This window comes from Manihot esculenta, chromosome 14 (assembly GCF_001659605.2).
Source record: "Manihot esculenta cultivar AM560-2 chromosome 14, M.esculenta_v8, whole genome shotgun sequence".
NCBI lineage: Eukaryota > Viridiplantae > Streptophyta > Magnoliopsida > Malpighiales > Euphorbiaceae > Manihot > Manihot esculenta.
The window spans coordinates 16,775,015-16,847,103 of record NC_035174.2 but is presented as its reverse complement, the minus strand read 5'-3'; the positions used below and the strand labels follow the sequence as shown (position 1 = coordinate 16,847,103).

At 37.7% G+C, this 72,089-nt stretch overlaps 5 protein-coding genes and 3 pseudogenes across 5 annotated transcripts; 1 reads left to right on the top strand and 7 right to left on the bottom strand.

The window, feature by feature from the left end:
• Window positions 1-8,866: 8,866 nt before the first annotated feature.
• On the bottom strand, window positions 8,867-9,661 carry LOC110631253 (17.3 kDa class I heat shock protein). Its single transcript, XM_021779019.2, has one exon. The coding sequence runs from the start codon at window positions 9,567-9,569 to the stop codon at window positions 9,075-9,077; it is 495 nt and encodes a 164-aa protein (XP_021634711.1). The 5' UTR covers window positions 9,570-9,661; the 3' UTR covers window positions 8,867-9,074.
• A 7,265-nt stretch (window positions 9,662-16,926) lies between these two features.
• Window positions 16,927-17,724, bottom strand: LOC110631289 (annotated as a pseudogene).
• Window positions 17,725-27,399: 9,675 nt separating this feature from the next.
• On the bottom strand, window positions 27,400-27,908 carry LOC110631095 (annotated as a pseudogene).
• Window positions 27,909-36,896: 8,988 nt separating this feature from the next.
• Window positions 36,897-37,712, bottom strand: LOC122721693 (17.3 kDa class I heat shock protein-like). Its single transcript, XM_043950159.1, has one exon. The coding sequence runs from the start codon at window positions 37,596-37,598 to the stop codon at window positions 37,104-37,106; it is 495 nt and encodes a 164-aa protein (XP_043806094.1). The 5' UTR covers window positions 37,599-37,712; the 3' UTR covers window positions 36,897-37,103.
• A 17,593-nt stretch (window positions 37,713-55,305) lies between these two features.
• LOC110630984 lies at window positions 55,306-55,942 on the bottom strand (annotated as a pseudogene).
• Window positions 55,943-57,504: 1,562 nt separating this feature from the next.
• Window positions 57,505-58,023, top strand: LOC110600535. The gene has a single exon (XM_021737394.1). The coding sequence runs from the start codon at window positions 57,505-57,507 to the stop codon at window positions 58,021-58,023; it is 519 nt and encodes a 172-aa protein (XP_021593086.1).
• Window positions 58,024-62,501: 4,478 nt separating this feature from the next.
• LOC110630982 (17.3 kDa class I heat shock protein) lies at window positions 62,502-63,315 on the bottom strand. Its single transcript, XM_021778656.2, has one exon. The coding sequence runs from the start codon at window positions 63,198-63,200 to the stop codon at window positions 62,706-62,708; it is 495 nt and encodes a 164-aa protein (XP_021634348.1). The 5' UTR covers window positions 63,201-63,315; the 3' UTR covers window positions 62,502-62,705.
• Window positions 63,316-67,255: 3,940 nt separating this feature from the next.
• LOC110631094 (17.3 kDa class I heat shock protein) lies at window positions 67,256-68,092 on the bottom strand. Its single transcript, XM_021778809.2, has one exon. It carries the CDS (start codon window positions 67,956-67,958, stop codon window positions 67,464-67,466), a length of 495 nt encoding a protein of 164 aa, XP_021634501.1. The 5' UTR covers window positions 67,959-68,092; the 3' UTR covers window positions 67,256-67,463.
• Window positions 68,093-72,089: the final 3,997 nt, after the last annotated feature.

The following is a 72,089-nucleotide window of genomic DNA, read 5'->3' as shown; positions in this document are numbered from 1 at the left end:
TTGTGTCAACCTTGGAAAAATTCCCTTATTGTGAAACTTTTTGGACGTTCAATAGGCTACACATATTTGTGTAGACGATTGAAAGAACTCTGGAAACCTTCTGCTCCAATGGATGTTATTGCTTTGGATAACAATTTCTTTTTGGTCCGTTTCGCTAATTCTGGGGACTTGGACTTTGCTAGATCGGAGGGACCCTGGATTATTGCTGACCATTACTTGACTATTCGTCAATGGTGCCTGGAGTTTGACCCTTTTCAGGATGTGTTAGAACGTTTAACTGTATGGGTTCGTTTCCCCTGCTTGCCTATTGAATATTATGATGATGAACTTTTGTTACGCATTGCCCGTAAAATAGGTGAGCCTGTTAAAGTTGACTCTAATACTAGCCTTGTGACCCGAGGACATTTTGCCAGAGTTTGTGTGGAATTGAATTTGACTAAGCCCCTTCTATCTAAATTCAAGTTGCACCGTAGAGTTCGCCAGATTGAATATGAGGGTTTGCATATGGTGTGCTTTGAGTGTGGTAAGTATGGGCATATGAAGGAAACTTTTCCTAGTATTAAACCAACGCAGGTTAATCAGCATAATTCTGTTAATCAGCAAGGTGCTATTGTTGGTCATGAGCTGAACCGTGAGACGTACAAAATGCCTGAGAGTTTGCCTGTCAATCCCGCTGCTACTGAGGATTTTGGGGATTGGATGTTGGTTCGGAGGGATCGACGTAGGGATAATCGTCAGAGTATCAGGCCTGGGCCTAAGAGAGTTGACAGAGATGAGGTTCGAAGGGTAGTTGCAGATGGGTCTACGGAAAATCGTTTTGACTCCTTACTTAATTTAGAGGATGAGGTCATACCAGAGGAGCAGAATAATGGTAGTTTGGGCACTCAGGAGATTCACATGGCTGTCCATGATGAGCGTCCTAGCAACCGGGCAAATAATGTAGTATCTAGGGGAGGTGGAATCCAGAGAGGGAGTCGTGGTGGTAGAGGGCTGTTTAGTGGAGGACGAGGAGGTCAGGCTGTGGCTAATAATGCTAATGTCGAGATAATTCCATCCTCTGCTACGACTTCTAGGGAAGTACGACCTAATACTAGAATTGGATTATCAAGGAAAGCAGCGGCAGAGGTTGAGCATACTGTAGTTGTTGGTAATGGGAAGGAGAGGGTAGAATCTTGAGTTGTTTCTTCTGAAGATCAGGTGGGGTTGAGTGTCTTGAATCATGTGCCTCCAAATCCACCAGGTTTTCGTAATCCATCTTTCCCTCATCCGTCTAGCCCGCATATTGTCCCTGGTCAGAAGACAGTCAATGGGAGTGAGGATGATGTCACGTTGATTGTGGCTGAGACATTTTTGAATGAGTTGAAAAAGGCGAATTCTGCTAGTTTGGTTGCTCCTTTGGAGCACCAACAGCGTATGTGATACCCTTGTGAGATTAATCTGATGATGCTCTTTTTAATATTTATTTTAATGATAATTATAACCTGAAATTGTCATGGTGCAGCATCATCTACTTTTCGCAACACTTATCAGGAATACAAGAGGCTATATCATCCTAATATCTTTTGTTTAGTGGAACCTCGTATTTCTGGAGAAGCGGCTGATGAAGTTTGTGGTTTGTTAGGGTATGAGAATTGGATCCGTGTTGAGGCAGTCGTATTTAGTGGTGGTATTTAGTTGCTTTGGTCAGAAGATAGTTTTCGAATTGAATTAGTTGTTACCGATCCTCAATTCATTACGGTAGCAATTAATTTTTCTACTGGAGAGAAATGGTTGTTTAGTGTAGTTTATGCAAGCCCTGATATTTATTTAAGGAGGAAGCTTTGGCAATCTCTTTCTGGAGAAAATAGTCTATCCATTTCTAAATGGATTGTCGCGGGTGATTTTAATTCTGTAGTGGACTCATCTGAACAAAGTGGATATTCTTCTTCTAATCCTCCAGGAGCTCAAGATTTTTCAGACTGGATTTTCAAGCACTCTCTTATTGATCTGGGGTTTGTTGGGAGTGGTTTTACATGGCAGAGAAGTGGCGAAAATGTCCCCTATCAAGCTGCTCGGTTAGATCGATGTTTTGTATCTACTGATTGGAGACTGGATTATGTTGATGCTATTGTTGAACATCCACCTAAATTGCATTCAGATCATGTTCCAATTGTGATTAAATGTCAAGGGGTTCTAGCTTTTGGAGTTCGTCCTTTTCGATTTTTAACAGCTTGGATACTACGTGCTCAGTTTGATCAAGTAGTTGCATGCTCTTGGGACCCAAATCATCCTCTAATTCATAATCTGAGCACATTAAAAATTCAGCTTGGAGAGTGGAATAGGACTCAGTTCGGTAATATCTTTGATAACAAGAGAAGGCTTGTACGCAAGTTAGGTGGTGTTCAGAGAGATCTTGCTGAAAGCCGGTCAAGGAGCCTTGTAAAACTTGAATTTAAATTGAAACGCAGATTGGAAGAGATTCTACGCCAAGAGGAGATGTACTGGTTTCAGAAATCAAAAGAGGAATGGATAGCGAACGGCGAACGGAATACTCATTTCTATCATCTAGCAGCTACTATCAAACGGAAAAAATTATGTATTTCTGCTTTAAAGAATGATTTGGGGGAGGTTGTTATTGATCCGTCGGTTCTTAAAGGTATGGCCATCAATTTTTTCCGCAATTTGTATACTTCCGATTTGGGTGAGCTTTTGGATATTCCTTTCCAATATGCCCATCCTGTGCTCTCCACGACACAAATTGCAGAACTTGATAGACCATTTTCTCCAGAGGAGGTTAAGCTAGCATTGGACCAGATGGCGAGTGGTAAAGCTGTAATACCCGGCTAGATTCCAGCATCGGAATCCCTACCTTCCGGCGGAATCTCCGTTGGAAATCTGGAATTCTGAAGATGCCAGAGGCGTCTAGAGGGGTAAAATGTGTTTTCTAAAAGGTTTTTACTGATTTCATGGTTTTAAATGAAAATGAATTGAGTTTTGAAAAGAAAAGACCAAGGAGGCGTTTGCCAGGTTCGGCCGCCGAAAGTGAAGTTCGGCCGCCGAACATGGAAAGGCTTCGGGAGCGCCTTTGGCCTCCGAAAGTCTTGTTTGAACGAGCCAAGGTTCGGCCGCCGAAAGTTAAGTTCGGCCGCCGAACATGCATGAGTTTAGGGGGCACGTTAGGCCGCCGAAGGTCTTTGACCAGGCCACCTATAAAAGGCTCTCAGATCGGAAATGGGCGAGTTTTCTCCCCATTCTCGAGCTCAGGTGAGTTTTTGTCCTCCCTTGGCCGTTTTCATGTTCTTTCTTCATCTCCTTCATGTTTTCATGAGTTCCATGGTTATTTTGAAGAGTTTTAAAGCTTGGATCAAGTTTTGGGAGCTTGGAGCTTTTGGAGCTTGGATTCTCCACACCTCCGAGTTAGAAATCACACCACCCTCGATCTTCAAGAGGTAAGTGTAGATCTTTGCTTCCCTAGTGTTTTTATAAAGTTTTATGAAGGTTTTAATGGTAGAGTATGGGTAGATATGCATGTTAGGAGTTATGTGGGTTTTATGCCCAATGTATGTCAATGTATGATTATATGTGTTTATATGATGTTATGTTGAATGTTTAGGCTAGGTTATGCATGTGGGAGAGTGTATACATGATTGGGAAAGAGTATGTGAGGATTTGGTTGTTTTGATGGTTTTGGCCTATGTGGGTCATAAACTATCTAGGTATGTTTTGATGTTGTTTTTGGAGTTTAATCAAGTTGTTAAGCTCCTTTGTGCATGGTTAAGGGTCTATGCATGTTTTGGTAAAGTTGGGTGTTTGTTTTGGGGTGTTGGAAGGTTTGGGAGGCTTAAATGCATGAGAAGCTGAGTTCTGCCCTTCTGGGAAGAACTCAGGTTCGGCCGCCGAACCTGCCTTTGAACGCATGGATAGGCCGCCTAACCTTGCCCCCGAAAGTTGAGTTTGGCTTGAAAGCAGACTTTCAGCCGCCGAAGGAAGGATTCGGCCGCCGAAGGTGCCTGACTTTCGTCTCTGGAGTGGGACTTTCGGCCGCCGAAGGTGCCGCCGAAAGTGCCCGAGTTTCGTCTCTGGAGGGAGGGTTCGGCCGCCGAAGGTGCCGCCGAAAGTGCCCTGTCCAGCCTTTTCATGGTTGTTTTCTATGCATGTTTAAGTGATGTTTTAGAGGGTTTTTGGGGAGTTGTTCATGAGCTGTTTAGAGTGTGTTGGCACCTCATTCGAGTCCACCTGTGTAGGATCGGACCCGAGGGATCGAGGAGGCCATCAGTGTTAGCTGTTGCCGAGTCAGTCAGCGTCGGCCAGAGGTGAGTAGAACTAACTTAATCTTTTGTTTTAATGAAATCAAATGCCTAAAGCATGTTCATGCATCATGTTTATATGTAATAGGTTGTTTGCACTAGTTTCACGAATATGGCGCATTGCATTATTTGATGTTGATTCAGGAGGTTTGGACCAAGGCGACTTCAATAGCCCATTTCTGTCATTGAGTCTTGGGTAAGTCCTTTGAGAGTCGGACAAGTACATATAGGAAAGTCCCTGTGAGCTCTCTGTGGACTAGGTACCCCGTCATGTATGTGAAAGTCCTGTGTGAGCTCCTTTGGGGGAGCCGGGCACCGACAGAGGGAATTTTGAGGTCATGTCCGATCCTTGAGAGTAAAGGATGCTAGCAAAAAGAAACTCTCAAAAACAATCCGTGGGGAATATTTATCTGCATGAGCCCCGAGACGGACCAGGTTATGTGATTTCTTTGTGTTATGACGCATTTCATGAGAGCATGAAATTAATGAACTGTTTTCTCTGTTTCTACTCACTGGGCTTTTTAGCTCACCCCTCTCCCCTAACCCCAGTTTTGCAGGTTAGAAGTAGTCCAGGAGGACGTCAAGGGTAAAGGTTATGGTTATGTAATAGATTAGTAAGCTTTTAGTGTGGACATGTATTAAGATTCGATATCCTTTTTGTAAGATGTTATGTATTGTAAGAGTTATGTTTATGGATTAGAAATGTGCTTGGCCCTAAGACTTGGTTAGTCCCTGTTCAATACATGATGTATGTAATGTTTTAGATGTTGAGTTGTGTTGAACTAATCTTGTGGCATGTGTTGTTTACCACGTTATGTTATGGATGAGGACCCTAGTAGAGGTCTTATGTTTGTGGTTTGATGCATGCACAGGTTAGGTTCTAGTTCTTTGGATGTATCCTAGCTTGATGTATGTTATGTTGACCCAGCTAGAGTTTTGAGGGCTCTAGAAAAAGGGGGTTTCTTTATGTTTTCAGTTATGTTGCATACAGGTCAAGCTCGGTATTTACATCAGATGTTTCAGTTTTTATGTTGATGTTTTGATCATGTATGGGAATTGACCAGGTGATAGGAGGTATGTTTGGCTTGCTACGGGTCCAGGCGGCCTTAAGCCGATCTGGATCCTAGCGCCGGTGGCGGTTCGGGCCGTTACAGAGGGGTATCGGTTTCCGGGCTGTTACAAAAGCGGCTGGTGACGATGGTTTTAATATTGAATTTTATAAGAAGGCTTGGCCAATAGTTGGGACTCAGGTGATTGATTTTGTTCTTTTTTGTTTACAAGGCAATGAGCTCCCAAGCATGATTAATGAGACGGTTTTGGTATTGATACCGAAGGTGGCTACCCCTGAATTTATTACTCAATTTCAGCCAATTAGCCTCTTTAATGTGCTTTATAAGCTTATTACGAAGGTCTTGGTGAACAGGTTACAACAAGTCCTTACTTCTTTAATTGGACCAGAGCAGAATAGTTTTGTTCCGGGTCGGCAAATCACGAATAATGTAGTCATTTACCAAGAGGCTCTTCACACTATGGGGAAAATGAACGGTGGCAATGGATTTATGGCTTTGAAAATTGATTTAGAAAAAGCCTATGATAGGCTGGAATGGAGCTTTATTGATTGGAGCTTGGAGAAAGTTAATTTTTCCAGTTTATGGAGAACGAATGTGAAACATTGTGTTCATTCTGCTTCTATGTCAGTTCTTTGGAGCAATGAGAAGTTGGAGTCTTTTTTGCCCACTCGTGGGATTCGGCAAGGCGACCCTTTATCATCCTATCTTTTTGTGCTTTGTGTGGAGCAACTTTCCAATATTATTAAACATTCGGTGGAACAAGGGGCGTGGCATCCACTTCCTATTTCCAACAATGGTCCGTTGGTTTCACATCTCATGTTCGCCGACGATATGGTATTATTTGCTGAAGCTACGGAAGAACAGCTGGATGTTATTATTAATTGTTTAACTGTCTTTTGTAATGCTTCTGGACAAAAGGTGAATTTTTTAAAGTCAAGCCTTTTTGTTTCTCCAAATGTGAGTACATCTACAGCCTCTCGTTTATCCTCTAAATCAGGAATCCCTTTGGTCTCTGACCTTGGGCGTTATTTGGGTGTACCATCTTTTCATGGTAGAGTATCTCAGGTACAATTTCGTGGATTGGTTGATGATATGCGAAGCCGGCTTGTTGGTTGGAAGGCGGGTGCACTTTCTAGAGCAGGGAGAATAACGCTGGTCCAATCAGTCTTGAACTCCATTCCTATTTATACTATGCAATCTATTAAATTGCCGGTGTCTATTTGTAAGGAAATGGAGCGGCTTTGCCGTTATTTTATTTGGCATGGTAATAGTGGGGATTCTGCTGTTCATCTGATTAATTGGCAAACTTTGCAATATCCAAAGCAAAATGGTGGGTTGGGCATACAGAATTTTGGATTAATGAATCAAGCTATGTTGGGTAAATTATGTTGGCGGGCATTTATGAACCCATATGACTTATGGATCTCATGTCTTCTTTGGAAATATAATAATGGTAGAATTTCTTAGAATCTTCGAGTACCTCCTGGTGCCTCTATGAATTGGAAGGCTTTATGCTGAGGCCTCCAATTAGTTTCTAGCGGTGTATCTATTGACGTTCGTAGTGGTACTGATGTTAAGTTTTGGCAAGATGATTGACTTTTGGTTGGACCTCTTTTCCGATTGGTTTCTGCTCCTATTGAACCTTTGGAATTAGAGGTGGTTGTGAGATATTATTGGATCCTTGGATATGGATGGAATTGGAATCGGTTGTCTTTATGGCTACCTGATTTCGTTTTAGCATTTTTACTCCCCATTTGCCTACATGATGATGTTAACTCAAGGGATGGAATAATATGGAGACATTCCATTAGTGGACAGTATTCAGTTAAAACGGGATACTCTCTTCTGGTGGAGAAATGTGGTTTACCAGTTGCCTTACCATTATGGAAGCTTATTTGGAAAGCAACTGGCACGCAGAAGATGCGGGTTTTTCTGTGGGAAGTTGCCCATGAGAAAATTATGGTCAATGTTTAGCGGTTTCGGAGAGGATGGATTAATTCAGACTTGTGTATGAGCTGTGGTACTCAGTCTGAGTCGGTGCTACATGTTTTAAGAGATTGCAACTTTATTAAGAGTTGCTGGCTTAATTTATTACCTGCTAGTGAAGTCCAAACCTTTTTTGGCTTCGTTGATATCCGCGAATGGTTGTCTTGGTGTCTTAAAAGCTCTTTTTGTATTGGTGAGCTTCCCTGACCTATGGTTTTTATGGTTACAGTTTGGTGGGCATGAAAATTTAGCAATGAACGGTCCTTCAATCTTGGGGTCCAAAGATCAGTTCCTCGCCCACTAATATTGGACAAGGCTAAGGAAATATATCAAGCCTGGAATGGTTATTTTCCTTCTTCTATTCAACGTCAATGTCTAGTGATTAGAGTGGCCTGGACACCAGCAGCTATGGGGTGGATTACAATCAACACAGATGGTAGTGTGCGTCAAAATTCAGGAGCTGCAACCTGTGCGGGTTCTTTTCGAGACAGTTATGGTAAATGGTTATTTGGTTTTCGTTGTGTGTTGGGAGTTTATGGTGTGGTTGAGGCAGAATTATGGGCTGAAAAATTGTTATCCAAACTGATTCTCAAGTTGCTGTTCAGTTTCTTCAAGGTCAAGGCAGTGGTGTTTATAGACTGCAGTCTTTAGTTATTAATTGCAGAGCTCTTATCCGGCTGGAATGGGAGGTTAAAGTCGTGAAAATATATAGTGAAACTAATATGGTAACGGATTATCTTGCGAATAGTGCGCATGGTGGAGTTTTTGGTATGAGTCTTATTGATTTGCCTTCATCTAGTATTAAACTCCTCTTGGATGCTGACTGTATGAATATTTTTCATGATGGTATAATAAATTAAAGAGCTCTATCCCTCCTTTTTCAAAAAAAAAATTATATATATTAAATGTTAATTTTCTTTTTTTTTTTAAAAAAAATTGATAATTAAAGATGCTGTAAATCTATTATTTATTTATTTTTTTAAACCCAGGATTTAAGACAATTATTTTTTAAACCTAATTAAGCAAAATGCCCAGATCTTGCCCTCTTTCATTTGCCCGTCTCAATTTCATTGCTTTAATTTGCTAACATTTTCACCAAAAAAGTTAGTGTCAAGTCTAGGAATCTTGCTTCCTTTTTCTTTTTCTTCCCCTCTTCTTTTGCCTATTTCCTTCCCTATTTTTACCTCTGTTTTTCTCCTTCCTTCTCTGTTTCTTCCTTTGACAATCTCACTGTCTTAGTCTCCCTTTGAATTCAAATTTTAATTAAAAGTAACTATTAAAAAAAATTATAGTCAAAATACTTGCACTTTTTGACTCTATGCCATAAAGTCTGAAAGCATTATGACAACAAAACTCTATACGAAGAAGGAGATAAGTTGAATTTGCTTACATTTGTATTCCACTAATTAAGAAGCAAAAAGATTTAGTTTTTCTGGTGAATTCGCTCCATGATTGCTTGAAACTTTGGGCTGTATTAGAAACCTCACACACTTAGCCCAGAAATTCTCAACGCACTAAAAAAGATAGAAAACGAAAAGATCAAATCTTTATTAACAAAGAAAATTCAGTACACTCAAATTACAACTCCACACAAAAAGAACCACAAAACACCCATCACATTGCAGATTACACTCATCTATATTACTTGTCTATTAGAAGATATTGTAATTCTAATACCTTCTTTCAGACCAAACTGCAACACCCCATAGATGGAATTTGCCATTGTTTTCAGTCAACCAGAGATCTCAATGGCCTTGACATCTGGTTTCTTGACCTCCTCTTTAGGAACAGTCACTGTCAGGACTCCGTTCTCCATGCTTGCCTTAACCTTGTCAACTTTTGCATTCTCTGGCAGCCTGAATCTTCTCAAGAATTTCCCACGTGATCTCTCAACTCTATGCCACTTATCGTTCTTCTCTTCCTTCTCTTTGCTTCTCTCTCCACTTATCTGCAAAACCCTGCCTTCTTCTACCTCCACTTTCACTTCCTCTTTCTTTATTCCTGGAAGATCAGATTTGAAAACGTGAGCCTCCGGAGTTTCCTTCCAGTCTATGCGTGTGTTGGCAAATGCTGAAGTTTCATTTGCGGACTCAGAGCGAGGAGCTGAAACTGAGAGAGATGTGCTTGGGAATGGAAAGTCATGGAAGGGATCCCAGAAGTCGAGAGAGAAAGGATCGAAGACGTTGGTTCTCCGGCCACCGAAGAAGCTGCTCGGAATGAGAGACATTTTTCTTGCTTGGTTTTTGAAATGGGAATTGAGAGAAAAGAACAAGATTGCTCAGTGAAGGCTTGTTTGTATTTGTGTATTTCTATGCTTAGATCTGTGGTTTGAAGAGAGGAAAGAAGGAGGTATATATAGTGTGCGGTTTCTTAACTGTTATATGATGAAACTTCTAGAAGTGTATGGTTAGTTCTGGATGGTTCACGAAGAAGGAAACAGGAGATCTTTCTAGAACGTGGAGGAAATTGGAGTAAAGGATCGTGTCTGACGTGTGTGAGTAATTATACAGTACAACAACTATGGTATTATTTAGACCATTTTATATAGTATAATAAATTAATAAAAAATTAATAAATAGATATATATATTAAAAAATATAGTAATTAATTTTTTTAAAGGTTATTTTATATATATATATATATATATATATATATATATATATATATCTTTATTCTGTTAATTTATTATATCATGTAAGTATACTATATAATTTACCTAGTACAACCTTTTGTATTTTATAATTTTTCCTCATGTGGCTGCATGCAAAATATAAGCACATGCCTCATTGGCTCCACTGGTGGGAAAAGTTTTTAAAATTTAAGAATAAATAATTATATTTTATAAAATTTAGATATTTGTTGATATGTTAAAAAAATTAATAAAATATATCACTATAATAAAATAAAATTATAATTATGATTTTTTTGTTCATAAATGATAAGTAATTTTATTATCAGTAATAAATATAAGGTGGATAATTTACTTTAGTTATTATTTTTTTTCAATAATTTAATCTATAAATTTTATGGTTTTCTTTTTTTTATACCGCATATTAAAAAATTTATTTTATTATTTTAGGTAATTATTAACTTATTTATTGATATTGCATAATAATAATAATAATTCAAAGAAATCAATGTGCTGGTAGTCGAAGATATAACATCATGGCAAAAATCTGATTAGGTAATACTCGATCCCACAAAAAAAAAGGAAGATTTGGACACTTCAGGTCGGTTTCAGTTCGACTCTTTGTCAAGATTTGCTGGAGAGGTCGGATCTTCACAGAAAATTACCATTAGCAGCTAGAATTTAACAGACTCCCTTTACGTCCGTAATCACAGAATCCCCGATCAATGAACCAACGAGATCTCTTATCAACAAGCCGGCCACATGCTCCAAATCATGAAAGCAACTATCACATTTGAATTTAAAGAATTAAAGACCAGCGGGACTTCTGATTCTATATGAGACTTGCTCAAAGTAAATAATAAGCCATCACCATAAGACGAGACTATGTAGTAAGAATCTAATAAACCTATATGTGGTCTAATCCATAAAAAAGAAGACTTGGGTGCTTCAAGTCGCCCTCAGATCGGACAAACTCACCCTTTTAACTTTATGACAAAGCTCCATAAGAAAATTACCGTTAACAACTATAATCCAGCAGATCTCCTTTATGCCTATGATCACAGAATTCTCGACCAATTAGCCGATAAAGATCCCTTACCAATGAGTCGGCCACATCATTGCCGAATTATTAAAAAATGTTATATTTATCTCTATATTCTTATTATATAAAACGAGAACGATCACAGAGATAAAAATATACTATTCTATAATACTAAATCTCTATGCAATCCATTGCATTCTTCGAGATATTGATTTGAACATCGAAGTAGCTTCTATGGGTATCCAACGCTACCTCACATTTTCTTTCTCACAGCATCGCTCCACCCTAGCCACGTCGTCCATCTAATCTCAGTAATATCATATATTAATTTTATAATTTGTGAAAAATTTAAAAGTAGCTAAGTTTCTAAAAAAAGTTAAAATAATGAATAAAATATATTTTATTTTAAAAAAAATTAAATTAGTCACATTTCAAAAAATAATTAAAATAATATATAGAAATTATTTTAATTTCTTATTTTAACTTTTTTAATTTCTAAAAATTTTAAATCAAAGTTATAGTTTTTATTTTGAAATTAAGTTTTTTTTAAAAGCTTATCCTATTTAAAAGTGTATAATTTATAAAAATAATTAGATATTTTTTTGCTTACTATTTGAAATATAATATATAAATTTAATTATTTTATTTTTATTTAATTTTATATGATACTTTCTAATTTATATTTTTCAATTACACTTTTATTATGTTAGCAAATTTGTAGTTGATAACTGAATTTGTAATACCCGGCTAGACTCCGGTATCGGAATTCCTACCGTCCGGTGGAATCTTGAATGTCGGAATCCTCTAGAAGGGTAAAATATGTTTTTCCAAAATGTTTTCAAGTGTTTTAAGGTTTTAAGTAAGAAAGAAATTGAGTTTTTGAAAGAAAAATACTATGGAGGAAATTCCAGGTTCGGTCGCCGAACTTGGTGGGGTTTTGGAATCACCTTTGGCTTCCGAAGGTGGTCTGGCCAGCCACCTATAAAAGGTCCCATGTCCGAAAATGGGCGAGCTTTCTCCTCCATTTTCGGGCAAAGGTGAGTTCATGCCCTTCCATGGTTGGTTTTGAGGTTTTCCTTCAAATCCTACAAGTTTCTAACAAGTTTTAACTTGGTTTTGAAGATTTTGAGCAAAGATCGAAGTTTGGAAGCTTGGACACCTCCGGAACCCATTTTCCCCAAATCTCCAAGTTGGGTCACGTTTTCTCTCGATCTTCAAGAGGTAAGCGTCGATCCTCGCCTCCTTCGATTATTTAAACAAGTTTTATGAGGGGTTATGGGGTAGAAATGCATGTTAAAGTTAGTGGATTGTTGTTAGGGTTAATGTTGAGTTTATGGATAATGTATGTTGTATGAGTTGCTATACGTGTTTGTGTTGGGGTTTAGGTTAGTTTGAGACCCCTATATGCTTTTGAATGTGTTTATGCATGTTTAGGAGTGTTGTGTTTGAGTTGGAAAGGTTTGGGAGGCAAAATGTGCATAAGGGCTGAGTTCTGCCACTTCTGGAAGAACTCAGGTTCGGCAGCCGAAGGCCCTTTCGGCCTCCGAACCTGCCTGTGGAGGCAAGCTTTTGGCTGCCGAACCCTGCCCCCGAAAGTTGGACTTTCGGCTCTGGAGGGGAGTTTCGGCCGCCGAAGGTGCATGAGTTTCATCTCTGGAAGGGACTTTCGGCCGCCGAAGGTGCCGCCGAAAGTGGCTGAGTTTTGGCTCTGGAGGGACTTTCGGCCACCGAACCTGCCACCGAAAGTGCCCTATTCAGCCTTCCTTTGCATGATTTCTATGATTGTTTTAAAGTGTTTTAGGGGGTTTTTGGGGAGATGTTTAGAGTTAAGTTTATGTATATTTGGTCCCTCATTTGAGTCCACCTGTGTAGGTTCGGACCCGAGGAACCGATGACCCAAGCAGTGAGATAGCTGCTTCAGAGTCTTTTCAGAGCTAGTCTGAGGTGAGTAGAATGACTCTTCATGTTGCAAAGTAAATAAATAAATTTCGAGCATGTTCATGCATCATGAATGCCATGAGATATATTAGGTTGTTTGCATTAGAATTCACGAATATGTTGCATTGCATAATATGATATTGATGTGGATGAACATTGGATTATCCATTAGCCCTCGTATGGAATGATATGATATGATGATGATACGGTATGGAAGTTCAAGAAGACCCATTCTATATCCTTGGCACAATGTTAGAGAAAGTCTAGGAAGACCCATTCTACATCCCTGGCACATTGGAATATTATGATATGTTATGTAAGGGAAAGACCAGAGACCCATTCTACGTCCTGGCACTATTGGATATGTAGAGGGCTATTGGTGACAAGTTTATCCTTAAGGTGATTTGTTTGTGATGTGATGCATTTCATGAAAGCATGAATTTTAATATAATATTTTACTATTCTGCTCACTGGACTCTAGTAGCTCACTCCACTCCCTTAACCCTCAGGTTTGCAGGTTCGGGATAGACCAGGAGGTCAGCAAGAGTAAAGAAGTCCAGTATGTAATAGTTAGATGTGGATATATATTGTAAAATGTTATAATGTGATGTAATATAAAGAATTGTATTGAGGATAGAATTGTGCTTGGCCCTAGTGTATGTGAATCCCTTCTGGTACATGATCTTTTTAATGAAATGTTTTAATGATGTTTGATGAAAACCAAGCTTGATTATAGTAATGATGACCCAACTAGAGCATTTGATGAGGGCTCTAGTCTGGGGTTTGTATGTTTAATGTATAGTACATGCACAGGTTGAGCTTGGTGAATGAAAAAGTTTAAAGTTTTATGTATTTGTATGATCATGTATGAGATTTATCAGGTGTAACAGATTGTATGTTAGGCTTGCTACGGGTTCCGGTGACCTTAAGTCAATCTGGATCCTAGCGCCGGTAGCAGTCCAATTTTGGATCGTTACAGAATTATTTTTCATTATATTTCATCATTAGTGTACCATTAATTAATAAATTAATTTTAATAGTTGATGGAGTATGAAACTAAAAAATAGTTTGAATAGTTAACCATTAGTTAGCCAATAAAAAATATATATAGATTGGTTGAATTTGATTACAAAACCAACTAATTTATGTGTTACAATGGATGAAGATAGTTTGGTTCCAAATTCAAACCAAATCAACTATTGAACACCCCTACTAAAGACCCCATAAGATAACCATCCCATAAAGATGAACCCTCTTCCAAAAAAACTCTCAAAAATATGCTAGTCTTTCATCCCATAAAGATGAACCCTCTTTCAAAAAACTCTCAAAAATATGCTAGTCTTTCATCTGCTCCCTCAGAAATCACATTCTGCAAAAGAAAAACACACTATCAGAAGAATAAACAAAAGAAACTAACAAAAAATTAAGACCCACTCAAATGTTGGGTAAGATGATATCTAAATTTCTTAGTGAGATAGGGTTTTTGGACAGAAAAAGCAGTGTAAACCGACAAAAGAGAGGACTTGATCTCAAATGAAGATTTGGAGAAAGAGAGAAAAATCTCTCTCTAAAATATTAGAGAGAGAGGCCAATTAATAAGTTGTGAACTGTAATGACGAGAAAAGTCTACGTGACAAAGATCATATAAGTAGAAAATGCAGTTCATTCAGAAGAAAGATCCGGACACCATGATACTCGGTGCGTTGTCAAGACTCGCCCTTTACATATAATCGTGGGATTGTCAACTTATTAACTGACAATATTTCTTATCAAGCAGTCGAGCACATCATTATCGGATTATCAAAAATTTTATATTCATCACCACATCCCTGCTATAAAATATTACATAAGCAAAAGTATATTATTTTCTAACACTAAATTTCTAAGCAATTTATTACATTGTCCATTTGAAATAATGATTTGAGTGTTGTATTGAATGTCGTGGGCACCCAACACCACCTCACATTTTCTTCCTTACAAATCATAACTAATCACAGCACAATTTGAATTCAGCCATGTCGTCCATCTAATCTCAGCAACATCAATTATTTTAATAAAAAATATATTAACCCTTAATATATATATAATTTAATTTCTACATTATAAAAAAAATTAAAAAAATTACGTTTTAATCCCTGAAATATATCATAATTAACGAAACACTTTCATTTTTGAGATTTAATTCCGTCAAAATTCAAAATTTCTCCGTAAAAAATTTATGTTAAGTAAATGATTTTCACTTAGTCAAAGGAAAGAGAATAAAAATAATTCTAAAAATACCCTTATCAATAATAAAATAAAAAGTTACTATTTAGTCCCTATAGTATGAAAAAACTCACTACTTAGTCTCTCAATTTTAAAAAATATATTAAAATATCTCTGATATTTTAAAAAAGCTACTAGTAAGTTCTTTTATTAATTTTATCACTAAATATTTTACTATTTAGTCTTTATAGTTTAGCAAAAATTATTAGCTAGTCCCTCAAATTTTTAAAAAATTTACTAATTTGTCCCTCCATATCAGAAATATTTTAGATTTTTTTTATAATATTTAATGATTAAAATTAACGAAAAGACTAATTAGTAGACTTTTTAAAATATCAAACATTTTAATGAATTTTTCATGACAAGTAGTGATTGATAGCGAACAGCATCACGAAAATAATTTTTATTGAATTTTAACTTTTTATTTTTAATAATTTAAATTTTATATATTTTAATTTTTATTATCTTTACTAAATTTAATCTTAAATTTATTAAAATTTTTATTTGTTTATGGAGATTGTGTTTGAGATTTTTTTTCTTCAATTTTGACAAAATTAAACTTCAAAAACTAAAGTGTTGAATTCAAAAAATAGAAGAACAAATCTATTAATTATGTCATATCTTAAGAATAAAAATGTATTTTTTCCTTTAATTTTTTGAGAGAAAAATTTATAAGTTTATAAGAATTAAATTTAAAAAACTAAAGTGTTAAATTCTAAAACGATATTTCGATCATTTTTTATGTTAATTAAAAAAAATTAATTAATAAATTTTTTAGGAAAAATTAATTTTTAATCTATGAGATATAGCGTAATTAATGAATGCATCCCTTTATTTTTAAAATTCAACACTTTAATTCCTAAAATTTAATTTTGACCTAAAATCTAATTCTATTAAAATTAAAGGTCTTTACATAAAAAAAATACATTAAAATTTTATAAAATTTTAAAAATAAATATACTAATTAATCATTCTATTAGTTATATTTATTATATATTTATTATTTTTAATCATTCCGTTTTAAAAATATACTAAATGTCATTTAAGATGCTATAAAATATCGCTACTTGGTCCCGCGTCTCTCTAAAATACGGCAAAATGCCCATTTAGGACAAATATTTTTTCAAACCTAATTAAGCAAAATGCCCAGATCCTGCCCTCTTTCATTTGCCGATCTCAATTTCATTGCTTTAATTTGCTAACATTTTCACCTAAAAGTTAGTATCAAGTCTAGGAATCTTGCTTCCTTTCTCTTTTCTCTCCTCCTTTTTCTTCCCCTCTTCCTTTGCCTCTTTCCTTCACTGTTTTTTGCCCTCTGTTTGTCCCCCTTCCTTCTCTGTTTCTTCCTTTGGCAATCTCACTGTCTCAGTCTCCCTTTGAATTCAAATTTTAGTTAAAAGTAATTATAAAAAAAATTATAGTCAAAATACATGCACTTTTTATTAATTTTTTAATAAAATAAATTTTGAATTATTGAAAAAATCTTCATCATTAAAATTTATTTCCATAAAGTCTGAAAGCATTATGACAATAAAACTGTATACGAAGAAGGTGATAAGTTGAATTTGCTTACATTTGTGTTCCACTAATTAACAAGCAAAAAGATTTAGTTTTTCTGGTGAATTCGCTCCATGATTGCTTGGAACATTGGGCTGTATTAGAACCTCACACACTTAGCCCAGAAATTCTCAACGCACTAAAAAAGATAGAAAACGAAAAGATCAAATCTTTATTAACAAAGAAAATTCAGTACACTCAAATTACAACTCCATGCAAAAGAACCACATAACACCAATTATATTACAGATTACACTCATCTATATTACTTGTTTATTAGAAGATATTGTAATTCTAATACCTTTTTTCAGACCAAACTGCAACACCCCATAGATGGAATTTGCCATTGTTTTCAGTCAACCAGAGATCTCAATGGCATTGACATCTGGTTTCTTGACCTCCTCTTTAGGAACAGTCACTGTCAAGACTCCGTTCTCCATGCTTGCCTTAACCTCGTCAACTTTTGCATTCTCTGGCAGCCTGAATCTTCTTAAGAATTTGCCACTTGATCTCTCAACTCTATGCCACTTATCGTTCTTCTCTTCCTTCTCTTTGCTTCTCTCTCCACTTATCTGCAACACCCTGCCCTCTTCTACCTCCACTTTCACTTCCTCTTTCTTTATTCCTGGAAGATCAGCCTTGAAAACGTGAGCCTCCGGAGTTTCCTTCTAGTCTATGCGCGTCTTGGCAAATGCTGAAGTTACATTTGCGGACTCAGAGCGAGGAGCTGAGACTGAGAGAGATGTGCTTGGGAATGGGAAGTCATAGAAGGGATCCCAGAAGTCGAGAGAGAAAGGATCGAAGACGTTGGTTCTCCGGCTACCGAAGAAGCTGCTTGGAATGAGAGACATTTTTCTTGCTTGGTTTTTCAAATGGGAATTGAGAGAAAAGAACAAGATTGCTCACTGAAGGCTTAATTTGTATTTGTGTATTTCTATGCTTAGATCTGGGGTTTGAAGAGGGGAAGGAAGGTGGTATATATGGGGTGCGGTTTCTTAACTGTTATATGATGAAACTTCTAGAAGTATATGGTTAGTTCTCGATGGTTCACGAACAAGGAAACAGGAGATCTTTCTAGAATGTTAGAGGAAATTGGAGTAAAGGATCGTGTCTGACGTATGTGAGTAATTATACAGTACAACAACTATGGTATATTTAGGCAATTTTATATAGTATAATAAATTAATATATATATATATATATATATATATATTAACTAAAAATAGATGATGAACGCTTAAAACATGATAACTCATTTAATTTTTTTAAAAAATTATTTTTTATACATATATTTTTGTTTTATTAATTTATTATTTTATAATTTCTCCTCCTGTGGCTGCATGCAAAATATAAGCCCATGCCTCATTCTCTTCACTAGTGGGAAAAGTTCTTAAAATTTAAGAATAAATAATCATATCTTATAAAATTTAAGATACTTGTTCATATGTAAAAAAAAAAATTAATAAAATATATTACTAAAAAAGTAAAATTACAATTATAATTTTTCTTTTAGTATTTTAAATGGTAAACGGATAATAATTTATTTTAGTCATTAATTTTTTTAATAATTTGATCAATAAATTTTTTAATTATTTTTTTATAGTGTATACCAAATTATTTATTTTATTATTTTATGTAGTTATTAACTTATTTTATTGATATTACATAACAAGACTATTGATATTACATAATAATCCCCTAAAATAAACCGTAAGCTGTCGCGACATATATTTATGTGATAAGGATAAGTTGAGTAGGAAATGTAGTTCATCCCTAGAGAAGAAAGATTCGAACACCATAATATTTAGTGCGTCGTATTTCGCCTTTTACCTGTAATCATTGGATTGCCAATTTATTAGTCGTCATTTCGCCTTTTACCTGTAATCATTGGATTGCCAATTTATTAGCTGATAATATTTCTTACTAAATAGCCGACCACATTATTATTGAATTATTGAATATTCAACACTATATTTCTGCACAGAAATAAAAGTACGCTATCCTGTACGACTAAATCTCTAAGCAATTTATTATATTCTCCTTTTGAGATAATGACTTAAGCGTCAGAGTGATTACTGTGGGTACTCATCATCACCTCATGTTTTCTTCCTTCCTTACAGATCATAACCAATCACAATACATTTTCGATTCAGCTATGTCGTCTATCTAATGTCAGCAATATCAATTATTTTAATTAAAAAATATATTAACCCTTAATATATATATATATATAAATTATTATTTAATTTTATACTATGAAAAAATTTATTAGTTAATTTTTTAATTTTAAGAAAAATATATTAAAATTTTATAAAATTTTTAAAATAAATATATTAATTAATCAATCCATTAATTATAGCGATTAAATATTTATTATTTTTAGTCATTCAGTTTCAAAAAAATATTAAATATCAGTTTTCCTTTTTCTTTAAGAAAATTTTGATAATTTAAGATGCGGTAAATCTATTATTTGTCCCCGCATCTCTCTAAAATGTGACAAAACAACATGATTTATTTTTTTTTAACCCGGATTCAGGACAAATTTTTTTTTCAAACCTAATTAAGTAAAATGTCACATTCCTTATCAGAAGACTTAGTAAATTCGTCTCGTCAAGGCCACATGCGGTACTTAGACCAATTCTCAGGGCTAAGTCAGCCTTCCCTCTAGCAACAGTTCAACAAGAGGAGGTTGAATTCAAAAAAGTGCAGAGCACCCTTGGAAGCTATGGCCAATGGACACAAGAAATAAAAGAAAGAAGATAAGTAATTGTAGAAGATTGAAGATGGGAAGTTTGCACTTTTATTAATTCAGAACAGATTTACAAGTGGAGAAATAGGGCTCTCTTTACAGGGGTTTCTCTCATAGTATACTCAAAATGTAGCATGTACAACATAGCCAATTCTTAGCAGGAGGGGTATTTATAGTGTTCCCCTACCTCCTTAACTATTGGCCGAAAATAATTGAGAAAATAAATTAAAAATAGGAAAATTCTTCAGCCACATAAGTGGTAGGACAGTTGGACCAATCAGAGGCTTGCATTTGGCCCAATCGCCTTAAAATAGGTGGGTTGCCGCCTATGAGACCGGTGGTTCCAGAATTCTTTGGAGAATTCACCCATCAACGCCTGCAGGGGCTTGCACGGGTCTGGGACTTATTGGGGCGAGGACTGCGTGCCTTTCCCCCGTGTCTTGGGTGCTTGGCGAGATCACAGGCATCCGGGCTGCTAGCCCTGGCAAGCCCGCTGCTCACTTGTGGAGTTCTACTTGCCTTGCCGAGGTTCCACAGCCCAGGCATTCCTACTGCCCCAGCCAACTCCGCAGATCAAGCCTTCATGCGGCAATCAGCTTTACCAAGTATCCAAGTTCCCTCTTGGCAGGCCTACGAGACATCCAGACTTCTTGTCAAGCCTACGGGACATTCGGGCTCATCCTCGGTAGGCCTACGGGACATCCGAGCTTGTTCATGGTTGGCCTATGGGACATCCGAGCTGCCTGTCGCCAGGCTAGCTGAGCATCACGCTGCTGGCTGATTTTGCCCAACAGGTTTTTTCGCCTATCAATCCTGCCAAGCATGCCTTCCATCCTGCTAGCCAATCCTTCAACAGGCCTCCAGCCAATCCGAGTTAGGCAATTCTCCTCCAATTTTAGCAACTCAGCCCGCCAAGGCTCAAAAGCCTATTTCTAGCCTACATCAGCTCCTGATGATGGCCAATTGGGCTACTCTGCCAATTGGACTTGCGGGAGCTCCTTAGGTGGGTAACATTCTCCTCCAACTAATGTGGTGATGCCCTCATCGCTCCTTGCCAGTAAGCTACCACCTCACCTTCATTTTTCCATAGATTGAGCTCATGCTCCCAAGTAGCTTCAGCATGAGACAGGCCCTTCCAGCATACCAAGTATTCTTTATAACTTGGATAGTTTGCTCTCCTTAGCACCACCCGATACGATACTATCTCCTTCACCTGGTTAGCATAGCTCATGCCAACAGCAGCTAGTGCTCATTAAGACACTCTTTTACTTGGTTCACCCTCATCCTTGTGAAAAGGTTTCAACATGCTCACATGATGTTCTGGCAGCTTCACTTGATATGACACATTTCCAATCCGTTTCTCAATCGGGAAGGGGCCCTCATATCCTTGAAGAAGACCCTTATGGACCTTCCCATAGTTCATCAATAAGTGTGGAAGGAGTTTAACCATAACCAAGTCTCCCTCCTTAAACTCCACATGCCTTTTTGATACATTGGCCCATTTCTTCATCTTCTTCGAAGCTTTGCTAAGGTATTCTTTAGTAATTTCTCTCTTTTCTTGCCAACCCTTAGCCATCTTGTAAGCACCTGGACTCTTTCCTTCATAGCTTGTGGCAATTGTGTGAGGAGTGAGAGGTTGTCTCCTCGTGGCAATCTAAAATGGGCTAGCTCTAGTTGCCTCAGATTTCTGCAAGTTGTAGGAGAATTGTGCCACATCTAAGAGCTGCACCCAGTTCTTCTGATTAGCACTGACAAAGTACCTTAAGTACATTTCCAACAAAGCATTCACCCTTTCTGTCTGCCCATCTGTTTGTGGATGGAATGAGGTTGAAAAATTCAGCTCCGTGCCAAGCAACCTGAACAGCTCGGTCCAGAATTTTCCCGTGAAGCGTATATCACGGTCACTCACAATAGACCGAGGTATGCCCCAATACTTGACAATAAATCTAAAGAACAACCTAGCAGTATCTTCAACATTGAATTTATCCGGAACAGGGATGAAAGTAGCATACTTGTTGAATCCGTCCACAACTACCATGATGTTGCCACACCCATCCACTTTTGAAAGTCCCACAATGAAATCCATAGAAATAGACTACCATGGCTCCTCGGGAATGGGTAAAAGATCCAATAGTCCAACTGGTTTCCTCTGGTCACCCTTGTCTTGCTGACACACCAAGCAAGTTGTCACATAGGCCTCCACATCATACTTCAGCCAAGGCCAAGAGTAGGCATGCTCCACCAGTATCTTGGTGTGATTTATGCCAGGGTGACCAGCCACAGAGAATCATGGCTTTTCCTTATAATATCCCTGTGCAAGTCTCCCCAATCTGGGACATACAAGCAACCTGAGTCTGTCTTCAAAAGCTCCCCATCAACAGAATACTTGCACACTCTGCCAAGCCGTGCCTAGTTCAACAACTCTTGCAACTTGATAACGGTTGTCAAAACCATAAAAAATAACCTATTAATAATAAACAATTAAGAACTGCAGATAGTGGTAATAGGGTCGAATTTACAGGGAATTGACACTTAGGACTTTCTTAACAATAACTTGGGCAAATTAATAATAAAAGTAAAATAAAGAGAGTGGTTTTTGATGATGATGAACTAAGATTAAAATTAAAGTAGTATAAGAAAGCAATTATTAAAAGATGAGTAAATCAATGATAAAAAGATTCTAGTTGAAGTGTAGGATACTTTAATTCTTCTATTTGTTTCAATAAATTAGTTTAGGTTGTGGAAGACTCTCCACACAACCAAATCTCTCCTTAAGTTTAGTTTGATTAGGAAATGTTTGCTAATCAAACACTAGTTAACAAGTCGCCAAGGAATGTCCTTGGAGGTTTTTACTTTTCAACTGTCACTGCTTTAAGAAATAGAGAAACCTAATTCTAACTTAGCCAACCACGTAGTTAGTTAGATCATGCAACCTCTGAGTTGTTACCCTAATTATTATTTGTGTTTGAACAATCTAAGCAATTACGGACCTAAATTATTTAAACTAAAAATATATTACTTTGCAATTAAAAGTAACGGGTCCTATTGATCATAACAGCAAGGCAATAATAACATGAAGAATAAAGTTGCATAAATACTGAAAAATAGAAGTATTGACAATAGAGTTTCAGATCTCCCAATTCATAATCAAACTAAAATTTCTCCAACTTCAACTAGAAGAAAATGTATTTAGCCACTTATGGTGGGCAAAGATAACAAAAAGAGAAAAGAAAAAAGAAAAGAAGTCTGATTCGGTGCTGCTGAGGCTCTTCGAATTGGTGATGTTCTGCTGCTGCTGGTTGCTGCCTTTTTATAGATGCAAAAACTCTAGATTAGTCCTTTATGAGATGGAATTCCTTTTTGACTTGGTTTTTTATTCCTTTCTTGATTGTGTTTCTTCATAAATAGACTTTCTTGTGTGAATGAATTCTTTTTGCACAGTGTTTGATGTGTTTTAGATTAGTCTTGGTGTGTTTGAGATGGAATAGAACTCTTGAAATTTGAATTTTGGTATTTTCCACCACGCTGCAATTTTCTTTTCTGTGGTGATTGATTTGGCCGGTGATTTGGGCAAACCCTTTCACGAGTCTGTGCTGTTTCTTCCCTTCTTTGTTCTGCGATAGTTGATTTGTCCAGTGATTTAGGCAAATCGCTTCTGGCAAATCAAGATCTTGAGTTTCAGCTTCTTGCTTCCATCTACTTGTGCAGCCTTCTTGGCCACTCTTGGGGGTGATTTGCCCAAATTGCTTCGGTCAAATCAACTCTTCATACATTTTAGACCATTTTTCATCAATTCTTCATTCTTTATCTTTTTCTACAAAATATCATAAAAAAATACAAAATTAGCTAGAAAATGTGTAATTTAGCATAAATAATAATAGTAAAAATGTGGCACACTCGAAGGTGGTTTGGCACCGGGCTCCAGTTCAATAGCATGATCCACCTCTCTCCTTGGTGGTAGCTTCTTAGGCAATTCTAATGGCATCAGCTCCTTAGACTCCTCCAAGACATCTAGCACCTCCATGGGAATGGCATCAGTCTTCACTTCAGCATCATCTCCTTCAAGGAGACAAGATAGGTTGGCCCCCTCCCCTCCTCCTGACTCCCTTGCTCAGTTGCATAGTCGAAAGTGATTGGCTATGGCTAGATTTCCCTCGTGCTAGAGGAATGGTGCAGATGTTCCCATTCTCCATGATGCACATTGAATCAGCAAAGGGAATGGGGATTGCCTTTACCTTGTCCATGAATTCCATCCCTAAAACACAAAGATAATCATCCATAATCACAATAGTAAAGTTAAGAGTTCCTAGCCACTCACCTATTTGCACATTGACATCCCTTGCCACACCATGGACCATGTTAGGCTTAGAGTTAATAGCCTTCAGCCATGCCAAAGTTGGTTCATAAGCCATTCCCATCCGATTTGCATCCTCCAGCCTAAGAAAATTGATAGAAGCACTAGTGTCAACCAAGGCACATACCTTCATGTCCCCTATATTAAAGTTAACATAGAGCTGGCCCTTCTTTTCCTTAGATGGCTCCTGTTTGCTCACCATTGCCAACTAGAGTGATCCCACACTCGCCTCTTCACCCTTCTTGCTGCTCCCTTCCTTGTCCTCTACCATGGTAGAGAGATTTTTTTTTTTTTATCTTTGGACACTCTCTAGCACGATGAGGGCCTTCACAAAGGAAGCACTTAATGGGTGGCCGGGATGCTAAATTCTTGTTGGAAGAATATTCAGACTTCTTGAACTTGAAAGTATTCCCCTTCTTCTTGCCACTCTTAGGGTTGTCACTTGGCCTAGGGTCAGCTTCAACAACTCTCCTGCCCTTGTGAGGCTTGGCCTTTCCTTTGTCAGGCTGCCTTCTAAACTCCACTAAGGAATCAACAATTGAAATTTTTGTGGCCAAGTCTTGAGCTCCCCTTCTTTGGACTTCTAGCCTTACCCAATGCTACAGTCCATCTAAGAATGCAAACAAAGCTTCATTATATGGGTAGTCAGGGATCTCAAGAATTACCTTGGAGAATCCTTTGACATAGCCTTGAATACTCCCTCGTTGGATCAGCCTTCTTAGCTTGGCTCTTGCCTCCAAGGCAACATTTTCAAGATAAAATTGCTTCTTCAATTCCTTCTTGAAGTCACTCCAGGTAGCAATTGTGTAGAGGCCCTTTTCTATGTCAACAAAACGCCTCCTCCACCACACCATGGCGGTGTCTGCCAAATACAGGGATGTATTGTCCACCTTAACACCTTCATCCTTGATCCCCATGGCTCTGAAGAATTGCTCCATACTCCACAAGAAGTTGTCTATCTCCTTGGGCATTTCTGGAGCCTTTGAAAGGGGCAGGTTTCGGCACCTCCATCCTCTGTGGAGTGGCTGTCATCCCTACAGACATAGATGGACTAGCAACACTCCCTTGCGCCATAGCTTTCTTTAGCAAGGTGAGCTCGTCCACCACTTCCCTCACTCTGCCAAGCACTCGGTCAAGCTCTTCCCGCAAGAACCGATTTTCTTCCTTCAGCATGGCTACTTCCTCCCCCCAGACTGTGGTGGGTCGTCTCATTATCACTGGCCAGCCTTTTGATGGCACCATTCAAGGCGGTTTGCACTTCCTCTCGGAACTCATCAGCAGCCGATGTGAGTTCCTCCAAGTGCAAATCTATCTCCTCGAACTTCTCCTCACTATCCACGAGCTTCAGCTCCACTTTGGCCAGCCTAATCTCCACATAACCTAACTGACTAGAAATTCAAGAGGGTTCACGAGACTTACCCCTGGATCCTTTCTTTCGTCCAGCGGGTTGAGTCGCCACAAGGGGCTGCTCTTCGCCACCAGCTTGGCCACCATGGACAAATTGTTCAACTAGATCTGCCATGCTCACTTCCTTTGGCTCTGATATCACTTGTCACGTTCCTTGCCAGAAGACTTAGTAAATTCGTGTCTTCAAGGCCATGTGCGGCACTTAGACCAATTCTCAAGGCTAAGTCAGCCTTCCCTCTAGCAGCAGTTTAACAAGAGGAGGTTGAACTCAGAAGAGTGCACAATACTCTTGGAAGCTATGGCCAATGGACACAAGCAATAAAAGAAGGAAGATAAGTAATTGTAGAAGATTGAAGATGGGAAGCTTGCACTTTTATTAATTCAGAACAAATTTATAATTGGAGAAATAGGGCTCTCTTTACAAGGGTTTCTCTCACAGCACACTCAACATATAACATGTGCAGCATAGACAATTCTCAGCAGGAGGGGTATTTATAGTGTTCCCCCACCTCCTTACCTATTGGATGAAAATAATTGAGAAAATAAATTAAAATAGGAAAATTCTCCAGCAATATAAGTGGTAGGACAGCTGGACCAATCAGAGGCTTGCATCTAGCTCAATTGCCTTGAAACAGGTGGGTTGCCACCTTTGAGACTGGTAGTTCCATAATTCTCTAGAGAATTCACCCATCAGCGCCTGCAGGGTCTTGCATGGGTCTGGGACATGTTGGGGCGAGGCCTGCTCGCCTTTCCCCCCATGTCTCGGGCACTTGGCGAGGTCATATGCATCCGGCTGCCAGCCCTGCCAAGCCCGTTGGCCACTCTTAGAGTTCTACCTGCCTTGCCGAGGTTCCATGGTCCAGGCATTCCTACTGCCCCAGCCAACTCCGCAGATCAAGCCTTCCTGCAGCAATCAGCCTTGTTAAGTATCCAAGTTCCCTCTTGGCAGGCCTACGAGACATTCGAGCTCCTTGTCAAGCCTACGGAACATCCGGGCTCATCCTCAGTAGGCCTATGGGACATCCGAGCTTGTTTATGGTTGGCCTACGGGACATCCGAGCTACCTGTTGCTAGGTCAGCTGAGCATCACGCTGTTGGCTGATTTTGCCCAGTAGGTTTTTTTTTGCCTATCAGTCCTGCCAAGCAGGCCTTCCATCCTGCCAACCAATTCGTCAACAGGCCTACAACCAATCCGAGCTCGGCAATTCTCCTCTAATTTTAGCAACTCAGCCCGCCAAGGTTCAAAAGCCTATTTTCAGCCTACATCAGTCTCAGATGAAAACCAATTGGGCCATTCTGGCAATTGGACTTGCAGGAACTCCTTGAATGGGTAACAAAAATGCCCAGGTGTCGCCCTCTTTCATTTGCCGGTCTCAATTTTATTGCTTTGATTTGCTAACATTTTCACCTAAAAGTTAGTATCAAGTCTAGGAATCTTGCTTCCTTTCTCTTTTCTCTCCTCCTTTTTCTTTTTCTTCTCCTCTTCCTTTGCCTCTTTCCTTCCATGTTTTTACCTCTGTTTTTCTCCTTCCTTTTCTGTTTCTTCCTTTGGCAATCTCACTGTCTCAGTCTCCTTTTGAATTCAAATTTTAATTAAAAGTAATTATAAAAAAAATTTATAGTCAAAATACATGCACTTTTTATTAATTTTTTAATAAAATAAAATTTGAATTATTGAAAAAATCTTCATCATTAAAATTTATTTCCATAAAGTCTGAAAGCATTATGACAATAAAACTGTATACGAAGAAGGTAATAAGTTGAATTTGCTTACATTTGTGTTCCACTAATTAACAAGCAAAAGGATTTAGTTTTTTCTGGTGAATTCGGTCCATGATTGCTTGGAACATTGGGCTGTATTAGAAACCTCACATACTTAGCCCAGAAATTCTCAACGCACTAAAGAAGGTAGAAAACGAAAAGATCAAATCTTTATTAACAAAGAAAATTCAGTACACTCAAATTACAACTCCATACAAAAGAACCGCATAACACCCATTACATTGCACATTACACTCATTTATATTACTTGTTTATTAGAAGATATTGTAATTCTAATACCTTTTTTCAAACCAAATTGCAACACCCCATAAATGGAATTTGCCATTGTTTTCAGTCAACCAGAGATCTCAATGGCCTTGACATCTGGTTTCTTGACCTCCTCTTTAGGAACAGTACTCCGTTCTCCATGCTTGCCTTAACCTCGCCAACTTTTGCATTCTCTGGCAGCCTGAATCTTCTCAAGAATTTGCCACTTGATCTCTCAACTCTATGCCACTTATCGTTCTTCTCTTCCTTCTCTTTGCTTCTCTCTCCACTTATCTGCAAAACCCTGCCTTCTTCTACCTCCACTTTCACTGCCTCTTTCTTTATTCCCAGAAGATCAACCTTGAAAACGTGAGCCTCCGGAGTTTCCTTCCAGTCTATGCGTGTCTTGGAAAATGCTGAAGTTTCATTTGCGGACTCAGAGCGAGGAGCTGAGACAGAGAGATGTGCTTGGGAATGGGAAGCCATAGAAGGGATCCCAAAAGTCGAGAGAGAAAGGATCGAAGACGTTGGTTCTCCGGCCACCAAAGAAGCTGCTTGGAATGAGAGACATTTTTCTTGCTTGGTTTTTGAAATGAGAATTGATGTCGGAAAAATAAGATAAAATAATGAAAATTGAGTCGTGTTGAATATTGTATTTATTTTGTAATTTCCTGGGTTAAACACATCCTTCTAGAATTTTAATTTTCAGGATCAGATGATAAGAATTTATATCTTATTTATAACCAAGCAGAAAATACAGGAGAGAAAAAATAAAGTAGAAAAAATGGAAGTATCTTTCTTTATAAAAATGGAGGATATTTATAGTAGAAAAAATGACCGGGGTTATAAAAATATTGATATAATATAATAAAATCATAACGATCAGATTTAATATTGGATTTAAATCTCATAAATAAAATCTTTTGAAATCTAAACTAATTTTATAGTAATCTCCCACATATTTTAAAAGATTTTTCATTGCTGAATTAAAAAATTTAGTGTATATGTTTAGAATTTGGTGTCTTTTGAACTATGAATTAGACCTAGATTAATAAGACTTAACATACAGAGTAATTGGTGAAACTTTTGTTTCTATGAATCAAAAACTCTCTTTTGTATTATAATATCCCATCAATCTCATAACACTTCACAAATCTTATTGTCAACGCTGTTTTGCGCTAATAGGCTATGTGCGCGCTTGGTAGTTCATAAGTGCTCTAGAAATTATACCACAATCTCATAGAAGCGGCTCCACTCCAGACCTATATAGGTGATATCATCAAGTGTATACTGCAATTTATACACCACCTATAAAGAATATGAATATCATTAAGAGTTTTTATCTCATCCTCTCATTAGTGCAGTCTAGCACTTCTTACACCATATGAAGGGATAACAATAAATAGTGCTAGCAGAACTAACAAGTGACTTGTTATTACCCATATGAACCTTTTTCATGGGATCTCCAATCACAAAGGTTGGGTTTCCATCACTATTAATTTCAAATTGACTCCCATTCCCCTCGATGTTTCATCTATTAGTTTTCTCCCCAAAGGTTTAGCTAGAGAATCGGCCAAATTCACTTCTGACTTCACATAATCAATGGAAATAGTTTTATCTTTCAGCAGCTGCTTAATAACATTATGTCTCAGATGAATATGTCTATTTTTACTATTGACAATTTTATTCTTTGAAATGGCTATTGCCGCTTAGCAATTACAACGCATTAGTACAGATGGTGTTGGTTTTATTCCTAACGGAATATTTGCTAAGAAGTTTTTTAGCCACTCAGCTTTAGTTCCAGCTAATTCTAGAGCAATAAACTCTGATTCAATAGTAGATTTAACAATGATATTTTGTTTGGTTGATTTCCATGTAATTGCACCACCTCCTAGAGTAAATACATAACCACTAATGAATTTTATCTCATCTAAATTTGAAATCCAGTTAGCATCACTGTATCCTTCTAATACAGCGGGAAATTCACTATATAATATACCATAGTTCATGGTACCTCTCAAATATTTCATTAGTCTAATTAATGCAGCACTATGTTCAGTATAACCTATAAACATGCAAACATAAGTTTTTGAACCTATTTTTCATTTTTTAAGATCAGGAAGAATTATTTCAGCAAGACACTCCCATACTTTTAAATATTTTAAGTTAGGTGTATAATATTTCCAAAGTTCATAGGGTGTTTTATCAGTTTTCTTATAGGGTATCCTATTTTGTAGATAACAAGCAGATAATAAAGCTTCCTTGAAAGTGATCGTTGGAAAGAGTACTGATAATTGTATGCCTACATACCTTATTAGAATAGACCTAAATTTCATGCAACTTTGGATCGACAGCAGTTACAGATCTCTTGATTCTGTGAGTGCTGAAGCAACGCCATGCATGCCAAGTATTGAAAAATTTTCTCTTGCCATCTTTTAAAATTCTGACCCGAAAAACCTTAATCTTCAAGATGTCAGGAAAAAGTTTGGCATATGGAACAGCAGGCAGAAGAGACCCACCATTTGCAGCAGTAAGAAGCGTGGCGGCTGGAAGTACAGCAGAAGCAGAGGCAGTGATAACGTCATTGGAAGCAAATTGTGCAAAAGTAGAGATAGTGACAACATTTGATTCCATTTGTGTGAAGATAAATCCTTAAGATTGTTGAAAAAATAGGATAAAAAAATGAAACTTGAGTCATGTTAACACTGTTCTTAAGGATTTATTTTGTAATCCCCTAGGATTAAACATGTCCTAGAATTTAATTTCTAAAATCAGGACAATAAAAATTTATTTTTGATTTATAATCTAGCAGAAAATACAGAGGAGAGAAAGAATAAAGTAGAAAAAATGGGAGTATCTTTCTTTATAAAGATAAAGGTTATTTATAATAAAAAAACGATCATTATAAACGGTTAAATTTAATATTAAATTTAAATTTTATAAATAAAATTTTTAATAACTATAAAATCTTTTAATGATCATAAAATATTTTGAAATTTAAACTAATTTTATGATAAGAGAAAAGAACAAAATTGCTCAGTGAAGGCTTGTTTATATTTGTGTATTTCTGTGCTTAGATCTAGGTTTGAAGAGAGGAAGGAAGGAGGTATATGTAGGCTGCGGTTTCTTAACTGTTATATGATGAAACTTCTAGAAGTATATGGTTAGTTGTCGATGGTTCACGAAGAAGGAAACAAGAGATCTTTCTAGAATGCGGAGGAAATTGGAGTAAAGGATACGTGTGTGAGTAATTATACAGTTAAATTAATAAATTGATATATATATATTAAAAAATAGACGACGAAGACTTAAAATATGATAATTAATTTAAATTTTTTTAAATAAAATTTGAGATTGATAGAGTTAAATCTGAAATTTTTTAAATTTATTAAGATATATTAATATGATATTAAGTTTGTGAATACAATTAATTTATTTTTTTTTTAAATTTTATTTTTTATACATATATTTTTATTTTATTAGTTTATTATACCATATAAATATGCTGTATAATTTACATGGTACAACTTTTTGTATTTTATAATTTTTCCTCATGTAGCTGCATGCAAAATATAAGCTCATGCCTCATTCGCTCCACCAGTGGAAAAGTTCTTGAAATTTAAGAATAAATAATTATATCTTATAAAATTTAAGATACTTGTTGATATTTAAAAAATAATAATAAAATATATTATTAAAAAAATAAAATAATTTTATTGTTAATATTTTAAATGGTAGATAAACAGATAATAAATTATTTTAATTACTTTTTTATAATTTGATTAATAAATTTTATTTTTATTTTTTATTTTTTTATATCAAATAATTTATTTTATTATTTTATATAATTATTAACTTATTTTATTGGTATTAAATAATAATAATTTAAAAAAGACAATATGCTATTTGAAGACAGAGTAAGGTGGCAAGAGTCTAATCAGGTGATATTCGATTCCATCGAGAGAAAAGAGGACTCAAAAACTTCAAGCCGGTCACAATTTGATTCTTCGTCAAAACTTGCCCTATCTTGGAGAGGTCGGATCTTCTTAGGAAATTACCGTTAGCGCCTACAATTCGGCAGATTCTTTTACGCCTGTAATCACAGGATTTCTGATCAATTAGCCGAGAAGATCTCTTATCAATGAACCGGCCACATGCCCAAATCATAAAGGCAACTATCTCTTTCGAATCTAAAGAATCGAAAATCAGCAGGGGATCTATGATTCTACATGACACTCGCCCAAAGTAAGCAGTAAACGGTCACCATAAGACAAGACTACGTGGTAAGAATCTGATAAACCTATACGTGGTCCCATCATTAGAAAAGAAGACCCGGGAGATTCAAGTCAGCCTCAAGACAGGTCGATCTCAAGTCGAACAGACTCACCCTTTTAACTTCAGGATGAAACTCCATAAGAAAATTACTATTAACAACTATAATCCAGCAGATTTTTTTTAAGCATGTGATAACAAGATTCTCGATCAATTAGTCTATGAAGATCGCTTACTAATGATCTGGCCGCATAATCGTAGAATTATCAGGAAATAATATATTTATTTATATTTTCTTATTGTAAAAAAGAACAATCGCGGAGATAAAAGTACATTATTCTCTAATACTAAATCTCTAATACTAAATCTTTAAACAATTCATTGCATTCTCTTTTCAGATACTGGCTTTTGCGTTGGAGTGGGTGTCCACTACCTCAAGTTTTCTTTCTTGCAGGTCACAACCAATTACAGTATCGCTCCGTTCTGATCATGTCGTCCATCTAATTTCAACAATATTATAAATTATTTAATTTTTAATTCGTGCAAAATTTAAAAATAGTCATGTTTCTAAAAAAAAAGAATTAAAATAATGCGTAAAATATATTTTATTTTTTAATTTCTAAAAAATTAAATTAATCATATTTCTGAAAATAATTAAAATAATATGTAAAAATTATTTTAATTTTTAATTTTAACTTTTTTTATTTTTGAAAAATTAAAATTAAAATTTTTATTTTAAAATTAAGCTTTTCTAAGCTTACTAGATTTTAAAATGCATAATTTATAAAATTAATTAGATTTTTTTTTTATTATTTGAAATGTAATATCTAAATTTAATTATTTTATTTTTATTTAATTTTTTATGATACTTTTAATTTATATTTTTCAATTGCACTTCCATTATGTTAACAAATTTACAGTTGAAACCCATATTATTTTTTATGCGTATTTCATAATTAATATATCATTGATTATTAAATTAATTTTAATAGTTGAATGGTAAATTATTAATTAACCAATAAAAAAAATAGATGGATCGATTGAATTTGATTACAAAACCAATTAACTTATGATGGATAAAGATAATTTAGATTCAAATTTAATCCAAATTAACCATTAAACACCCCTACTAAAGACCCCAGGAGATCACCACCCCTACTAAACACCCCAAGAAGATAAACACCCCATAGAAATGAACCCTTTCTCAAAAAACTCTCATAAACAAATTAGTCTTTCATGTATCTCCCTCAAAAATCACATTCTATAAAAGAAAAACACACTATTAGAAGAATAAACAAAAGAAATTAATAAAAAAATAAAAAAAATTGACCCACTCAAATGTAGATCTAAATCTCTGAATGAGATAGGGTCTTTGAACAAGGAGCCGACAAAAGAGAGAACTTGATTTTAGATGAAGAATCGGAGAAAAAGAGAAAAATCTCACTTTAAAATAAGAGAGAGACCAATTAATAAAAAAAATTTTAATTTCAGTTATAGAATTTTTTAAAAAAACATCCGGATATTTTGCCGCTCAACTACATCTTATGCATACATTAAGTGATATATATATATATATCTTATTGCTTTTAAAACGAAATAAAGTTATTAGTGTTACATAACAATCATCCAAAGTAAGTTATGAGCGGTCACCGTGAAACAAATCCACTTGGCAAGAATCATGTGAGTAGGAAATATAGTCCATCCCTAGGGAAGAAAGGTCTGGACACCATGATACCCGGTGCGTCATTAAGACTCGTCTTTCACCTGTAATCACAAGACTGTCAATTTATTAACTGGTAATATTCTTTATCAAGTAGCCGATCACATTACTGTCATATTATTGAAAAATTCTATATTCAATACTATACATTCCTACACAAAGATAAAACTATGTTATTTTTTAAATACTAAATCTCTAAACAATTTGTTGCATTCTCCCTTCCAGATAGTAACTTAGAGTATCGAAGTTAGTGTCATTGACACTCTACTACCACCTCACATTTTCTTCCTTATAAATTATAACTAATCACAACACAATTTTAATTGAGTCACGCCGTCAATCTAATCTCAATAATATCAATTATTTTAATTAAAAAATATATTAACTTTTAATATATATATATATATATATATTAATTACACTTATAAACTTAACCTAATAGTAAGTGCATCTGAATAAATGAAAAATCTCAGATTTTATTTTTTAATCCCTAATCCATATTTCAAAAAATATATATATATTATTATTTAATTTTTATAATATAAAAAAATTTATTAATTTAAAAAAAAATTAAAGTTTTATAAAATTTTTAAAATAAATATATTAATTAATTATTTCATTAATTATAACTTTTATTATTTTTTAGCCATTCTGTAATACCCGGCTTGAGTCCGGCCTCGGAATTCCTGTCGTCTGGTGGAATCTCGGGTGTCGGAACCCTCGAGAAGGGTCATACATATGTTTTCTGAGGTATTTTGACTTGTTTTAAGGTTTTAAGTATAAAGGAAAATGAGTTTTGAAAGAAAAGCAAAAAGGGAGAAATGCAAAGGTTCGGCCGCCAAACATTTCATGGTTTCGGATTCACGTTCGGCTGCCGAAGGTGGTCTGGCCAGCCACCTATAAAAAGGGCCAAAGGGTCGGTGGAAGGAGGATATTTCTCCTCCACTTGCAGCCAGAGGTGAGTTCAAGCCTCTCCCAAGTTGACTTTCATGTTTTTCATGTTTTTCACCAAATTTTTCAAGAGTTGTAAGAGTTTTGGTGTGTTTTGAAGGTTTTGAGTAAAAATAGCCAGTTTGGAAGTTTGGAGCTTTGGAAGAGATTTTCTTCATATCTCCACGTTAGGATCCCTTGATCTCTTGTTTGGAAGAGGTAAGTCAAGATCCAGAACCTCTTTTACTGATTTTTGAAGGTTTTATGGGAGTTGTATGAGGTGTATGCATGAATAGGGTTTTGGTTGAGGTTTTGCATGAGTTAGTGTTTAAGCATGTGTAAGTGTTGTTTGATGTGTTGTTTTGGGTTATAAGTGAGTTTTAGGCCTTTTTATGCATGTTTTATGGTATGTGCTAGTTGGGAGTAGTTGATATGCATGTTGGATAGGTTTTGGGTAAGTTTTGCATGAAGCAGGGCATGGTTCTGCCCTTCGGGTAAAAGCCAGGTTCGGCCGCCGAAGGAAGGTTCGGCCGCCGAACGTGCTAAGTAGGTGGTTTCGGCTGCCTAAGCTTGCCCCCGAAAATTGGGACTTTCGTCTCTGGAGGCAAGGTTCGGCCGCCGAAGGTGCCGCCGAAGGTAAGGGACTTTCGTCTCTGGAGAGCCTTTTGGCCTCCGAACCTTGCCCCCGAAGGGTTTTGGCCGCCGAAGAAGGGAGTTCGGCCGCCAAACATGCATGAGTTTCGTCTCTGGAATGGGTTTTCGGCCGCCGAACCTGCCGCCGAAAGTGCCCTGTCCAGCCTTCCTTTGCATGTTTTATGTGATTGTTCTAGGATGGTTTAGAGGGGTTTTGGGGAGTTTCTTAGATATGTTCTTGAGTTAGTTTGGTCCCTCATTTGAGTCCACCTGTGTAGGTACGGACCAGAGGAATCAGGGAAGTCAGCAGTGAGTACTGCAGCAGAACCTGCAGCGTTAGTTCAGAGTCTATCAGAGGTGAGTGGAACTTCTACTGTTTTAAAATGCTTTTAGCATCTTTCATGCATCATGATGAGTATGGTAGGATGATTGCATTAGTTTCACGAAGATGGCGCATTGCATTGCATAATACGATGTATATAATGATGTGGATGGACCAAGGCGACCCCAATAGCCCTACCTCTGTTATGTAAGACCTGGCCGGGCCAGGCAGGCAGAGAGACTCTGTTATAAGACCTGGCCGGGCTAGGCAGCCATCTGTAGGTAAGACCTGACTAGGTCAGGCAGCAGAGATAGTAAGACCTGGCCGGGCCAGGCGGGCAGAGTGAGTAAGACCTGGCCGGGCCAGGCAACTTGAGGTTATAAGACCTGGCTAGGCCAGGCATCCTCCTAGGATAGGGATTTTTGGTGGTCATGTCTATCTGCGACTCAGACTGGACTGGCTGTGATGTGAGGCATTCCATGAGATCATGTTTTATAGTTCTACTCATTGGGCTTGTATAGCTCATCCCTCACCCTCTACCCCAGTCTTGCAGGTACAGGTACCAAAAAGAGTCCAGCAGGGTATGGAAGAAGAGAAAGTATTGTAATAGCTAATGTGGATATGAAATTGTAAAGAGATAGGAGTTTTGTAATATGATGTATAGAAATGTGCTTGACCATTGATAGTATCCCTTTTGTATATACATGGTCAGTGTATGTATGTTTTATGTTATGTATATGAGAAAATCAGGCTTAACATTATGAGTTTGATCCGCCTAGAGCAAAGATGAGAGCTCTAGTAGGGATGTTGATAGTACAGCGTTAGTGCATGCACAGGTTAAGCCTTGAAACAAAAAAAAGTTGTAATTGAATACAGAAAATGTATGATCATGTATGGGATTTCACAGGTATACAAAGTTCACAGAACGCTTGCTACGGGTCCCGGCGGCCTTAAACTGATCTGAATCCTAGCGCCGGTAGCAGTTCGGTATCCGGGCTGTTACACATTCAATTTTAAAAATACATTAAATATCAATTTTTCCTTCTCTTTAAGAAAAATTTATTAATTTAAGATGCGGTAAATCGGTTATTTGTCCCCGCGTAGGACAATTTTTTTTCCAAACCTAATTAAGCAAAATGCCCAGATCTTGCCCTCTTTCATTTGCCGGTCTCAATTTCATTGCTTTAATAACATTTTCACCTAAAAGTTAGTATCAAGTCTAGGAATCTTGCTTCCTTTCTCTTTTCTCTCCTCCTTTTTCCTTTTCTTCCCCTCTTCCTTTGCCAAATTCCTTCCCTATTTTTGCCTCTGTTTTTCTCCTTCCTTCTCTGTTTCTTCCTTTGGCAATCTCACTGTCACAGTCTCCTTTTGAACACAAATTTTAATTAAAAGTAATTATATAAAAAAAATTATAGTAAAAATACTTGCACTTTTTATTAATTTTTTAATAAAATAAATTTTGAATTATCGAAAAAATCTTCAACACTAAAATTTATTTCCATAAAGTCTGAAAGCATTATGACAATAAAACTGTATACGAAGAAGGTGATGGTGATAAGTTGAATTTGCTTACATTTGTGTTCCACTAATTAACAAGTAAAAAGCTTTAGTTTTTTCTGGTGAATTCGCTCCACGATTGCTTGGAACATTGGGCTGTATTAGAAACCTCACATACTTAGCCCAGAAATTCTCAACGCACTAAAGAAGGTAGAAAACGAAAAGATCAAATCTTTGTTAACAAAGAAAATTCAGTACACTCAAATTACAACTCCATACGAAAGAACCACATAACACCGATTACATTGCAGATTACACTCATCTATATTACTTGTTTAATGGAAGATATTGTAATTCTAATACCTTTTTTCAGACCAAACTGCAACACCCCATAGATGGAATTTGCCATTGTTTTCAGTCAACCAGAGATCTCAATGGCCTTGACATCTGGTTTCTTGACCTCCTCTTTAGGAACAGTCACTGTCAGGACTCCGTTCTCCATGCTTGCCTTAACCTCGTCAACTTTTGCATTCTCTGGCAGCCTGAATCTTCTCAAGAATTTCCCTCTTGATCTCTCAACTCTATGCCACTTATCGTTCTTCTCTTCCTTCTCTTTGCTTCTCTCTCCACTTATCTGCAAAACCCTGCCTTCTTCTACCTCCACTTTCACTTCCTCTTTCTTTATTCCTGGAAGATCAGCCTTGAAAACGTGAGCCTCCGGAGTTTCCTTCCAGTCTATGCGTGTGTTGGCAAATGCTGAAGTTTCATTTGCGGACTCAGAGCGAGGAGATGAGACTGAGAGAGATGTGCTTGGGAATGGGAAGTCATGGAAGGGATGCCAGGAGTCGAGAGAGAAAGGATCGAAGACGTTGGTTCTCCGGCCACCGAAGAAGCTGCTTGGAATGAGAGACATTTTTCTTGCTCGGTTTTTGAAATTGGAATTGAGAGAAAAGAACAAGATTGCTCAGTGAAGGCTTGTTTGTATTTGTGTATTTCTATGCTTAGATCTGGGGTTTGAAGGGAGGAAGGAAGGAGGTATATATAGGGTGCGGTTTCTTAACTGTTATATGATGAAAGTTCTAGAAGTATATGGTTAGTTCTCGATGGTTCAGGAAGAAGGAAACAGGAGATGTTTCTAGAATGTGGAGGAAATTGGAGTAAAGGATCGTGTCTGACGTGTGTGAGAACAACTATGGTATATTAAAAAATAGATGATGAACACTTAAAACATGATAATTAATTTAATTTTTTTAAAAAATATTATATATATATATATATATATATTTTATTTTATTAATTTATTATACCATATAAATATGCTGTATAATTTATGTATTTTATAATTTTTCCTCATGTGGCTGCATGCAAAATATAAGCCCATGCCTCATTCGCTCCACTAGTGGAAAAAGTTCTTAAAATTTAAGAATAAATAATTATATCTTATAAAATTTAAGATACTTGTTGATATGTAAAATATATATATATATATATATATAAAATTATAATTACGATTTTTTATTCATAAATTATAAGTAATTTTATTGTTGGTATTTTAAATAATAAAAAGATGGTAATTTATTTTAACCATTATGTTTTTTATAATTTAATTAATAAATTTTATTTTAAACCTTTAATTTTTTATAGTATATATTAAACAATTTATTTTATTATTTTATATAATTATTAACTTATTTTATTAATATTAAATAATAATAATTTAAAAAAGATAATGTGCTGGCATTTGAAGACAGGGTAATGTAGTAAGAGTTTAACAGAGTGACACTCGGTTTCACCGACAAAAAAAAAGATTCAAAAACTTTAAGCTGGTCACAATTTAGTTTTTCATCAAAACTCGTTCTATCTTGGAGAGGCTAGATTTTCTTAGCAAGTTATCATTAACAGTTACAATTCGGCAGACCTCCTTTACGCTTGTAATTACAGGATCCCCAATCAATTAGCTAATAAGATTCATTGTCAATAAAATGACCACATGTTCAGATCACGAAGGCAACTATCTCGAATTAGCCAATGAGATCCCTTATCAATAAACTAACTACATGCTCAAATCATGAAGGCAACTATCTCTTTCGTATCTAAAGAGGGGAACCTATGATTTCACATGAGACTCGCCTAAAGTAATCGCAGAGGTAAAGATACGCTACTAAATTTCTAAACAATTCATTACATTCTCTTTTCGAGATATTAGTTTTTGCGTCGGAGTGGGTGCCCACCACATTACATTTTCTTCCTTGCAAATTACAACCGATTACAGGATCGCTCTGCTCCGACCACGTTGTCTGTCGTCTATCTAATCTCAGCAATATCATAAATGATTTAATTTTTAATTCGTGTAAAATTTAAAAGTGGTCATGTTTATAAAAAAAATTAAAATAATGTGTAAAATATATTTTAATTTTTAATTTGTAAAAAATTAAATTAGCCATATTTCTGAAAATAATTAAAATAATATGCAGAAATTATTTTAATTTTTAATTTTAACTTTTTTCATTTTTGAAAAATTAAAATTAAAATTTTTATTTTAAAATTAACCTTTTTTTTAAGCTTACTAGATTTAAAAGTGCGTAATTTATAAAATTAATTTGATATTTTTTTCTTATTATTTGAAATGTAATATCTAAATTTAATTATTTTTTTTATTTAATTTTTTATAATATTTTTTAATTTATATTTTTCAATTACATTTTTATTATGTTAAAAAATTTACAGTTGAAATCCATATTATTTTTCATTATATTTCATAATTAATATAGAGTGCAGAGCTGAAGAATGATTTGTGATGACCGCCGGATTTCTTCACCCCAGAACAGGGGCTTGACCCCAGCCAAAGGCCCATGACACAGAGGCCCACGTACTTGATACCCCCCAACAAGCCTGGCTCATCCCAGCTTCCGGGCCGGGCTCGACCAAGCTTCCTCACTCAGTCCAGCCTGATCCCTGACCAGTAGACCCCTCTCAGGCCCAGCGTCCAGCCCAACTCTCGGCCCAGCCCGGGGTCCAGAACAGTACTCACCAGACAGCCTGGCAGATCCGCTCGAACGTACGCATGAGGAGAATCAGAGGCCGTTACGCATGTAACAGGCAGCTGATACCCTAGTACACCCGAATCTGTATGGCAGAGATGCATGGCCCAATCCTGGAGAGACCTTTACACGTCACCAGCAAGCAAGACAATGTATAAAAGAGGAGTCCCCTCCTCAGAAAGTTTAAGCCTTATTCTGTAACACAAAACCCTTGAAAAACCCTATTGGATCTCAGATCATCAATTGGCGCCGTCTGTGGGAAACGAAGGAGATCTTTTCATCACCGGAGTTTTCACTTTCAAAACCCACTGAGATCCACAATGGCAAACCACCAAGAAAGTAACCTCAATATTTCAAATGACTTAAGCTCCGCCCAAGAGGTGCAGCAGTTCTCTTTTTCTAGCCCTACGACGTTAAATAACCAAACACCCATCTCTCTTAATCCCTCGCCAGGCTTGGCAGGGAATACTCCCACCATGACCCTGTCTAACCAAGACATTCAAACCATGGCTCTCCAGCTACAAACCACTGCTCACTGGTTGGGGCAGATAATGCAACAAAGGGGACTTAGCACCCCAGTAAACGCACTCCCAGTAGTGGAGGAACCCAGAACCGATGAACCCCGACCCACCTCTATCCGCCTCCAAACTAACAACCACGATGCCGGAGAAGAGGAAGAACCGGAGGCCCGAATCCATGGGAGAAGGGCAAGAGAGATGATAGAAAATGAAGAGGTGGACGACTATTCTGCTGAAACAACCAGGGAAACGGGAACTGAAACAGAGGAGGAAGAATGTAGTTTGGGCAAAAGATCCAACCCAGAAGACGAGAAAATGAACCAAAAACTGAAAAGGTTGAAGGAGCAGCTCCTAGCCGAGCTAGGTAAGAAAGATCAGAGTCAAACCTCCTTGCCTACTTCTTCTCCCTTCTCAAAGGTAATGCAGCAGGAGACCGTTCCCAAAAAGTTTATGATGCCGCCGATGGCGGCCTATAATGGGGCTGGAAACCCGAGAGAACATGTCATGAACTATAAGACCTTCATGGAGTTGCAAACTCTGTCAGATGCTCTGATGTGCAAGGTGTTCCCAACAACGCTCTCGGGGCCAGCGAGGGCATGGTTCAACAGCCTGGAGGCCGGAAGCATTAAAAGTTTTGGAGACCTTGCCCTCCGCTTCATTAGCCGGTTCGTAGCCGGGGTGCCAGCAGATAGGAAGACAAGCTATCTGGAAACAGTTAGGCAAAAAGCTGGTGAATCTCTCAGAGAGTATGTCGCCCGTTTCAATACGGAGGCCCTGCAGATTCCCGAGCTCGACGAAGGAAGGGCGGTAGAGGCCATGCAAAAGGGAACAACCTCTGCCGAGTTCTTTGGTTCTTTGAGCAGGAAACCTCCGACCTCACTGGCCGAGTTGATGAAGAGGGCGGAAAAGTACATAAGGCAGGATGACGCCTTAGTAACGAGTAGATTTACCAAAGGGGTGGCAGGAAAAGAGAAAGCCCCGGAGGAAGGAAGGCTGGAGAAACACGAGAAGAAGCGTGGGAAGAGGCCTGAGCCATATAAGCACGCCTGGGAAAGAAGGGATCAAAGGCCCCCCCTCCTCCCAGGGCTCATGAACCACGAGTGCTCCCCCCTTGGGTTCCTGAGAAGCCTACTCCCCTCAACGCTTCCAGAGCCGAAGTACTCATGGCAGTCCAGGATAAGGAGTTCCTCCAGTGGCCTAAACCCATGAGGTCGGAAGCAGATCAGAGGAATCCTGACAAGTATTGTCAGTACCACCGGACACACGGCCACGATACAAATAACTGTTTTCAGTTAATCACGGAGATTGAAAGATTGATAAAAAGGGGGCATCTCAAAAATTTTGTGAAGAAACCGGAGGGGCAGAGGCCTCCGCCCAGTCCGGCAGCCCAGATGCCCAGGAGAACCGGAGCTGGACCAGTGAATGATGGGTCTAGTGGGACTATTAATATGATTGTTGGAGGAACTGGAGGACGGATGAGCCGTCGAGGAAAGAAGAGAAACCGGGAAGGAGAGATCAGCAATGGCGAGGTCATGCAGATCGTTGAACACTCACCCATGGCCATCGTTTTCTCTTCAGAAGATGCACAGGGCATTCAGATGCCCCATGATGACGCGCTTGTTATTGAAGCAGTCATTCATAATTTTCGGGTGAAGAAGGTTCTGGTGGATGATGGGAGTAAGGTCAATCTATTGCCATATCGGGTTTTCCAGCAGATGGGAATCCCGGAGGAACAGCTGGTTCGGGACCAGTCACCCATCAAAGGGATCGGAGGAGCACCGGTATTTGTAGAAGGGAAGGTGAAGCTGGCCCTTACCTTGGGAGAAGCACCCAGAGCTCGCACCCATCATGAGGTGTTTTTGGTGGTTAAACTCCCACTGAGTTACAATGCGATTTTAGGGAGGCCGGCGTTGTTTAGCTTTGAAGCTGTCACCAGCATCAGGTATTTGGCACTCAAGTTTCCAACGGAAGAAGGAGTGGGAATGGTTCGGGGCAGCCAGGAAGAAGCAAGGGCGGTATACTTGGCCACAGTAACAGAACCAAGCTCAACTGGAGAAGCGCTCGACTCGGAAGTTCTGGAGGTCAGAGATGAAACAAAAGAAGCCCGGACAGAGCCAGTTGGAGAATTGGAGACCTTCCCCTTATCAGAAGCAGATGCAAGCAAGATTTTCAGTCTTAACGCCAACCTCACCAAAGAACAAAAAGGTGAAGTCATGACTCTGATCCGAGGTCACGCGTCGACCTTCGCATGGAAGCCCTCAGACATGCCAGGAATTGACCCCAAAGTGATGACACACCGATTGAATGTCCTCCCCGAGGCCAGACCAGTGAAGCAAAAGAAGAGAGTAGTAGGAAGAGAAAAACAGCAAGCCACCCGGGAGGAAGTGCAGAAGTTAGAAGAAGCAGGCTTTATTAGGGAAGTAATGTACCCACAATGGTTGGCAAATCCTGTGTTAGTCAAAAAAGCCAATGGCAAATACAGGATGTGCATAGATTTCACCGACCTAAATAAAGCCTGCCCCAAAGATTGTTACCCCCTCCCCGATATTAATAAAATGGTCGATTCAACGGCCGGATTTGATTATATGTCTTCTTTGGATGCTATGTCTGGTTATCACCAAATCCCAATGGAGAAGTCGGATGAGGAGAAAACCTCATTTATAACTGAAGACGGGACTTACTGCTACAAAGCTATGCCTTTCGGATTAAGAAACGCCGGGGCAACTTACCAACGATTAATGAATAAAATCTTTAAGAACCAGATTGGCAGGAATGTAGAAGTGTATGTGGATGACATGGTGGTTAAAAGTTCAACTTTTCAACAACACATAGCAGATCTAAGGGAGATATTTGGGGTGTTAGATCAATACAGAATGAAGTTAAACCCAGCAAAATGTGCTTTTTTCATCAGGGGAGGAAAGTTCTTGGGATACATGGTGAGTGGAAGAGGCATTGAGCCTAATCCGGAGAAAGTAGAAGCCATATTGAATATGCCAGAGCCGACCTGCGTAAGGGACGTCCAGAGATTAACCGGGAGAGTGGTGGCGCTTAACCGATTTATGTCGAAGTCAGCAGAAAAGTGTTTACCATTCTTCAAAAAGTTGAGAAAGGTACCAAACTTCAAATGGACGGAAGACTGCCAAAAAGCTTTCGCGGAACTTAAGAAATATCTTAGCTCGCCTCACGTGCTCAGCAGTCCCATAAAAGGGGAAGAGCTTCTGATATATTTGGCAGCCTCAGAACAGGCAATCAGCGCGGTACTAGTAAGGGTAGAAGGAGGAGAGCAGAAACCTGTTTTCTACATCAGCAAGGTACTTAGAGACACTGAGGTCAGGTACTCGAACATTGAAAAATTGGCTTATGCCTTGTTGTTAGCAGTCCGGAAATTCAAAGTTTATCTGGAAGGCCACCAAGGAGTTGTGATGACGAACCAACCCTTAAAGAAGGTCCTACGTAGGCCGGAAACTTCAGGACGGATGTTAGCATGGTCCGTGAAAATCAGCCCCTACTGTCTGGAATATCGACCTCGAACAGCAATAAAATCTCAAGCGCTGGCTGACTTCATAGCAGAATGCTCATTCAACGAGGAGAAGGAAGAATCATCCTCGGAGATGCCTAGAAAGGAAGGAGAGCGAGAGCTTTCCCAAGAATTTAGCTGGAAGCTATATGTAGACGGAGCATCAGGATCTGAGGGCAGCGGCGCAGGGATAATGCTTAAGGGGCCGGAGGGCTTCAAAGTGTGTTATGCTTTACGGTTAGAATTCAAGGCTTCTAACAATATGGCCGAGTACGAGGCCTTGGTGAATGGGATGTTGGTAGCCTCGGAAGTAGGGGTAACCGACCTCGAAGTAAATAGTGACTCTCAACTGGTGATCAACCAGGTGACGGGGGTATATCAAGCCAGAGACCCCATCATGCAGAACTATCTTGATAAAGTAAAAGCCATAGAAGCCGAGCTCGCAGAACGGGGAGTTATTGTCAGATTTCAAAGAATACCTCGGGATGAAAATGAGGAGGCAGACCTGCTTAGTCGATTGACCAAAGAAGAATTAGAGCAGCTCCCTGACGAAGTATACATACAGCATATCCGCACACCTGCTTTCAAGAAGACAAACACGGTACTGCAGGTGGACCAGAGCCCAACTTGGATGAGCCCCTATCTGAAATATTTGGAGAAGGGCGAACTCCCTGAAGATAAAGACGAAGCCAGAAAGATAGCAGCTCGAGCTGCCAATTACCAAGTAATAAGGGGAACTTTATACAGAAAGGGGAAGTCCAGCCCATGGCTCCGGTGTGTAAGTCCGGAAGAAGCTGCAAGGGTAATGGAGGAAATACATAGAGGCCTATGTGGGGCTCACGAGGGAGCAGAGACATTAGCTAACAAAATATTCAGGCAAGGATACTACTGGCCCACTGTTAAGAAAGAAGCAGAAGAGTTTGTCCGAAGGTGCGACGTATGTCAGAGATTTGCTAATGCCATCAGGACCCCTGCCACTCCTCAAGCAAGCATATCCAGTCCATGGCCTTTCTCGCAATGGGGAATTGACATCCTGGGCCCTTTCCCCAAGACTACGGGGCAAAGAAAATTTGTAGTGGTAGCTGTGGAATACTTCTCGAAATGGCCAGAGGCAGAAGCAATAGCAACAATCACAGCCAGAAAGATGATAGATTTCGTATGGGGGCATATCATCTGCAGATTTGGCATACCCAGAGTGCTTATCTCAGACAACGGCAGACAATTTGACTGCAACACTTTCAAAACCTTCACGACGAACGTGGGCATATGGCATAAGTTCTCCTCCGTGGCCCATCCTCAGACCAATGGTCAAACGGAAGTCACTAACAGAGCAATCCTCCAAGGATTAAAAAAGCGGCTGGATGGTGCAAAGGAAAATTGGGCAGAAGAACTCAATAGTATCCTATGGGCACTCCGAACTACTCCCAGAGCACCCACTAAGGAAACACCGTTCGCACTCGCTTACGGTACAGAGGCCGTAGTTCCAGTTGAATTACAGATCCCCACTCATCGAGTTCAATTTCTCAGCGAAGACACTAATGGGGACAAGTTAAGAAGCAACCTGGATGCTCTTGAAGAAGTTAGGGAAGAAGCACAAGTCTGAACTGCTGCTTATCAACAACGAGCGGCAAGATATTATAATCAAAAGGTCAGAGAAAGAAGCTTAAAGGTGGGAGACCTGAATTTAAGAAACTTGGAAGCTACAGGAAAAAGAGCAGCCGCAGGCAAGCTAGCACCGACCTGGGAAGGTCCATTCAAGGTGACAAAAGTGGTTAAGCCCGGGGTATACCGAATTGAAGATATGCAAGGAAACCCCGAGCCCCACGCCTGGAACATCCAGCACTTAAAAAGGTACTTCCCTTGAAATATATGTAAAGAAAAATATTGTACTCTGAAAGGCACAAATAAATAAAATAACGCCATTCTTTACGCAATGATGTTATCTCCATTAAGAATGTTACTTCTCTTTGAAAAAGAAAGAACAAAACTAGAAGACCGGGATCCCCAAGATCTCCCGGATGCAAGACCAGGATCCCCAAGATCTCCTGGCAAAAGAAGACCTCCTTGAGACATAGAGACCTCCTGGAGGTAGAAGACCGGGATCCCCAAGATCTCCCGGATGCAAGACCAGGATCCCCAAGATTTCTTGGCACTAAGAAGACCTCCTTGAGACATAGAGACCTCCTGGAGGTAGAAGACCGGGATCCCCAAGATCTCCCGGATGCAAGACCAGGATCCCCAAGATCTCCTGGCACTAAGAAGACCTCCTTGAGACATAGAGACCTCCTGGAGGTAGAAGATCGGGATCCCCAAGATCTCCCGGATGCAAGACCAGGATCCCCAAGATTTCCTGGCACTAAGAAGACCTCCTTGAGACATAGAGACCTCCTGGAGGTAGAAGACCGGGATCCCCAAGATCTCCCGGATGCAAGACCAGGATCCCCAAGATCTCCTGGCACTAAGAAGACCTCCTTGAGACATAGAGACCTCCTGGAGGTAGAAGACCGGGATCCCCAAGATCTCCCGGATGCAAGACCAGGATCCCCAAGATCTCCTGGCACTAAGAAGACCTCCTTGAGACATAGAGACCTCCTGGAGGTAGAAGACCGGGATCCCCAAGATCTCCCGGATGCAAGACCAGGATCCCCAAGATCTCCTGGCAAAAGAAGACCTCCTTGAGACATAGAGACCTCCTGGAGGTAGAAGACTGGGATCCCCAAGATCTCCCGGATGCAAGACCAGGATCCCCAAGATCTCCTGGCACTAAGAAGCCCTCCTTGAGACATAGAGACCTCCTGGAGGTAGAAGACCGGGATCCCCAGGATCTCCCGGATGCAAGACCAGGATCCCCAAGATCTCCTGGCACTAAGAAGACCTCCTTGAGACACAGAGACCTCCTGGAGGTAGAAGACCGGGATCCCCAAGATCTCCCGGATGCAAGACCAGGATCCCCAAGATTTCCTGGCACTAAGAAGACCTCCTTGAGACACAGAGACCTCCTGGAGATAGAAGACCGGGATCCCCAAGTTCGTCCCGGAATTACAAGACCAGGATCCCCAAGATCTCCTGGCAAAAGAAAACCTCCCTCAGACATAGAGACCTCAGTAAAGAAGAAGGCCGGGATCCCGTAGAACTCCCGGAAAAACAAAATAAAGGATAGCCGGTGAGGCCCCAAGGTCACCCCGGCACAGCCAGGATCTCGTAAGACCTCCGGAAGGTAAGAATAGTTGGTAAAGGACTTCAGGGGCCCCCCCTAAAAAAAAAAAAAAAAAAAAAAAAAAAAAAGGGTCGAGCTCCCAGCTCGAACCGATAAGCCCAAGACCGAGCTCCTAGCTCGGATAGATTCATTTCTTCAAAAGATCAAGATACGAAAGCCAAAAACAAAGGCCGAGCTCCCTCCATAGAAGAACTCATAAATACTTAGGAGGATATTCAGGCTATAATCAAAGCCTAAATTAGTTTATTTAAAATAAATATACAAAGTCACAACGAAGAAAGAAGGACTAGAAGTCAAAAACTAGCATGACAGTTGCCATCAAATGGGTACGAGATTTGATCTCTCAGACGACAGCTAAGAGCTGAACTCACAACTTAAGATTAATTTAGAGCTTCTGAATAAACATATGAAGTCTACATCACACATACGAAGAGTAAAGATAAATGTCAAAGAATATGAAAAACAAAAAGGAAAACTAATATTCCATTAATAACTATTACAATTTATTTCTCCGGTGAGGAAGGAGGATGAATAGTCCTTAAAGGACTTACATCAATAAACCCACCCTCACTATTTCTATTTACAGCCACCCCTGAAGGAAGCTCGGTGTCCTTCGGACCAGCGCTCTCAATAGTAGGGGCAATTTCTGACCCAGGGTGAAGGCCTTCTTTCACAGAATCAGGATCGTCCTCCTCCGACCCTAGCTCGGATCCCTTTGAAGAAGACTCAGCTGGCCGATCTCGGTCCCTCCGGCAATCTCCTCGGGGCAAAGGGAAATCATCCTCCCCGTATAGCACTGACTCGCCATCTGAGTCCACTTCGCGCCTACGAAGCTTGGCCAAAGGAATATCAGGAGCCTGTCTAGCTTCTCTTAAACCGCGATTGTAGCCAGTTACATACATGCGGTAGGCCTTATCAAAGATAGCCTGTTTCATTTCACTAGAAGCTTTATACTCATCAAGATGTTCTTCACAAGCCTCGGCTACAAATTCCTCAAACTCAGAAGAATCTTTGTAGTCCTGAAGATGAGCTTCACAGGCCTGATCAATTTTACCCTTTAGCTCATCAGACTCCTGATACTCCGCTATGTACTGATCGCGCTTCCGCTGAGCCTTCTCTTCGGCATACTTTACCACCTCAAGCAGGGCTAAACATTTACGTTCCAAAACTCTGACTTCATTTTTCAGCTGTTGTTGGCGAAGGTCGAACTCTTCAGCCGAGGAAGTCAAGTCTCTGATACGGTCAGAGCTTGTGCTCAACTCCTGCTCAAGGACCTGCACCCGAGCTAAGGCCATCTCTCTCTGAGCCTTTACTTCCTCCAGATGAGTCTGAAGTCCTTCGAAATCAGCCTTTAAGGCACCAAATTGGCGCTGGACTTCAGCTTTCTGGCTAACGGCCTCATCCCTCTCCTTGAGAGCCTCTGTCATAGAGGACAGCTGCTCTAGCACTCCTCTACAGCGAACCTCCAAGGTAGCTGCCCTCTCATCAGCCTCCTGGAGAACATTGCGAGTCCGAGACAACTCATCTTCTAAGGACGAGGTATGCTTGGCCGTCTCGGCTGTTTTCTCTTCAGCCTTTTTGAGGGCCTCCAACGCAGAATGCAATTCCACCTGGAGGGACTGGATCTGCTCCCGAGCAGCTACCAAATTGCCCCTCGCATCACTGGTGGCAGATATATTCTCCTCCAGACGTGCCTCTTCAATTCGGCGATCTACGGACTCTCGGAGGGAGCGATCACGGATATCCACCTCCATAAAGAGGCCCGTCACCTAACATGAAAACGCAACCATCAAGAAAAAGAAACAAAGCAAACTGAAAGGAGGGGGAAAAATGACTTACCATTAGAAGCATCTCCCTAATGGACGATCCGAGCTCCTCACGAGAGCGAGAATGGAAGGATGCTTGCTGCTTGGTAAAGCTGGATAAAAGGCCGGTCAGAGCAAGAAGGCGTGGATCCGAGGCCTCTGTGGCTCCACCAAACATTTGCTCCCTAAGAAGGTCGGCAACAGCACTGGCCGGAGACTCGGATGTAATACCCGACGTCTTTAGAGAATTGCCAGGAGAAGGCAATGACGGGTCAGCAGCAACACCTTTCCCTTTCCCAATGGGAGGAAGAGCTGGAGAAGATCCTGTTGCAACCCTGGACTTCTTCCGGACAGGAGAAGAGGCAGATTTTCCAGAAGAGGCTGGGCGCTTGCCTCCGATCTTTGCTGGAATGCCCTCAGAACCCTCAGGTTCAGTCCTCACAGGGACAGGGGCACTTTCACCAGAAACCTCTGGACTTTGATCCCCTAGGAGGATGATCTCCATCCCCGTCCCAGAGGTCTCCTTGTCTTCAGCAGGGGACTTAAACTTTCCCCTTGACACCTCCTCAGTAGAATGGGCAGCACCCTGTCCCACTTGTTCAGTAGACTTTGAGCTCAACCCACCACGGCTAGATGGCTGAGCCGATTTAGTGCTGTGAGAGCTCGGCTTGGAAGCTCGAGAAGAAGCTTTACCAGACGGCCGGCTGACCTTCTCGGAGGAAGCGACCTGAGCTAGCTCTATAGCAATCTCAGTTACAGAACGCCCATCCCCAAAGGCGTCAAAAATTGCGTGCATGTTCTCCCGAGACAGGTCAAGGTTCTTGGGGAATTTGATGCCGTCCATTTTAACCTCAGAAGCTGCAAAAAATAAGAAATTATACAGAATCAGCATATTATCTGATATTCTTAACAACGAAGAAACAGAATAGCCGGACAAAGCACTATACCCGTGTCCTGGATATCCCTAAGGTTGGCCGCAAACATACACTTCTCGACATCATACTTCCTCTCAACGGAAGTCAGTCGAAGCAGCCCAACCTGCTCAATAAGACTCAATTCGGGCAGATCATTACAGCCCGGAAAGATCTCCCCCCAACTTAGGCCCACATCCCACGATCGGCAGGACCCTAGTTTCAGCTCCGCCACAAGGAAATTCTCTATCCACCCCTTTATAGAATCCTTGTAGCCCGTAAGAAGAGATAGCCCATTGCGGGGGGAAAAGTAATAGAAGTTTTGCTTCGCCCTAACCAGGCGGAAAAAAGTAACAAACAGACAGGCCGTAGGTGTGAAACCCCAACACAGACAGATAGACTCAAAACAGGACATAAATAAAATGGAATTTGGGGATAACATTCGAGGAGTTACCCCAAAGTATTCAAAGACCTCAACAAAGAAAGGGAAAAAAGGAAATGGTAGACCAAATTCTCTCTGCTTTAGGAAAAACACTATGCTACGACCCTCTTGGGGATCCACTAAACCAGGAGGGGGAGGGTAGGGAAGAACTATCCTCTCATTTGGACGAGGTGCTCGAATAAAATACAACGGAGTATCTAGAAGCCTCCGGGAGATGTGATCAGTTATATTGGAAGAAGTAATACGTGACTCAAGGTTAACAACATCAGGAAGCTTTGAACTTGCCATTGAAGAACAAGGGAGCGTACCTGAGAACACAATAAGGTGAAAAACGCAAAAGGAGTCGCAGGAAGCCAGAGAGCAGAAGAGAGCTAATTTCTTCGGAAGACAGAAGGAATTCGAAATGAAAGGCAATGATGAGACGGAACGTTGATCTGAACAGTTTTGTCTTGGAGCGGCGCGATCATTAATTGCTCTCGAAGTTTACCCTCTCAACGGTTAAGTAATAACCGGAGAGAAGGTAAAGGGGCAAAAGGATGATCGCTGGGCTTGTCTACATCTATCAAGGGCCAGGTCCACAATGATAGCCCATCACTTAAAGGCCCAGGCAAGCCCAACTTGTTCAGACCTGATCTCCAGCCAAGACAACGTAACCCACAAGATTCATCACTTCACCACATCCATGGCAAGTATCAAGGAAATGGAAAGAAAAACTCAAAGATGCAAGCAGATGAAAGCATGATAAAGGTTAGACCTACTCATCACATAGAATATATAAGATTTGACTTGTTAAAACAAGGGTACCTCGGATCTATACTGAGCTGAGAGCTTAGAGTTCGACTTATCAGAAGCCGAGCTCATAGGTCGGAATAGTCCAGCTCGGACAACATGACCTGAGAGCCCGGCCATCTAACCCAGAGCTCATTTCACTAAGCGAAAGACAGAGCTCTCAGGTCGGCTAGTCCAGCTCGGACAACGCACCTGAGAGCCCGGATGAAGGAGACTCAAAGCTCAATTCATCTAAGTAGAGACCGAGCTCATAGATCGGTCAGACAACCCAGTTTGGAAATATGAAAGCCCAGTTGGCTAAATGGGTCCGAAGTCCGGCTCACGAGTACAGTTAGTTCAGCTCAGAAAAAACAAATTTCAGTTAAAGCTACGAAGAAAAGCAGTTTCAGTACTCCATCCATGGTAGAGAAAGAACAACTCAAGTATGAACGAAAACGAGAACTTCATTAAAAGAAAAGCACATTACAGCACGTTACAAAGGCCTACACTACGGGACGAAAGACTATCCTTAAAGGATTTACATAGCCACATGCATCATCATCAACAATTACATCGTTATCACCTATCCTACTACTTCGGCCTTCGGTTCGGAGAAACTCTCGCAGCTCGATATGTGAGTTTGGCAGAAAGAGCTGCAGAAAGCCAAGAAGTTAATCCTCATAAGCGTTTCCCATGGATCCTCTGTAGGACGGCATTCGGTTGCCCAAGTGTGATACGCGTGACAAACTCACATGTCATATGCTGTGTGTATATCACGCATAAAAAAACACGGGCTTCAGATTACGACCTCAGGAGGATCGCCGGGCTAACGTGTGAAGGTACCAGCAGAAGCTTGACTGAGTGTAGCAGATCTCAGTCTCGCGTAATACTGGTACTTCACATCAAAGAGACTAATAATACTAGTGCTTCACATCAAAGAAAACAACAAACCGAGCACTTGAGCCCCTTCCATTTATATCCAAAGAAGGCAGCAACGGGGGAGGTCGGCCAGAAGATCTGGGCAAAATAATTTCAGCAACTTGCCGAATGGTCCCACCCATCAACCGCCCTACCAGACGGATCCCCAAAGCAACATTCAAACTCCTTAGAGGTAACATCCACTCCTCTGAAATTTTGAATTGACTCATCTTCATCTCAGGTACTACGAAAGAATCCCAAAACAGAGATAAGTTAGCACAATTTTCCGTCGAGATGATAAAAGTAAGATTAAAACAAATTCCTGGGGCAACACAGCAATGTAATATCAAGCTCGCCTTCGCCCGCTTGAAGAAGGCACCAAATGGATCCTTCACAGATAAAACAAGAAAATCTCTCTGTTCCAACAAAGTGCCTGGGAATGGTAAAGAGGTGAGGTTAACATATATATCCAAAAGTTTATGTTTTGCAGGACAAGGTAGAGCCGAATTCTCAATTAATGCTGTCAGAATCCTTCAAAGATATTCATGAGAAAAGAAAGAAAAGACATGTCCAGATAACAATGACAGGAAAGCAAAAATAACCGAGAACGCGGAGAATAAAGAAAAGTCCGAAAGAGGAAAGAGCAGATAGGATTCAGAAACTGCGCAAAGATAAAAAAATGAAAGAGTATTATAAAGACACCTGGACACGAACAGGCGCGGCCATGATGGTTCTTGATATTCACCCCCTCGGCAGTTGGAGCAATAACTCCCGAGAAGGTGAAGGGGCAATTGATGACCGCCGGATTTCTTCACCCCAGAACAGGGGCTTGACCCCAGCCAAAGGCCCATGACACAGAGGCCCACGTACTTGATACCCCCCAACAAGCCTGGCTCATCCCAGCTTCCGGGCCGGGCTCGACCAAGCTTCCTCACTCAGTCCAGCCTGATCCCTGACCAGCAGACCCCTCTCAGGCCCAGCGTCCAGCCCAACTCTCGGCCCAGCCCGGGGTCCAGAACAGTACTCACCAGACAGCCTGGCAGATCCGCTCGAACGTACGCATGAGGAGAATCAGAGGCCGTTACGCATGTAACAGGCAGCTGATACCCTAGTACACCCGAATCTGTATGGCAGAGATGCATGGCCCAATCCTGGAGAGACCTTTACACGTCACCAGCAAGCAAGACAATGTATAAAAGAGGAGTCCCCTCCTCAGAAAGTTTAAGCCTTATTCTGTAACACAAAACCCTTGAAAAACCCTATTGGATCTCAGATCATCAATTTGAATGGTTAATTATTAGTTAACCAATAAATAAAATAGATAGATTGATTAAATTTAATTACAAAAGCAACTAACTTATGATGGATAAAGATAGTTTGGATTCAAATTTGATCCAAATTAACCATTGAACACCCCTACTAAAGACCCTAGAAGATAAACACCCCGTAGAGATGAACCCTCTCTCTAAAAACTCTCATAAACAAGTTAGTCTTTCACGTGTCTCCCTCAAAAATCACATTCTATAAAAGAAAAACACACTATCATAAGAATAAACAAAAAAAATTAATAAAAAAGTGAAAAAAAAAGATCCACTCAAATGTAGAGTAAGACGAAATCCAAATCTCTGTATGAGATAGGGTCTTTGGACAGAAAAGTCGTATAAGCGGACAAACGAGAGAACTTGATTTCAAATGAAGAATCGAGAGAGAAAAATATCACTCTAAAATATGAAAGAGAGAGTCCTATTAATAAAAAAAATTCTTAATTTCGGATAGAAAATTTTTTTAAAAAACATCAAAATATTTTGCCACAAAACTACATCTTAGACATACGTTAAGTGATATATATATAGAAACCTTATTGCTCTTAAAGACGAAATACAGTTATTAATATTACATAATAACAGTCCAAAATAAGCGGTGAGCTGTCATCGTGAGATAGATCTACGTGGCAAGAAATCAGGTGAGTAGGAAATATAGTCCATATCTAAAGAAGAAAGATCCAGACACTATGATATCCGGTGCGTTATCAAGACTCGTCTTTCACCTCTAATCGCGCGAAATTATTAATTTATTAGCTGATAATATTTTTTATCAAGCAGCCGGCCACATCATTACCGAATTATTGAAAAATTTTATATTCAACTCTATATTCAACACTATATTTCCTACACAGAGACAAAAATATATTATTTTCTAATACTAAATCTCTAAGTAATTTATTACATTCTCCTATCGAGACAGTGACTTAGAGTATCGAAATGGATGTTATGAATGTTTTCTTCATCGTAACCAATCACAACACAATTTCGATTCAATCACGGTCGTTTATCTAATCTCAACTACATCAATTATTTTAATTATATATATATATATATTAATTAAAATAATTGATGTGGTTGATATTAAATAAATAATATGGCTGCATTAAAATTGTGTTGTGATTAATTACGAACAATAAAGAAAAAATTTAACTAATAAATTTTTATAGTATGTAATTAAAATAATTGATGTTGTTGATATTAAATAAATGATATGGCTCCATTGAAAGTGTGCTGTGATTGATTACGGTCAATAAAGAAAAAAATTAACTAATAAATTTTTATAGTATGGAAATTAAATAATAATTTATATATATATATATATATAATTTAATTTTTATACTATAAAAAATAATTAATTAATTAATTAATTTAAAGAAAATACATTAAAATTTTATTAAATTTTTAAAATAAATATATTAATTAATTATTTCATTAATTATAACTTTTATTACTTTTAGTCATTCAGTTTTAAATAATTTAAGATGCGGCAAATCTGTTATTTATCCCCGCGTGGCAAAACGACCTGATTTAATTTTTTTTGAAACCCAGATTTAGGACAATTTTTTTCTCAAAACCTAATTAAGCAAAATGCCCATATCTTGCCCTCTTTCATTTGCCGGTCTCAATTTCATTGCTTTTATTTGCAACATTTTCACCTAAAAGTTAGTATCAAGTCTAGGAATCTTGCTTCCTTTCTCTTTTCTCTCCTCCTTTTGCTTTTTCTTCCTCTCTTCCTTCTCCTCTTTCCTTCCCTGTTTTTACCTCTGTTTTTCGCATTCCTTCTCTGTTTCTTCCTTTAGAAATCTCACTGTCTCAGTCTCCCTTTGAATTCAAATTTTGATTAACTGTACTTATAAAAAAAAGTATAGCCAAAATACTTGCACCTTTTATTAATTTTTTAATAAAATAAATTTTGAATTATTGAAAAAATATTCATCATTAAAATTTATTTCAATAAAGTTTGAAAGCATTATGACAATAAAACTGTATACGAAGAAGGTGATAAAGTTGAATTTGCTTACATTTGTGTTCCATTAATTAACAAGCAAAAAGATTTAGTTTTTTTTCTGATGAATTCGGTCCACGATTGCTTGGAACATTGGGCTGTATTAGATACCTCACATACTTAGCCCAGAAATTCTGAACGCACGAAAGAAGGTAAAAAACGAAAAGATCAAATCTTTATTAACAAAGAAAATTCAGCACACTCAAATTACAACTCCATACAAAAGAACCACATGACACCCATTACATTGCAGATTACACTCATCTATATTACTTGTTTATTAGAAGATATTGTAATTCTAATACCTTTTTTCAGACCAAACTGCAACAACCCATAGATGGAATTTGCCATTGTTTTCAGTCAACCAGAGATCTCAATGGCCTTAACGTCTGGTTTCTTGACGTCCTCTTTAGGCACAGTCACTGTCAGGACTCCGTTCTCCATGCTTGCCTTAACCTCGTCAACTTTTGCATTCTCTGGCAGCCTGAATCTTCTCAAGAATTTCCCACTTGATCTCTCAACTCTATGCCACTTCTCGTTCTTCTCTTCCTTCTCTTTGCTTCTCTCTCCACTTATCTGCAAAACCCTGCCTTCTTTTACCTCCACTTTCACTTCCTCTTTCTTTATTCCTGGAAGATCAGCCTTGAAAACGTGAGCCTCCGGAGTTTCCTTCCAGTCTATGCGCGTCTTGGCAAATGCTGAAGTTTCATTTGCGGACTCAGTCGAAGACATTGGTTCTCCGGCCACCGAAGAAGCTTCCTGGAATGAGAGACATTTTTCTTGCTTGGTTTTTGAAATTGCAATTGAGAGAAAAGAACAAGATTTCTCAGTGAAGGCTTGTTTGTATTTGTGTATTTCTATGCTTAGATCTGTGGTTTGAAGAGAGGAAGGAAGGAGGTATATATAGGGTGCGGTTTCTTAACTGTTATATGATGAAACTTCTAGAAGTATATGGTTAGTTCTCGATGGTTCAGGAAGAAGGAAACAGGAGATCTTTCTAGAATGTGGATGAAATTGGAGTAAAGGATCGTGTCTGACGTGTATGAGTAATTATATAGTACAACAACTATGGCATACTTAGGCAATTTTATATAGTATAATAAATTAATAAATAGATATATATATATACTAAAAAATAGATGATGAACACTTAAAACATAATAACTAATTTAATTTTTTAAAAAAATTAGTTATTATGTTTTAAGTGTTCATCATTAATTTTTTAAAAAAATTATTTTTTTTATACTTATATTTTTATTTTATTAATTTTTTATATCATATAAATATGCCGTATAATTTACACAGTACAACTTTGTATTTTATAATTTTTCCTCATGTGGCTGCATGCAAAATATAAGCCCATGCCTCGTTCGCTTCACTAGTTGGAAAAGTTCTTAAAGTTTAAGAATAAATAATTATATCTTATAAAATTTAAGGTACTTGATATATAAAAAAATTAATAAAATATATTACTAATAAAAATAAAATTATAATTATAACTTTTCATTGATAAATGCTAGATAATTTCATGGTCAATGAATAAGACTTAAACTTCGTTGAGATAATGATTATTATTATAGTGTTTGTATACTTAACCGCTAGCTATTGTTGATAGACTTTATATATATTATATTATTGTATTCTGTATAGAAATACAAACAATATATAGAATTCTCGATACCATAAACCTCCATATGGTATCAGAGCCGTAAAGGCTTTACAGCAAATTCTTCTCTTGGTTTTTACGTTTTTCTCATATTATTCTTCCTTCTGTTCGTAACAGCAATGGCTAGCATTGAGTAATCTCTTATTTCAACTACTGTCGGATCTACATCATTTATCTCCAATCTTCAGATTCCAAACGTCACTCAATTTCTCACAATTAAACTCACTTCGGGTAATTATTTGCTATGACATGCACAAATCATGCCTCTTCTTCATGGATACAGATTGGCTTCTTATGTCGATGATACTGTTACTGCACTAGATCGCTTTTTACCCAATGGCAAACCAAATCCCACATTTATGGATTAGTTCTGTCAAGATCAGATCGTTCATAACTGGATTAATTGTTTCGTTTCTGAATCTATTCTTTATCTGGTCACTCGTTGCGCCACTGCCAAGGATGCTTGAGACAAGCTCACTGTAATTTATTCCACCAGTGCTAAAACGCGAATTCAACAGCTACATAAACAACTCAAGCATTTGCAGCGAGGTAATTATTCGATTGACAATTACATGCGCAAAGCAAAATCGTATTATGATTAGCTTTGTGCATTAGAAGGATCTGTTACAGAGAAAAATCTTTTCTGTGATGTTTTGGAATGATTGGATCCGGATTCTCGTCCTTTTATGCGTGCTATAGAAGCACGAAATACTCATATTACTTTTAGTGAGTTGTATGCATTACTGCTCAAAGAAGAATCCCAATTGAAGTTTGATTCTCTCACTCTTAATTTTGTCGTTCTTGCTACTGCTCACTATGCAAATTCTAGACGAGGCAGTAGAGGGCATGGCCGTGGTTACCGTGGGCGTGGTGGACAGTCATCATATCAAGGACGCAGTTTTGGGCAGTCTAGTTATGCTTCTGGTCGTGGCACTTCTACTTTAACATGTTTTAATTTCAATGGAACAGGACATGTTTCAAGACAATGTCCCTCACCTCGCACCAATTCTCAAGCCAATGTAGTAAAAACTCAAACCAAACCTCTTCAGGTTTGGACTGTGGACTCCGGCGCAAATTATCATCTAGTAGCTAATCAGGAAACTATAGCTCATCCTGTTCCTGTTAATGATCCCACCGCTCTCACAATTGCTAATGGTAAAACACTTTCCTGTCTTATCTCGTGGTTCTTCAATTACTTCTATTAATGGTCATAATTTTCGTTTGAATGATATTCTTTATTCACCTGCTATCACTAACAATTTAATGCCAGTTTCTGCTTTTACTTCATAAAATAACACTTCAATTGAATTTTTTCCTAACAAATATTTTGTGAAAGATATCCCCACGAAGCAGGTGTTATACCAAGGTCCGAGTGACAATGGTCTTTATCACTTTCCTCTACAACAAGTTCGGTTATTCTCTCCAAAAACTTTTCCAGCAATGGTTTCGTTATGGCATGAGCGGCTAGAACGTAAAAATTTCTAAGTTGTTCATGATGTTCTTAGATCTAATAATATTTTTTTTTAATTCTAGTAATAAATTTCATCATTTTCATGCTTATAATGTGAGTAAATCACATAAACTACCGTTTGTTGATTCTCATTATCGTGCTAAACAGCCTTTTGAACTCATTTATTCTGACGTTTGGGGTCTTGCCCCTGTTGTTCCTATTGATGGTTTTCGTTATTATGTGATTTTCTATGATCATTTTAGTAAGTATTACTGGTTATATTTTCTTAAATAAAAATCTGATGTCTTTCTTGTCTTTGTTCAATTTCGGTGTTTAGTAAAAAAATATTTTGGACTGTCTATCAAAAACTTTCAATCGGATTGGAGGGAGAATTTCGGTCTTTGTCCAATTACTTGAAAGAACATGGGATTTTACAAAGGGTTTCTTGTCCTCACACTCCTAAACAAAATGGATGTGCATAACGAAAGTATAGGCATGTTGTTGAGTTAGGCCGATCTCTATTACATCATGCTTTAGTTCCTTACAATTACTGGACTTATGCCTTCAATACTGCTACCTATACAATAAATAGATTGCCCTCTTCATTCAATAACAAACACACTCCCTATGAACTTTTATTTCATGAGAAACCTACTTATGATGAATTGCGTGTGTTTGTTCATTGTGTTATCCTTGGTTGAAACCTTATTCATCTCACAAACTTGCTCCTAAGTCTTCTCGTTGTGTTTTTTTTTGCTATAGTAAACTTCATAAATGGTATACTTGTCTTGAAATTTCTTCTGGTCGTCTTTTTATCTCACGCCATGTCTTATTTTTTGAGCAGGAGTTTCATTTTAAGAAGTTGGATGATACTGGCACCACCTTAATGGCTAAAGTGAGTCCTACGTCCATTCCGTTACCACCCATTCCACCTTTGTCAAACACACAACCTGGTGTTTTAGGAGCAGCCTCCAAAACGCAGCTTACAAATCTCTTCTAGACATCAAAACAACGTTGCTTCCATTAACTCCAACCCTTACCCAAAACAACGCCACAACTGACACAAGTCAGGCCCACACCATAAGCCCATCATCTGAGCGCATCGTATCACTTTACACTATCCAAACCGAGCTGACCAATTTTCATCAAACCGAACCGCTTACTCCTCCAACTCAGCTAAACCTCCAACGCACCGTTTCAATTACACAACCAGAATCAGATTCCAACCTATTCGATCCCAGTAGAAACAACACTTCATCTCCTCCCCCTGTTCCTTTGCAAGTTAAGACACATTCCATAGTAACTAGACAGAAAACGGGCAAGCTCAAACCACAAACTCCATAGTCTCTAAAGTTAAATAATGTGACTGCCTCCTTCTCAGTACTTAGTTGCTACACTCAAGCTGTCAAAGATTCAAATTGGCGTGATGTCATGATTCAAGAGTTTAATGCTTTAATTCAAACCGAAACTTAGGAACTCGTTCCTCGGGACAAGGCATAGAATATAGTTGGTTGTAAATGGGTGTTTAGAGTTAAATAAAAATCTAATGGCAGTATTGATAGATATAAGGCTCGTCTTGTTGCTAAGGGATATCATCAACGTCCTAGTATTGATTATTTTGAAGCTTTTTCACCGGTTGTCAAACCAACTACTATTCGAATAATTTTGTCCTTGGCCATCTCAAATGGTTGGTTAGTGAAGCAATTAGATGTCTCTAATGCTTTTCTGCATGGAGATTTGGATGATAGAAGTTTACATGGAGCAGCCTCCAGGTTTCACTGATAAATCAAAACCAGATCATGTTTGTCGTCTATGCTGTTCACTATACAGTCTTCGTCAACCTCCAAGTCAGTGGTATAAACGTATGTTCTCAGCCTTAATCAATCAAGGGTTTCGAATATCTCCTGCAGATTCCTCTCTATTTTGTTATGTCAAGAACAATATCAAGTTGTTTATCCTTGTGTATGTGAACAATATTATCATGACCAGTATATGCAGTCATACTTTGAATCATATTATTTCCTCTCTCAAATCTGAGTTCATGTTGAAAGATTTGGGTACATTGGAGTATTTCCTTAGTATGGAGGCAACTTGGACTGCTGATGGACTTTTGTTAACTCAACAAAAGTATATACTTGACTTGCTTCACAAAGCACAGATGGGAGATTACAAGGAAATTTCCATACTAGCAACTCCAAAAGATAAGATGTCTGCTACACAAAGCCACCTAATGAGTGATCCCATATTATATCGGAGTGTAGTAGGTGGATTGCAATACTTGAGTTTAACCTGACCTGAGGTATGTTATTCAGTTCACAAGGTTTTTCAGTTTTTTCATGCACCTACTGAAAACAATTGGTGTTCGGTTAAGCGTATATTGAGGTATCTCAAGCACACTGCTGGTCATGGTCTTCACATCTCCAAATCGGCAAACACATATTTGAATATATATATATACTGATGCTGATTCAGTGAGTGACATTGATAATCGCAAGTCCACCACAGGTTATGCTATTTTCATGGGCAAAAATCTCATATCTTGAAATTATAAGAAATAATAAAAAGTTGTCGTTCATCAATAGAGGCTGAGTATCGAGCTATTGGTCTTGCTGTCACTGAATTAACTTGGATTCAGTCAATGTTGCATTACATTACTTTCCATTCCACCAAAACTCCCAACTTGTGGTGTGATAATATTGGCGCAACATATCTTTCTATCAATCCTGTTTTCCATACTCGACGAAGCACTTGAAAGTCGATTTTCATTTCGTTCGTGATAAAGTACAAAAGAATGAAGTCAAAGTGCATTTTATTTGCTCTAAAGATCAATTAGCAGACATTCTGGCTAAACCATTATCCAAGATGCGACATCAAACTCTAATGCAACACTTAACAATTCGTCATGTCCCCACAATGCACGAATTAAGGGGACGTGATAAAACTTAGAGTTCATTGAGATAATATTTGTTATTATATAGTCTGTATACTTAGCCACTAGCTAACTATTGATAGACCTTATATATACTAAACAAATATATTCTATACAGAAATACAAACAATATATAGAATTATGATATTATAAACCTCCATATATTTTAAATTTTAGGTAAATAGACTATAATTTATTTTAACTACTATTTTTTTGGATAATTTGATTAGTAAATTTTATGATTATTTTTTATTTTTTATAATGTATATCAAACCATTTATTTTATTATTTTATATAATTATTAATTTATTTTACTAATAATAATAATAATAATAATAATAATAATAATAATAATAATAATAAGGAGGAGGTAATATATTGGAATTCGAAAACAGAGTAATATAGCAAGAATCGGATTAGGATACTCAATGTTACCAAATGAAAAAAAATTCAAAAATTTCATATTAGTCTTAATTCAATTCTTCGTCAAAATTCGCTCCATTCGCTCTATTCTAAAGATGTTAAATCTTTACAGTAAGTTACAGTTAGTGGCCACAATGTTTATCTCATTTCAATAACATCAATTATTTTAATTAAAAAGATATATTAACCATTTCTATACTATAAAAAAAATTGTTACTTAATTTTTTTAATTTAAAAAAATTACATTAAAATTTTTAAAATAAATATATTAATTAATCACTCTGATTTTTAGTCATTCAGTTTTAAAAATATATTAAATATCACTTTTCCTTTTTTCTTAAAAGAAAATTTTGATCATTTAAGATGCGGTAAATCTATTATTTATTTCCGCGTCTCTCTAAAATGTGGCAAAACGATCTGATTTAAAACTTGTTTTAAACCCAGATTCAGGACAAACTTTTTTTCAAACCTAATTAAGCAAAATGCCCAGATCTTACCCTCTTTTATTTGCCGGTCTCAATTTCATTGCTTTAATTTGCTAACATTTTCACCTAAAAGTTAGTATCAAGTCTAGGAATCTTGCTTCCTTTCTCTTTTCTCTCCTTTTTCTTTTTCTTCCCCTCTTCCTTTGCCTCTTTCCTTCCCTGATTTTACCTCTGTTTTTCCCCTTCCTTCTCTGTTTCTTCCTTTGGCAATCTCACTGTCTCAGTCTCCCTTTGAATTCAAATTTTAATTAAAAGTAATTATAAAAAAAAAATTATAGTCAAAATACTTGCACTTTTTATTAATTTTTTAATAAAATAAAATTTGAATTATAGAGAAAATCTTCATCATTAAAATTTATTTCCATAAATCTGAAAAGAATTATGACAATAAAACTGTATACGAAAAGATCAAATCTTTATTAACAAAGAAAATTCAGCACACTCAAATTACAACTCCATACAAAAGAACCACATGACACCCATTACATTGCAGATTACACTCATCCATATTACTTGTTTATTAGAAGAAATTGTAATTCTAATACCTTTTTTCAGACCAAACTGCAACACCCCGTAGATGGAATTTGCCATTGTTTTCAGTCAACCAGAGATCTCAATGGCCTTGACATCTGGTTTCTTGACCTCCTCTTTAGGAACAGTCACTGTCAGGACTCCGTTCTCCATGCTTGCCTTAACCTCGTCAACTTTTGCATTCTCTGGCAGCCTGAATCTTCTCAAGAATTTCCCACTTGATCTCTCAACTCTATGCCACTTCTCGTTCTTCTCTTCCTTCTCTTTGCTTCTCTCTCCACTTATCTGCAAAACCCTGCCGTCTTCTACCTCCACTTTCACTTCCTCTTTCTTTATTCCTGGAAGATCAGCCTTGAAAACGTGAGCCTCCGGAGTTTCCTTCCAGTCTATGCGTGTGTTGGCAAATGCTGAAGTTTCATTTGCGGACTCAGAGCGAGGAGATGAGACTGAGAGAGATGTGCTTGGGAATGGGAAGTCATGGAAGGGATGCCAGGAGTCGAGAGAGAAAGGATCGAAGACGTTGGTTCTCCGGCCACCGAAGAAGCTGCTTGGAATGAGAGACATTTTTCTTGCTCGGTTTTTGAAATTGGAATTGAGAGAAAAGAACAAGATTGCTCAGTGAAGGCTTGTTTGTATTTGTGTATTTCTATGCTTAGATCTGGGGTTTGAAGGGAGGAAGGAAGGAGGTATATATAGGGTGCGGTTTCTTAACTGTTATATGATGAAACTTCTAGAAGTATATGGTTAGTTCTCGATGGTTCAGGATGAAGGAAACAGGAGATGTTTCTAGAATGTGGAGGAAATTGGAGTAAAGGATCGTGTCTGACGTGTGTGAGAACAACTATGGTATATTAAAAAATAGATGATGAACACTTAAAACATGATAATTAATTTAATTTTTTTAAAAAATATTTTTTATATATATTTTTTTATTTTATTAATTTATTATACCATATAAATATGCTGTATAATTTATGTATTTTATAATTTTTCCTCATGTGGCTGCATGCAAAATATAAGCCCATGCCTCATTCGCTCCACTAGTGGAAAAAGTTCTTAAAATTTAAGAATAAATAATTATATCTTATAAAATTTAAGATACTTGTTGATACGTAAAAAACAAAATTAATAAAATATATCAAAAAAAATAAAATTATAATTATAACCTTTTATTGATTTTTAATCATTGTTTTTTTTATAATTTGATTAGTAAATTTTATGATTATTTTTATTTTTTATAGTATATATCAAACCAATTATTTTATGTAATTATTAACTTATTTTAATAATAATAATAATAATAATAATAATAATAATAATCAAAAGAAGGTAACATGCGGCACTGATAGAGCAATGTAATAAAAGTCTGATAAGGTAATACTCAGATCCCATCGAAAGAAAAAAAAGACTCAAAAATTTCAAGTCAATCTCAATTCGATTGTTAATCAAATTTTGCTTTATTCTGAAGAGGTCAAATTTTCATATGAAATTGCCTTAACGGCTATAATTCAGCAGTCCTCTTTTATGCCTGTAATCACCGAATTTTTGACCAATTAGTCGACAAGATCCCTTATCAATGAATCGGCCACATGCCCCAGATCATAAAGGCAACTATTATCTTTGAATCGAAGATCAGTGGAGTCCCTTAATGCTATATGAGATTCGTTCAAAGTAAACAGTAAACTATGTGATAAACCTGTACGTAGTCCTACCGGTAGAAAAGAAGACTCAGAAGATTCAAGTCAATCTCAAGACATGTCGGTTTCAGGTTGAACAGACTCTCACTTTTAACTTCAGGATGAAACTCTACAAGGAAGTTAGTGTTAACAATTACAATCCAGCAGATTCTCTTTATGCCTGTAATCATGAGATTCTCGATCAATTAGTCGATGAAGATCCTTACTAATAATCCGGCTCCATCATTATTGGATTATCAGAAAATGATATATCTATCTCTATTTTCTTACGGTATAAAAAGAGAACGATCGCGGAGGTAAATGTACGCTATTCTTTAATACTAAATCTCTAAGCAATCATTGTATTCTCTTTTTGAAATATTGATTTTAGCATTGGAGTGGCTGCTGTGAACACCTCTTATCACCTCACGTTTTCTTCCCTACAGGTCATAACTAATTACAACTATCGCTCAGCTCTGATCACATCGTTTATTTAATCTCAACAACATCATAAATTATTTAATTTTTAACTCATGCAATATTTAAAAGTAGTCATGTTTCTAAAAAAAAATAATAATGTGTAAAATATATTTTATTTTTTAATTTTTAAAAATTAAATTAGTCATATTTTTGAAAATAATTAAAATAATATGTAGAGATTATTTTAACTTTTTATTTTAACTTTTTAATTTTTGAAAAATTAAAATTAAAATTAAAATTTTTATTTTGCAATTAAGATTTTTTTAACCTTACCAGATTTAAAAATATATAATTTATAAAATTAATTAGTTATTTTTTGCTTATTATTTAAAATGTAATATTTAAATTTAATTATTTTATTTTTATTTAATTTTTATGATATTTTTAATTTATATTTTTAATTACGCTTTTATTATGTTAGTAAATTTCATAATTAATATATCATTAATTATTAAATTAATTTTAATAGTTGATAGAATATGAAGCTAATAGATGATTTGAATGGTTAATTATTAGTTAACCAATAAAAAAAAATAGATAGATTGATTATATTTGATTACAAAACCAACTAACTTATGATGGATTAAGATAGTTTGAATCCAAATTTGATCCAAATCAACCATTAAATACCATACTAAAGAGCGAGAAGATAACCACCCCATAAAGATGAACCTCTCTCAAAAAACTCTCAAGTTAGTCTTTCATCTATCTCTCTCAAACACACTATCGGAAGAGAAATTAACAAAAAATTAATAAAGAACAACCCAATCAAATGTAGGATAAGACGATATTCAAATTTCTGGGTGAGATAGAATCTTTGAGGAGGAAAAGTCGTGTAAACCGATAAAAAAGAGAACTTAATCTCATATAAAAAATTGAAGAAAGAGAGAAAAATCTCTCTCTAAAATATTAAAGAGAGAGGCCAATTAATAAAAAAAATTCTTAATTTAGGTTAAAATTTTTTTTTTAAACATTAGGATATTTTACAGCAAAACTACATTTTATGCATATGTTAAATGATATATATAAGAATTTTATTGCGTCTACGAAATAAAGTAAATGATGGTATATAAAAGCCATTTAAAATAAACTATGAGCTGTAATCACGAGAAATGTTCATGTGGTAAGAGTTAAGTGAGTAGAAAATGTATTTCTAGAAAGAAAGATTTGGACACCATAATACACAATATGTCATCAAGACTCACCTTTTATTTATAATCACGGGATTGTCAACTTATTAGTTGGCAATATATTTTATTAAATACACAATTACATCATTATCGGATTATCGAAAAATTTTATATTATTATTATATTTCTGCAGCAAAAGATTATAAAAACAAAAATACACTATTCTCCAACACTAAATCTCTAAGCAATTTATTACATTCTCTCTTTGAAATAGTAATTTGAACGTCCTAATTGCTCCATGGACAACCACCATTCTCTCATGTTAACTCACGGTATAATTTCAATCCAACCACGTAATCTATCTAATCTGAATAACATCAATTATTTTCATTAAAAAATATATTACCCCTTCATATATATATATATATATATATATATATGAAAATTATTATTTAATTTTTATATTATAAAAAATTTTTTTAATTTTGAAAAAAAATTAAAACTTTATAAAATTTTTAAAATAAGTATATTAATTATTCATCCCATTAATTATACCCATTAGGTGTTTGTTATTTTTATTCATTCAATTTTAAAAATATATTAAATACCAATATTTTTTAAAGAAAAATTTGATAATTTAAGATGCGGTAAATCTATTATTTATTCCCGCGTCTCTCTAAAATACGACAAAACAATCTGATTAAAATTTTTTTTCAAAACCCGGATTCAGGACAAATTTTTTTTTTCAAACCTAATTAAGCAAAATGCCCAGGTCTTGCCCTCTTTCATTTGCCGGTCTCAATTTCATTGCTTTAATTTGCTAACATTTTCACCTAAAAGTTAGTATCAAGTCTAGGAATCTTGCTTCCTTTCTCTTTTCTCTCCTCCTTTTTCTTTTTCTTCCCCTCTTCTTTTGCCTATTTCCTTCCCTATTTTTACCTCTGTTTTTCTCCTTCCTTCTCTGTTTCTTCCTTTGGCAATCTCACTGTCTTAGTCTCCCTTTGAATTCAAATTTTAATTAAAAGTAACTATTAAAAAAATTATAGTCAAAATACTTGCACTTTTTATTAATATTTTAATAAAATAAAATTTGAATTATTGAAAAAATCTTCATCAATAAAATTTATTTCCATAAAGTCTGAAAGCATTATGACAATAAAATTGTATACGAAGAAGGTGATAAGTTCAATTTTCTTACATTTGTGTTCCACTAATTAACAAGCGAAAAGATTTAGTTTTTTCTGGTGAATTCGCTCCATGATTGCTTGGAACATTGGGCTGTATTAGAAACCTCACATACTTAGCCCAGAAATTCTCAACGCATTAAAGAAGGTAAGAAAACGAAAAGATCAAATCTGTATTAACAAAGAAAATTCAGTACACTCAAATTACAACTCCATGCAAAAGAACCACATAACACCAATTATATTACAGATTACACTCATCTATATTACTTGTTTATTAGAAGATATTGTAATTCTAATACCTTTTTTCAGACCAAACTGCAACACCCCATAGATGGAATTTGCCATTGTTTTCAGTCAACCAGAGATCTCAATGGCCTTGACATCTGGTTTCTTGACCTCCTCTTTAGGAACAGTCACTGTCAGGACTCCGTTCTCCATGCTTGCCTTAACCTCGTCAACTTTTGCATTCTCTGGCAGCCTGAATCTTCTCAAGAATTTCCCTCTTGATCTCTCAACTCTATGCCACTTATCGTTCTTCTCTTCCTTCTCTTTGCTTCTCTCTCCACTTATCTGCAAAACCCTGCCTTCTTCTACCTCCACTTTCACTTCCTCTTTCTTTATTCCTGGAAGATCAGCCTTGAAAACGTGAGCCTCCGGAGTTTCCTTCCAGTCTATGCGCGCCTTGGCAAATGCTGAAGTTTCATTTGCGGACTCAGAGCGAGGAGCTGAGACTGAGAGAGATGTGCTTGGGAATGGGAAGCCATAGAAGGGATCCCAGAAGTCGAGAGAGAAAGGATCGAAGACGTTGGCTCTCCGGCCACCGAAGAAGCTGCTTGGAATGAGAGACATTTTTCTTGCTTGGTTTTTGAAATGGGAATTGAGAGAAAAGAACAAGATTGCTCAGTGAAGGCTTGTTTGTATTTGTGTATTTCTATGCTTAGATCTGCGGTTTGAAGAGAGGAAGGAAGGAGGTATATATAGGGTGCGGTTTCTTAACTGTTATATGATGAAACTTCTAGAAGCATATGGTTAGTTCTCGATGGTTCACGAAGAAGGAAACAGGAGATCTTTCTAGGATGTGGAGGAAATTGGAGTAAAGGATCGTGTCTGACGTGCGTGAGTAATTATACAGTACAACAACTATGGTATTATTTAGGCAATTTTATATAGAATAATAAATTAATAAAAAATTAATAAATAGATATATATACTAAAAATAAATGATGAACACTTAAAATATGATAATTAAATTTTAATTTTTTTTAAAAAAAGATTTATTTATACATATGTCTTTATTCTATTAATTTATTATACCCGGAAAGTATGCTATATAATTTACATAGTACAACCTTTTATATTTTATAATTTTTCCTCATGTGGCTGCACGCAAAATATAAGCCCATGCCTTATTGGCTCCAATTGTGGAAATTTTTTTTAAAATTTAAGAATAAATAATTATATCTTACAAAATTTAAAATACTTGTTATATGAAAAAAAATCAGTAAAGTGAAATTATAATTATGATTTTTTGTTAATAAACAGTAATTTATTCGTTAATATTTTAAATGATTGATAATTTATTTTAATAATTATTTTTAGTAGTTTGATTAGTAAATTTAATTTTTTTAAATTTTTATAGTATATCAAAAAGTTTATTTTATTATTTTATGTAATTATTACTTTACTTTATCTTAATATTTTTTATTATTTAAATAAATAAATAAAATTAAAAATATAAAAAATAATACAAACAATTGATATATTAATTATATATATAGATTGAATAAAGGTAAGTTGATGTGACTTTTAAAGGGATAAAGAACTTGTTTAATTAAAAAAATGTCCAAAATCCAGTCACTAGGTTTATATTTTCTTATGTTAAAATAGATAAAAAAAACAAAAAGAAAGAAAAACAACTTTATCTTCTTCTGCCTTTGACTTGCCTAAGCCAATCAAACGTCACCCTAACTCAGCAGATATGACTGGATAAAATATTACCATCCCATTTTCCCAGTTGTATTTCTCTGATATTTGATGCATAGGCTGCTTTTTATTTCCCTAGTCCATAAATTGCTTGGAGATTTTTTATATGCACAAATTTGTGTTTTTGAATTTCACGAATAAATGAGGCTTGTTTTTTCTTAGTCTCAGAAAATTACTTAACCATTCTACCAAACTAGCAATAAGCCGCAACTTAAATTCTGAGCAAAGTTGGATGAGCTTGACAGCTTCTTATTTATTGTTGAGATAATAGCAGAAAATGGTAGGATTATAGATCATGTGGTGGTTGTAGGCTGATTTTTTATGTTCTGTGAAACCAGATAAAGGAACCAAAGAAGAAGATATTGATGTTTAAAAAATCAGCACAAGTTCAGATACCATATCCGAGTAATTCGGATTTGTGGGGTACAAACTTATTAATAGGACAAAATGGTTCTAGGCTGATTTTTTATGTTCTCTGGAACCAGATAAAGGAACTAAAGAAGTAGATATTGAAGGTAAAAAAATGAGCACAAGCTCAGATACCATCCGAGTAATTCGAATTTATGTCGGGGAAATCTATTAGGAGGATAAAATGGTTCCAAGAGTTTTAAAAGTGTTTATAACTAGAGTTTGAATTTGACGCATGAAAGAAAAATGAACTCTTTTTATCTTATTTCACCTCTCGGGATAGTAAATTATCATCTTAATTAACAAGCAAAAAAATTCTTTATCTGTGAATTCATAACCATGGTCCATGATTGCTTAGAATATTGGATTGTATTTCACGACTGTCGGCCTTTTTATATTCTGGACAAGATCGGGCCCAAGAGAATAACGCTAGCCCAAAGTCCATGAAATCTCCCTTTAGCCGACCAGTCCAACATTTCAAGTCTTGACCCAAACACATGGGGCAGGCCGAGTCGATCGCGAGTCCAGATTGATCGGAAAGTAATCCAGCCCGGTGATGTGACGTGAAGGAGAGTAGCTGGCCTAGTCACTTCGTAACCCTGCCCGCATGTGCGCCGAGGGGAATTAAATGGCCACCTGATGTAGAAAGGGGCTCTGACATGTCCGTACGTACGGACCTTAGTGATAGAGACATGTGGCACTGTAGCAGAGAAGCGGTTAGACGTCACTAGTAGACAAAAGGAAAAGGGATAAAAGGGGAGGAACGTCTTCCTCTCCATCTAAGCTTACACCACTATTGTAAACCCTATTTTCTGAATCTCAGAACATCAATTGGCACCATCTGTAGGAACGAATGAGATATTTTCGTCACCGGAGTTCTGTTCTTGCAATACCCACTGAGATCCACATAGTAAACCATAACGAAAACCACACTATTAACACCCTAAATGACCTGACCTCTGCTCAAGAAGGGCAGCATTTCTCCTTTTCTAGTCCTACAACCCCCTCCAACCAACCACCATTGCTGTTTAATCCCTTACCGAGTTCGGCAGGGAATGCACCTGGAGCCACCATATCCAACCAAGACCTTCAAACCATGGCACTTCAGCTACAGAATACTGCCCATTGGCTGGGGCAGATGCTGCAGTAGAGGGGTCTCAATACCCTCATTAAATATACCCCCTATAGTTGAAGGGGTCCACAGAGCCCCAATCCACCTTTAACTACCAAATCCCTCAGCAAAGTAGCTGGAGGGCCAGAGGACTGGAGAAGGGAGTGGAGGAGCTGATAGAGAAGAGGAGCCAGCAGCCAGGGCTCGAGGGAGAAGGGTGAAAGAGCTCATTGAGAATGACGAGGCAGAGAGCTACTCTGCAGGAACAGTCAGGAGAACGGAGAGTGAAGAATGGAGGGATGGGTATCGCCTGGAGAAGAGGCCGAGACAAGAGGAGGAGGATGTAGACCAGAAACTGAAGAAGATGAAGGAGAAACTCTTAGCCGAACTGGGGGCAAAAGACCATAGCCAGACCTTCTTGCCCACATCATCACCGTTCTCTAGGTGGATCCAACAAGAAACCGTCCCAAAAACGTTCATGATGCCACCTATGGCGACGTATGATGGAGCTAGAAATCTGCGGGAGCACATTCTGAACTATAAAACATTCATGGAGCTCCAGACTCTATCGAATGCCTTGATGTGCAAGGTGTTCCCCACAACCCTTACAGGACCAGCGAGGGCTTGGTTTAATAGTCTGGAGGCTGGAAGCATTAGGAGTTTTGGGGACCTCATCAGCATTTTCATTAGCCGGTTCATAGTGGGAGTTCCAGCTGAGAGAAAGACCAGCTATTTGGAGACCGTCCGGCAAAGGAAGAATGCGTCCTTAAGGGAGTATGTGGCCCATTTCAATACAGAAATCCTGCAGATCCCGAAGCTAGATGAAAGCCGGGTTGTGGAAACTATGTAGAAGGGGACCACATCCCCCGAGTTCTTTAGGTCATTGTGCAGGAAGCCACCCACTATCCTGGTCGAACTGATGAAGAGAGCAGAGAATTATATAAGGCAGGATGACGCCTTGACAACCAGCAGGTTCGCTAGGGAGGCTGCAGATAGAAGGAAGGCACTAGAAGAAAATAGGTCAGAAAGACCTGAGAGAAGGCAAAATAAAGGCCTAGAGGTGTATAGGCAACCCAGGGACAGAAGGGAGCAGAGGCCGTATCCACCTCGGGTCCCTGAGGCTATAACTCCCCTCAACGCCTCCAGAGCCGAAGTGCTCATGGTAGTACAAGATAAGGATTTCCTTCAGTGGCCCAAGCCCATGAAAGCAGATGCAAACCGGAGAGACCTTGACAAGTACTGCTAGTATCACCGTACCCACGACCATAACACCAACAGCTGCTACCAGCTGATCAGTGAGATCGAGAGGCTGATAAAGAGGGGGCATCTCCGAAACTTTGTGAAGAAACCAGAAAGAGAGAGGCCCCAGCAGAAAGGCCCCATAGACAGGGGGCAGGACTTGTGAAGGATGGCTCCAGTGGAACCATCAACATGATTGTTGGAGGGACCGGAGGTCAGATGAGCAGGAGGGGGAGGAA

Excerpts from the sequence above, each read along its gene's own strand:
- LOC122721693 (XM_043950159.1), bottom strand. The coding sequence starts at position 37,598 with ATGTCTCTCATTCCAAGCAGCTTCTTCGGTGGCCGGAGAACCAACGTC.
- LOC110630982 (XM_021778656.2), bottom strand. The coding sequence starts at position 63,200 with ATGTCTCTCATTCCAAGCAGCTTCTTCGGTGGCCGGAGAACCAACGTC.
- LOC110600535 (XM_021737394.1), top strand. The coding sequence starts at position 57,505 with ATGCGTGCTATAGAAGCACGAAATACTCATATTACTTTTAGTGAGTTG.
- LOC110631094 (XM_021778809.2), bottom strand. The coding sequence starts at position 67,958 with ATGTCTCTCATTCCAAGCAGCTTCTTCGGTGGCCGGAGAGCCAACGTC.
- LOC110631253 (XM_021779019.2), bottom strand. The coding sequence starts at position 9,569 with ATGTCTCTCATTCCGAGCAGCTTCTTCGGTGGCCGGAGAACCAACGTC.